Genomic DNA, 72,089 nt, shown 5'->3' on the forward strand with positions numbered 1-72,089 from the left:
AACCTCAAAACCCAGCCTTTTCTGTGGCACTTTGTCAAATGGTGTCAGAACAAGCCCCATTCATAAAACTGGAAAATAACTGATAGATACTTCAGCCATTGCTCTTTGCCATCATGACAATATTTTTGACATTCAAAAACAATTAAACATAGTTTGAAACTATTCAAAGGTAAGGGAAAAATTATTTAGACAACTCATAAATCTACAATAATACATGGTTTGGTCCTTTGAAACTATCAAAGTAAATGTGAAAACTGTCCATGTGCCAAGTGCAAACTAGCAGATTGTTTAACCAGATTCCCTCAGCATGTTGCTGATTAGCTACAAGTTCAGGCTCTATTCGAGAACTCTTCAGAACGCTACCTCAGTCAGCTGACCACAGTTCCCTCTTCAAGTCAAAGAAAAGTCTCCAGAAAGTCTGGGTCAATGTGGAAAATAAATTCAGGATCATGGTTCTGCTGTCCAAAGTGAATGGCTCATTTTGAGTTTTGTTTCTCTGAGACACAGGGCTCTTTCTATAATGTGGTGATTTTGGCAGCAAAGAATAATGTAAGAAGTGATGGCCCAACACTTTCTTTTACAATGTATTTAATAAAATTAAAACAACTTTTTCAGAGAAATAACTATTATCTGAATCTTAATTGCCTCCCACAGATCACTAGAAGTAATGAAGAAACTGAGTTTATTTCTCACTTAAAATATGAACAATTAAAAATAATATTCTTTACAATGTAGTACCACCATGAGCTACTTTTCAACTTTAAACCAACCACTATTTACTTATTGAAATATAGAGCACAATAGGCCCTTCTGGCCATTTGAGCTGCACTGCCCAACAACCCCAAATGTACAATGAGCAATTAACCTACTGACCCTAGGTCTTTGGACTGTGGGAGGAAACTGGAGCACCGAAGGAAACCCACAAGGTCACGGGAAGAACATACAAATTCCTTACAGTGGCAGGAATTGGAACCGAGTTGCTGGTACTGTAAAGCAGTGAGCTAAGCATTATGGTACCACGCCACCCATTTCTAATCTACCTGCTCAAATGCATATTAATATTTTTGACACAAAATACATTAGGGCACCTAGGCAATCATCTTTCCCATTACCACCAAGATTACAAGTCCATTTGTGGGACTTCACTCTGGCAAACTACCAGCTACCCTTGATTACAAGCATTGATATATGGAAACAATGTGTTTGTTTATTAAACACACATTAAGTATATGGATGTGAAAGCATCTATAGAAATATCTCTTCTTTCTTATCTGGGTTGTTTATAGTGTTTGAATGCATAAACAAATGTAACTTCTAGTCTGCAGTTTTTTTTAAATTCAGTGTAAGGAACTGGCAAAATCTGGTTTATGCCTTGTGTTCATAAAGCTACATTGCTAATTTGGCAATAAATCACATGGTGCAGGGGAGGAGGCTAACAGGGTAGCATGGTTAATATGGGGTTCAGTTCCTGTAAGGAGTTTGTATGTTCTCTCTGTAACCGTGCGCGTTTCCTCTCACATTCCAAAGACGTGCAGTTAGGGTTAGGAGTTGTGGGCACGCTATGTGTTGACATAAAAGGGCACACGACTAATTTACAAATTAACATGGAGAATCACAATTAACCACTGATGGGCAATTTCAATATCTTCCTTCTGAAATTGCTGCTAGTAATTTGCACACCAGAAGCACCCTATAACAACTTGATAATGACCTAGTGGATCTAATTCTCCTCAGGATCACTCCCCTGCTGTCCTTTGGGATCCTTTATGCATGGGAGAGGGACAGGGAGATTTGGGGTTTCTACATTTTTTTCTGTCATTCTTTAGGGTTTTTCCTGTTTCGAGGATGTCTGCAGAGAGTAAGAATTTCAGGTTGTATATTATATACATTCTCTGATAGTAAATGTAACCATTGAACCAGTGACACACAGAACCTCAGTTTAATACATCACCTTTGAAAAAATATGTCACCTCCCTCAGTACAGCACAGCCCAGACTTTTAGGTCAAAGTTTCTGGAGAACAGATTAAATCTATACCTCTGACTTATCCCTTTACGGCAGCAACCACCAAGTCCTTTATGGTAATTAGTTAACCAATTTTGGTAATTTAGCACTTAAGATTTCAAAATTTTGCCCCCATTTTCTTGAAATATAAAGGGTTGAAAAATAACATATTAAGAGTTATGGTGTAGAATAGAAATGAGGGTCTCAGTGGCACAGCTGTTAGTGCGACACTATTACAGGGCAGGTTGTCAGAGTTCAATTCTGACACCACCCGTCAGGAGCCTGTACCTCCTCCCCATGGAATCTGCAGATTTCTCCTGGTGCTCCAGCTTGCTCCCACAATCCAAAGACGTACCTGTTAGGTTAATTGGTCATTGTAAATTGTCCTGTGATTAAGATAGGGTCGAATCAGGAGTGTTGCTGGGCAGTGTGGTGCAAAGGGCTGGAAGAGTCTGTTCAGTGCTGTGTCACTAAATAAATAACTCATCCATGCCAATTGTGATGCCTAGCAACACTAATCAGATTTGCCTGTATTAGGCCCATATCCTTTTACTCTTTTCTGACCCACGTATCTGCCCAAATGCCCTGGAAACTTTGTATGGGGGAAAACCTCTATAGATATTAAGGCTTTCATATACTCAGGACTAAATTCCTTTGCTGTAAACAATTTTGGCCAAAATAGTAATAGCACGATTTATCATAAAAAGTGTGTGCTTCATTTGTTGAAAACTACAACTTTGCAAGAAAACAAAGCCCGGAAGAAAATTGAATTTAGAAATTTAATTTCCATTTATTACTCCAGCTTTTTACAGCTTTATAATTCAACGCTTATAAAAAAAAACAAAACCCTTTGAGTCAAAAGATGACAAATTCAAAATAGTCATTACAGATTTGTTAAGCTCCCACAAAAGAACAGCATCTAAACAAGTTTTTACTTTCAGAACAACCTTAACAGTAGAAGACACGAACAGCTTGGATGAAACCAACCTGTTACACAAAGCAAAGTACAATCCAAAGCTACTGTCAGCCAGGAAACTTGAATCCTTCAGATCCTGGCAGTACCATCCTCTTCCTATTAACAATTTTTCATTTTTAAAAAGAGACTTCCAGTGTTCTAGATACAGCACATTTTCACGTGAAGCTCTTTGTGAAGAATATTGTGGACAATCAAACAGCTCAAGTAAAACTCAAACTCTGCAAAAACTACACAACAGATCGTATTAGTGGATTAAACACAAAGGACTTGTACACTTACATAAACGATGTGACAAAATACCATTACATAATGATAGCCATGACAAAAACTGCAAAATAATTTTAAAAATGTAACCTTTTCAGAGCTCAGCTGCAAAAACATAAATTTAGTCAATTCAGTATAAATCTAGCTGAATTACCCTAAATTCACTGAATTTATTCTATTTAAAAAGTGACTTTATCAAATCAAATGCACATAATGGACTTATTAGTCTTAAGCAGACCACTTAGAAAGGAGTTAGAAGATCTTGAGCCACAAACTTCCCTAAGTCTCTGCTCCCAAGTCTATGTTCTGTTGGCAGAAACCATGATTTGTTGTTAATGGTGGAAATAAAACACTACGCTTCAAAAAGCTGTGCCAGATGCTAAAGAATAAATCTCACGTAAGTGCAGCAAATTGCAGCTCTTAGATTAAAACGAGCAACAAATTGAGACGAAAGACTTTCCAAATTATATTACGCTTAAAGAAAGATACAGCTGTGAAAAATCAGAGCTGAAGAATTTTGTTCTGTGATAAAACACAAAATCATTATGACTGACCTTTATGAAATATTATTCTAGTATTGGTAAGAGGCAGTGTCAGTGTTCATGAATGGTATGGCGGACGCCTTAATGCACTGAAGTCATTATGGCAGCCAATTTTAAAATGTACAAAGCCCTTGTGCCTAATCCATTCAGTCTCCTTAAGTTAGTTTACTTCAGTACTCTTTCATGATGGCGGTGAAGCTTGAGCTTTTCTCATTGACCGCAGAGCTTTCTCTCGTAGATGCTTTTCTAAATCATCTAGGTTTTCTTCCTCACTTTCTGATTCCTGTAAAAATCAATTAATGATTTCATCATGAGGAATTACTTTACAATGTTACTTTTGACAGAGAAAATATATTCAGCTTCCAGGCTCAAAGGTTTAACTTAAATAGAACGAGATTTTATAATAACAGGTACAGATGAAGTTATTTCAAATAACAATATTTAGATACAGTTATACATCAAGGAAATAAGATTTTAGCCTACTGAGTTTATACTGCCCTTAAGCATCCATCTATAGCACTCCTACACTGATTCCATTTTATTCTTCCCACTCTTCCATTTACTCCTCCCATATTCTACCATCTATAGTAGAGACCAATTAATGTATCAATCCACATGTCATTGCGATGTGAAAGAAAATAGGGGCACCCGGGGGAAATCCTGTGCAGTCACAGTTAAGAATATGCAAATACCACCCAAAAGTATGGAGGACAGGACAGAAATTGAGACAGTGTCACTCCAGAGATATATCTATAAATATACTTCCCAAATGAGTTCTAATGAGCTGAGCTGAAATACGCCTTTTGATTTTGTGTTTTAGTCCGTGTTTTCATGGTTTTTTTTGTTGCCGTTTGTGCAATTTTTTGCATGGGAGAGGGTGGGAAGGGCTTTAACGTTTTCGTTTGAACGGGTTGGTTCAAGGGTTCTTGTTTCGTGACTGTGAAGACGAATCTCAGTTGTACGCTGCATACACACTTTGATAATAAATGTACTTTAAACTTTTGAATCATTCACACCCAACAAAATTAATCACTCACTTCTAGCCAACTTTACAAAGTTCCCCTTGCTCCTCTTATTTGCAATTCGAGTATTGGAATTTCACAAACATTAATCAGTCGTTACTATTAAATTTAATCCACATTAAAGGCATCAATCAATGCTCTTCAAGCCACTGGTTACCAAAGAACAGCAACCAGACAAGCAATAAAGTTAAAAATGTGTACAAATCAATAAGGGTATCCATTGCTGGTGTACAATTATGAAGTCTATCGCAATTACGGGCAGAGAAATTAGAGTACTGTATTTTCATCAATGATTTTAACCTTTAGATGATTCAATGATTCAAGCACACCTTTGTGGGTTCTGAAGCTTCTGGTTGAGGTGATTTTACTGGAGCTTCAACTGGTTCAACTTTTCCTTCTACAACTGTTGTTGCTGGTGCGACTGCAGCCTTTTCTTTCTTATGTTTCTTGTGTTTCTTGTGTTTTTTGTCCTTTTTGTGTTTCTTGTCCTTCTTCTTTTTCTTTTTCTTCCCTCCGGCTTCTTGGTCAGAAATCTTGAAGACAAAAGGCAGCATTATTTCAAGAAGCTAGGTGCAAAACCTCTGCACTTACATTATTTAAGTGGGCACCAATGGTTGAAAGATATAATTTAATATACCAATAACAAATAATGAAAACAAAGCTTCTGAACAGTACAAGTTAGTGTGTGTGTGTGTGTGTGTGTGTGTGTGTGTATATATATATATATTTTCTCTATTTAAAAGGTAAAGTTGAGGAGCTTGTTTCATTAATGAGAATCATTTTTTTCCATTTCTAGATCACTGTTTATAAAACCTTATGTTCCGCCTCTAGAGGCTCTGTTAAGGTTTGTATGGAATTCACTTTGTACACTCATTACTTCCTGTTCATAAGCTGTTCACCATCATTTCCTGCCCAGGTTAATTTGGATTTCAACTAGAAGCAAATGCGATAGAAAAACATCCACTCTTTATTTCCCCTTGAAACAACAATATCTTTTCATAAAGTTTTCTCATTAAAAACCCTGAAGAAAGCTTCTGCTTGGGTGATTTTGGTAAGTTGTTCAACTCCCTGCTTAGCTTTGTACACAATTCACTGCAAAAGCAGAATATTGAGATATATTATCACCTTGAGAGGAGATGGACTAATTGAAGCACTCTTTGGCTTTTTAACTGGAGGTGGTGGAAGAAGAGGCGTTGGTGATCTACTGGCAGATTGCGATCTGGAGACTGAAGCCATTGGCCGCTTCTTGGGAGCAGGCTCAGGGGATCGAGATATGGATCTGGATGATGTAGCCCTTCGCACAACTTGTAGATTTGGTGAGATCCTGAGAAATTCACAAAAATTATAGAATCTATTTAATTGTATCCACAACAACAATTATTCTGCTAATGAACGAGCTTGTGATTGAAACTCAAAAAATATTACAAAGCAACATTTGTAAAATGGCCTATTAGAATCAATAGCAAATAGGATATGAAATGAATTGCATCAATGTGCAGATGAAGTAACAACATATTATGAGAGAAAATAGTGAGGTTGCTACTAAAGTTGAAGAATACCAGCAACTAAAATACACACAACTAACTTTGCTTCAATTTATGTATGCGGAAGATACTACAAAGAAATTTTCTAATTGTAAGTAACTTAGTGAAAATGAAACTAGAAATAACACAAACTATCAAAGTGAGAATGTACACTCCCTTTAAAAATTTCATCAAAATTAGAAAGACAATAGATAAAATTCAAATACTTTCATAATGAAAACACTATTAATATTTAATACATAACATCCTTACTTTTTAGGTTTCTTCGGTTCTGGGGTGCGTGAAACTCGCCGGATAGGCCTATTACTGGGGGATGGGGACATATGACGTCGCTGTGGTGGTGGTGACATTGATACCCTTCGTGCTGGTGGAGGACTAATGGATCCACGCATTGGCCTAGGCCGTGGAGATGGTGAATGCCGTTTGTGTGGTGGTGAGCGAACATCTCTGTTGGACCTGCTTGGTGGGGATCCTCTCCTGCGCCGAGAAGAGGGAGAGGGAGAACTACGACGCTTTGGTGCTGGTGATGGAGACGCCCGTCTCCGAGGTGGTGGTGAAGGACTATACCTCCTCTGAATTGCAGGGGAATAGCGCCTTGGTGAGGCTGAACGTCTACGTGGTGGTGGTGATGGTGATCTAAAAGCAAATTGTAGATAAAAATCAAATTAGTAAGTGTTTGCAGCAGATACATTCATGTGGTTCTAATTATTCAACTTATTTTAACAGTCCATTCTGTTAAGTACAAACCTTTGATTCCATTAAGAGTGCATCAAAATAAGAATGCTTGGCCATAGAAATGAAAAAATAATTCAAGACATAACATGAATACTATGTTAAAGGTATACTGGAGTGAAATCTAAGCAGCTGAACTGTCAACAAGGATCTAGAGTTTAAATTGGAAAGATAACAGCTCTAATCGTTTATTAGACACTATGCATCAGAATACACAAAACAAAAAAGATTGAAACTTAGACTACATTAATCCTGTTGCAAAGAAAACACCAACCAAGATTCTTAGTGGAGAGCAATTAATGACTACATAACATGTGAAAAAGGAAGAAACACAGAAAAAGTAGATACACTGGGTGAAGGGGACTTGAAGGAGCAGAAAATGCTATTAGAACAAAAGTACCACTAAAACAAAGTACCTCAACAAAGATGTACTCAGAAATCAAAACAATATGTTAGTTCTCTAATGCACCGCAAACATTTTAAAAACATTATTAGGGTTCTGTACAAGTAAACCTAAAAGCTCCCCAGATCCCTATATCTTTTTCAGTGCTGTATAACAATGTATTTTTGTTGCTAGGCATTTTCCAAATTTCAAGAGACTGAATAAACTCAAAGTGGGATTATAAATTTCAGATAAGCTAATACTGCAAAATCTAGTTACAAATAACCCCAAACAGGAGGAACTCTACAGATGCTGGAAATTCAAGCAACACACATTAAAGTTGCTGGTGAACGCAGCAGGCCAGGCAGCATCTCTAGGAAGAGGTACAGTCAACGTTTCAGGCCGAGACCCTTCGTCACCAGCAACTTTGATGTGTGTTACAAATAACTCCATTTGTTTTGAAAGCAAAAGGAAACTTGAAAAGCAGGGTGGTAAACACAGGACTGAAACTGTTACATTTGAATGTACACAGTGTACAATACAAGGTAGATGAGTAGGCAGTGTAGCTAGAAATCAGCAGGTATGATGTTGTGGACAATAGTTGTGGCTGGAAGAAGATCGCAGCTGAGTCCTGAACATCAAGGATACACATCCTATGGAAAAGACAAGCAGCGAGCAGAGCAGGTGGCATGGCTCTGTTGGTTTAAAAAAAAGAAATCAGATCCTAAGCAAGAAGTGAATCCTTGCAGATGTTGAATCCTTCTGGGTAGAGTTTAGAAACTGAAAGAGTAAAAAGATCCCAATGGGGATTATATACAGGTCTCCAAAGAGTCCCCACGACCATAACCATCAGATGTAAGAGCAGAATTAAGCCACTTGGCTCATCGAGTCTGCTTTATTTATTTCCCCCTTCAACCCCATTTTTCTGCTTTGGGTATCTATCACCTTCTGCTCGGAATATAACTCAATGACTTGCTTCCACAGCTATCTCTGACAATGACTTTGACAAATTCACCACCCTCTGGCTAAAGAAATTCCCCTCTCGTCTCTGTTCCAAACAGACGCTCTATTCTGAGGCTGGCCCCTCTGGTCCTAGACTTTTCTTACTATTGGATTTGACCTCTGCAGGTCCACTGAATATGCCTTTCAATCCAGGACTTAGGTACAAACTACAACTGGGAAAAAAGGCAAGAAAGAAAGGCAATGTTACAGATCATGAAGGCATTAATGATCTTTCAAGCATGACTGGAGTCAGTAATGGATCCAGAGCACCATAAAATTGCAAATGTCACCCTACTTTTATTAGACAGGAGGGAGACAAAAGACAGGAAATTATAGGCCAGGCATTAGTGGTTGGTAAGATTTTAGACCCCATTTTTAAAAACGTTTTGGGGTACTTGGAAACGTACGCTAAAATAGGTCAAAGCCACATAGCTTCTTTAAGAGGAGATCTTGCCTGATAAATCTCTTGGAATTCTTTGAGGAAGTAACAGGCAGGATAACAAAGGAGAATCAGTGGATATTGTCTACTTGGATTTTCAGTTGGCCTTTGACAATATGGCATACATGAGATTGCTAAACAAGACAGGTATTACTGTACTGATACTAACTTGGATAGAAGATAGTATCTGACCGTCAAAAGGCAAAGATTAGGAATAATGGTGTATTGTGAGCAGTTTTTGGCCCCAAAACCAGGATTTGCTGGCATTGGAGTCCAGAGATTTAGGAGAATAATCCCAGGAATGGAAGGGTTAACATATGAGGAGGCGGATCTCATTGAAACCTACCAAATACTGTAAGGCCTGGCAAAGTGAATGTGAAGACGTTTCCAGTAGTGGGAGAGAATCTTGGATCAGAGGGCACAGCCTTCAAATAAAAGGACATTCCTTTAGAACAGATATGAGGAGGAATTTCTTTACCCGGGGGAGGGTGGGGGGGGGATCTGTGGAATTCACAACCACAGATGGCTGTGCAGGTCAAATTTTTGGGTATATTTAAAAGTGTGGATTGATTGATAGATTCTTGATTTGTATGTGTATTGAAGGTTACGGAGAGAAGGTAGGAGGATGCAATTGAGAGGGATAATAAATCAGCCATGATCGAATATTTGGAGCAGACTCAATGGGCTAAATGGCCCAAAATCTGCCCCTACGTCTTATGAACATGGTGCATTTGATTATTGACTTCTATTGCATTGCAAAATTGCCACGTAACTTAAATCAACGTTGCTCTGCACTGACAAATCACAAACTACAAGCCATATAATCCAATGGCAATGATTATAGCAAGTTTTGAGTGGACACAGTTTACAAAATGTTGAACTCAAGGCTCAACAAAAGTACAAGTTTGTTTTTTATTGGTACTTTGAAAAAATAAATTACAGTAGCTTAATTTCTACCATTAATTTAAAAAGCACTGCATGATCTGACAAGAAAGACCATTTCCTGCACTGTAAGAAATTTTATGGAAACATTGCAATGCTAAAACTCTCATGATTTAACTACATTTATGACTATTTCAGTCGTAGCATAAATTTTATAATGTTTTTCACGTCTGAATAAACTTAAATTTGATCTGTCAACAAAATTGCAAGATCCATGCAGAATTAACATCCATATATATGTAGGACTGTCAAAGAATAAAAACTACATGCATCATAACTAAAGTTTATTTGTTTTATCACCTCATCCACATGCCCCCCAGTTAATGCAACAGGACATTTACTAACCTGCGTCTTAGTGGAGATGGTGATCTACGCCTTCTAGGGGGAGTTGGAGTACGCCTGCGTCTTGGCGGTGGTGATGGGCTTCTCCTCCTCCTATATATCATACATCAGCATGTGAACACTCACAAAGGAAGCAGTGCAAACTAAAGTTATAGATCCCTCACCTGTCCCCATTAAAAACCCACATCAAAGCATAAAACTGTTCTAGCTAAAGCAAATGAACTAATTCCTTTAGAAATTATGGCAAGAATAACTTTTTGAAAATGATATCTGTTTCCTCTTATACAATAGCCACTAAATGATTTTCTGTATACTTCAATTATCAAATATAATCCAAGTTCCAGCACATTTTTTCAGGTATTTTGAAATAAGAGAATGAGCACTAAATTTAATGCTATTTGTTTTTAAATGCGTATAACAGAACACACAAAAAGATTTAGGTATGATTCAAATTTGGATGCAACAAAAGCCCTAATATGTACAAATTGTAACTAGAAATAGAAATTTTGGCATAGCATTTGGATAATTAATAACTATAATCAGGTTAAATTAAATTCTTGGTTGCCCATGTTCACAGAGATGCTACAATTAGCCTCAGTGTATTTAGGGAAGGAAGTTCTTAAGGATCATCTGTTTATCAATAACTTGTACAATCAGATTTAATGCCCATCAATTCAGGGGGCCAATTCTACTCAAGGAATTTTACACAAAAAATCCAAAGACTCCATGGATAGAAAAAATATAAAGAATTTTGCCTTTAAAAATGCATAAATTAGATGCAAATATTTTGGAAGGAAATTGTACAAAGATACAAGCATAAAATCTATTATTTAAAGAATATTCAAAAGTGCCCTGAAAATATCTCTAATGCAAATAAAAAAAAGTTTCATGTGCATTTCTTTAAAAGTTCAAGTTGAGTCTTTTGTATACTCAAAGTGTTACAGATCAGTTTTTAGTAATTATACAAAAATGTGATGAATTTTGTTTTAAACATTGTTTTAAAATAATGCAATTTTCTCAGCTGAGCAAAATCGATTGTCCTTAATATTTTTAGATCATGTTGAGACTCAGTAAAAGCCACAGAATACAGAATATCATTACTGACATGGTGTTATTTTACTCATTAATTATAATTCATGGGTTATGCATTGCTCACACCAAATAAAGCTGTCTGACACCACTATAAGATTCCAAATACAGTGAAAACCACTTGCTTTCTGTCAAATTTGTTGACTAAGCACCTTTTCATGCAAAAATAGAAAAAACTGAAATCATACCACTGGTCATGCCCACTTGTCCTGCTGAATGCTTCTACCATTTTCTGTTTAAGTTTTGGACTTCCAGCATGGTTTTTTTTGTTCACTAGGTTTCCTTCAGAATGTTTCCCATTGCGCCCTAAACTATTTCAATATGCCTGAATTGCACAGTAACGATCTATTTCACTAAATGAAATTATTCATATTCAAGAATGAAAAAATCTCACTGGTTACAGGCACACTATGTTCTCAGGATGAACTTCTCTACCTAATGAACAACTACATGCAGCAATATTATCACAACATTACTTCTTTTATAACTAGAGATCCTGGACAAGCAGAGTTGAAAACATTGTTCCTTCTGTTGGCGCTACAATCTTAAGAGGCCCTCCGTTGGTCAAGGTTGACCATAGATGCTGAGTTCCAGATATCTATGTGACATGGAAACCAGGGTAGGACAATATGGAGAACCTGCTGTTGCCCATGCAGCAGACTTCCTGTCTCCAAGCAGCTGCTGAATCCAAAGGAACAAGTGACCGAAACAGTTTAGCACTAGCGGCATCGTAGGAGTTGCCCGTCAGCATCAAACTCAACTAGGACTACCTTAGGGAGGCCAGCTCTGGATTTTTTCCTTGGGGGTTTACTCCTGAAGCCTTTCCCATGAGTAGGAAAAGCCGCAAGACAGTAGAGGTTTGAGATTTAATAGAGATGTCAAAATGGCTGGTGAGCTCCAACTGTCCAAAGTGACTGGTTTTAAGGCACCACCAATGCATTTTTGCCCCTCCTCCATCAGTAAACACAGTTCCATTAGGCTAAGCAGCTAAGCTACACATTAAGGCCAAGTGCTGGACTTGGTTGTTAGAGGCTATTTGAGATGCAGGCCATTGGAGTATTTTATAGGTAGTGGGAACATGTCCCCACCACCTCTCCCAGCTATGACAACCTTACCGAACCTACAATCTTAATTTCAAATAGATCACATCTAATTCTAACTACCCAAATTAACATTTTTACACCATGCTTGTAATACACTCTGGAGTTCCAATCCTGAGCAATAGCCTTTTGTACTAGACTTCTAACCCTAAATGCCAAACACAACAAAATTGGTACAAGTGGGTTCCACTGTATTTATCCATTCCCAAGTATTTGCAGAATTAATCAAAAACAAATTAATCAAAAATTTGAATTAGTACTTAAAATGTATGTTTAAAGATTCTATTTGCAAAATTTAATGAAAATCAATTTCAAGCATTGGTCCACAAAATTGACTGCTCTTCATATCCAGTTCAATTAGTTTAGTGCAAGAATTACTTTAGCATCTCTTACAAACTGGATTTAACACAATCTTCTCATTTAATCTCATATACAATGCAGACCTTTGACTAATTAGTAGTTGGGTTGGGGTTACTAATTAAAGGAACCTTAAGCAAACTAAAATTTTCAGTGATCAGACAGCAACTCATTTTCAAACCAACCTTCTCGCCACTGGGAAGTGCCACCTCTTTCCAAGCGGCATCCTGATAGCAAGAGAAAACAAAACCAAGCTGTGTTTTTCACAGATTAGCCTCTAATGGAAGCATCTTAAACCAATATTTTATACAGACAGTACCACTCTGGTAAATTGAGATTTTAATTTATAACTACAATGCAATTTTTACAATTATATCCCACACTTCCATCGTTTAGAATATAGACCTTGATGAGTAACCAGGAAGAGCAGCAGCATAATTTATTGCCCCCACAGCCCTGGCAGGGAACTGATCCAAATTTGGGAATTTCCAATCTAGCACTCATTTAAAACAGCATCACCAATTAGTAAAATAAAACTGCTGCACTCTTGGCTTTTGGCTTTAAACAACATCCGAGTACTAACTTAAATTTTTCTAATGAATTATCTAAAGGATACCAGTACTTGAAAAGAGGATCTTCCCATTCGCAATGACACATTTTTTCATTTTATATTTAAGTTTTGTGAAGGAACAAGTCAAATTTATAGAACTCATTTAATGCAACTCCTCTTGATACTTGAAGTTTTAAAACTATCAATGTACCAGAGGGAACAAGACCCACTTTCAAAATAATCTTGTCCACTTCTCCTGAAATGGCTGACTTCTATCATTTAAAATTTGGGAAATCCTCTCATAGGTTATAAAAAAAACACGGGGTTTGGGAGATACTGCTGTATAGCTTGGACAAGTTCCACCAGTGCATTTTGTGGATGATACACATTCCAATCATGACAGATTGCAGGTGAAGCATGGAAAGGGGGTGCAGAGAGAGTAGTTACTCTGGTGAATGTGGCACTGATAAAGCTACTTGCTTTGTTCTGGAAGATGCCATGGGTTGCCTTGAAAGAGACTGCTCTATCCTGGATGCAGAGCTTCTAACGGGATCTTACAGTTGAACTCTGCCAAGCAAATGGACGGCATTCCAACCTGCTTCTCACTTGTGCCTTATAGATGTGTTAGGACAGCACTTGCCACAGGTTACACAAACTCTTGTCTGTTCTAACAGTCAAGGTACTTATGTGGTTGGTCTAATCCAAAGCTTCTAATCAACGGTGACTGGCAGGTTGTCATGCACTCTCTTGTTAGAGATGGTCACTCTTGGGCAGAAATATGAAGTCCTGCTTGCTGCACTAAGGCAAGAATGTTTTTTTAAACATAAAGAGTTTCAAATAAAACTGAAGAGTGTGCAATCATCTTTTGACCCTACGCTGGAAGGAAGATCAGCCCTAAGCAACTTATGTAGCAATATCCTGGGACTAGGATCACCAACCTCCAAAAAACGTAAACCATATATTAATCAAGGCATGGTGGTGAGGCAGACACCTTAAAGAGAGAATAGATTTCAGGTCAGGATGGCGTCTTCTAAAATTTAATTTCACATTTTTTTCAGAATACTGAATCTAAAAGTTACATAATAAAAGCTCTACACAACAGGTATTTGCACATTACCTTGGTGAAAAGTCCTTGTGCCTCTTTCGCATTGCAGGGGAAGGAGACATACTCCGTGACAATGAGCGATGGCGTCTTCTTCGAACTTCCCCATTCTTTGCATTTGAACGTTTTGGGGCTTCATCTTCAGATGAGGAGGAAGATCCAGACTCTATGTAAGACAATATTAACCTAATTAAACCAATTAGCACAACAAAGATCAGATATTTAAACTCATCAAACAAAACCACTAATGCAAATGTAAAGTTAGTTGTTAACCATATTTTTAGAAAGTATCTTCCTCTGGAAAAACAACTGCCCACAGAATACACTGTATCTGTTTCACTTCCATAGCTCTTCAACACTTCAATTTCATTTCCTGCTACCTCCACTAAAAATAAGCATTAAGACACTAAGCAATGTCACTTTTAATGATATACACCTCATAGAAAACAGCCTTGATTTTCACTGATTAGCCTCAAATGTGAGTAATACCATTTTACAATATAAAGCATGGGTTTCAAAACCATTCACAGAAGCTTTTCTCTTGTCAGCTAGGCAAACACGTCAGAATTTGGTTGCTCATAAACAATACACGAGTTTGAAGAACAATATATACCTTTAGAGCTTGGGCTTTTCATTCCCCAGTTTCAGCCAATTAAAAAGGCAACAAAAGCCAAAGTGGAAATTTGCTTATTGATAACAGTCAGCAGTATAAAAGTGGTGATAAAGGGTTAACAGCGGAAATGCAGATCTATCAGAATGAATGAAACTATAGGTAATCAATGGAAGCTAGTAGAGCTCATTTTGAATAAATTGAGCAAACATTCTAAAGGATCTGCCTCCCACAATTCCAATCAAATGATTAAAAGGTATTAATAACATAGTAAACCTTCATTGATATCATAGTGAATCAATACACAAGTACACCCACTCTCACACTACTTAAATCTTCTAACATTTTATACTTGTAAGAGGGGTATCACATTGAATACTGAATGTAAAAATCTAACATATCCTACCAGAAGTGGTCTGCTGGTTCTGTTTGCGATACTGGCGCCGCTGCTGCACTGATTCCACTCCTGCAGCCTTGCCACCTTTATCATCTTCTGCAACAATACAAAAATTAATAATGGCTTTCAAAGTGCCAATCATTATTGCTCCCACCTATTACATACACTTTCAAGTTGACAGAACGGTTATTTTAGCCCCTGAGCCAGAAGGGTTCTCCTAATGCATTCCAGAACCAGAGAAAACAGATCTCACGCAGCTTTCAGAAAAAAAGAGCAGCTTTATTGATAACCTCTAAAAAAGAAAGCACATCTTTCTTACCTATCCAGTCTGATTTGAGTCCTACAGTCATGTGGTTGGCTTTAACTGCCTTCTCAAGTGGGCTATTAAACTAATCCTCCCCCCCTCACCCCCAACAGAAAGGAGCAAAACAATAAAAATGACCAGGAAAAAAAAACTGAAAACCTCATGAAGCGATATGTTTGGTTAAGCAGCATCAGTGTAGGCAAAAAGAGAGTCAACATCTCTGGTTAAGATGTTGACGTCAGGACTGAGAATGTAGAAGGAAGACAGCCGATATAAAGAGGTGCGAGGAAGGGCTGGTAGATGCTGTTGAGCGAGGTGAGGTGGGGCCTGGGAGCAGGGAGTAATGAGAGAGGTTGGTAGGTAGGTGAAAATATACATGGAAATAAAATTGGGCAGAATTGTTTCCACCTATCACCCACCAGCCTCTATCTCAATACCCCTACCTCAAATAGTTCCTCCTGTCCATCATCGCCTGCCTCCAACTGGTTGCAACTATCGTTTACTTGTCCCTGCCTCACCCACCATCACCCCCCCCACCCCGACCTCTTTAGACCATTGGAACTATTTGAGTTAGGGATATTGAGACTTATTATCAAGAAACTGTTAAGAGCTCTGTTCATTAAAAGGTGTGGTGTCAGTTACATAGCTGGGAAACATGCTGTTTGGCCCATGCCTGTCAGTGGGGATGCACTCATTATTAATCCCACCTTCCAACACACGGTCCATATCCTTCTACACAAGACAACATCCAAGCAGCGATGCTGAAGACCTGAGCACAAGAATTGCAGCACCTCAATCAAGCTGGTCCAGTACAGCTACAACACCCAATTGCCCAAGTTTGGTCTCTCAACAAAAAGGAGAAAGCCAGTCCTAATAATTATTGCCCCATCAGTATACCCTTAGTCAGCTGCAATTTGATGAAAGGTGATGGGAAGCAGCAATTACTCATCAAAAAAAGAGATCACCAGTGCTCAGTTTGGCTTCCACTCAAAGCACCCAGCTGCTTATCTAATAAACATGAACAAAAGAATTGTATTCCAGCTGTGAGGTGAGAATGCCTTCCCTGAATATCAATAAAACGAGGGTGCTATTACTGTTTGGGGACAGTTTGCTACTTTGTGTAGGGGAAAAGCCAGGAGGGAACTTAAAATATAGGGATGAGTATTAAATAATTGAGACTTATTGAAGAGAAATCAAGGCAAGAACAAGAACACAAAATAGAATGCAAGCTACCTGATCCACCTTGAATGCCCAGGAACAGAGTGAAAATGTAGTAATGACTTTTTTTTTGAAGATGCACTACAGCAATTGAATATTCTCCAACACCAAGTTGAAATTAGTATTAGAATTCTAATCACCAGAGGAAGTAACAAAGCTCAAAATTACATTCTAACTGGTTGCATTACTTTCTGGTTATGGAGGGGCCACTGTACAGGATCGGAAAAGGCTGTACAAAATTGTAAACTCAGCCAGCTCCATCATGGGCACTAACCTCCGCAACATCTGGGACACCTTCAAAAAGCCATGCCTCAAAAAGGCGGTATCCAACATTAAGGGCCCCCATCACCCAGGACATGCCCTCATCTCATTGCTACCATCAAGGAGGCAGTACAGGGGTTTGAAGACACATACTCAACATTTGTGAAACAGCCTTTCCCCCCTCCATAAATCAATCAGATTTCCAAATGGACAATGAACTCATGAACACTCCCTCAATTATTTCCCCCTCTCTTTGTCCACAACTTGTTTAATTTTATTTATTTATTTACTTATTCATTCATACATACACACACACACTTCACAGTGTGGGCACGTGGTCAAGTGGTTAAGGCACTGGATTGGCAACCAGAAGGACGTGAGTTCGAGCCCCAGCCGACGCAACGTGTTGTGTCCTTGAGCAAGGCACTTAACCACACATTGCTCTGCGACGACACTGGTGCCAAGCTGTATGGGTCCTAATGCCCTTCCCTTGGACAACATCGGTGTCCTGGAGAGGGGAGACTTGCAGCATGGGCAACTGCTGGTCTTCCATATAACCTTGTCCAGGTCTGCGCAATGGAGAGTGAAGACTTTCCAGGCGCAGATCAATGGTCTCGCAAGACTAACGGATGCCTTAACTAGACTTCACATTGAAATCAGTTGCTTTTATGCGTTGCAATGCATTGCTGCCGCGAAACAGCAATTTCACAATACATGCCAGTGACATTAAACCTGATTCTGGTATAATGTTCCTTGGCAGAAGGCAACAGATAACATTTTGGTTCTCAGCTTTCACATTTAAAGATTGTGGTATTTATGCAAGGTATCGCAAAACTAACCTGAATCTGAAGGCTCTGATCTTCTTGGTTTAGGAGGAGATACAGATTCATGCTTCACACTACCCTTCCGTTTTGGTGCTGTAAGAAAACAATTTAAAGAATATAATTAACAAGTATATTTGTTAGGTTAGGTTTCAGATTTTCGTTTTTACTTTTTTCTATAGTTTTACCTTTCTTTACATTTGTTTATGTTTACATAATCGCTTGTCTTTAAACTTTCAGTAACTTGAGGCACATTTGGCGCTGCTGTAGTTTTTGTCTGTAGAACTTTGCATAAGTTCCCCAACAATCCTTTATCTAAACCATTTAGACTGTGTTGCAGTACAAAGGGAGAGCACAAAGACAAGTTCCTTTGTTACTTTTTACTTGCTGTTACAAGCTTGACCTACATTATGATGAATATCTAATAAAATGGCTGTAGCAATAAGGTTTGTGGCTCATTCTTGATTCCTGAAGACATCACTTCCAGATCCATCACATTTAAGGAGCACTGATTAATCCACCTTTTTTCTCCTCCTATTCATTTAACCAGTGATATACAGCATTTGCTGGCCACCACAGAAATACAACAGATGCTTACAGTTCTCTGTTAAACTTTGCTAGGGGTTATTATGCAGAACCCTCATGGAACCATATCTAATTTTTTTTGCTATTAAAAGAACCAATAGTAGAAAATTTCACTATCATTATTCCTAGCTCTTAAGAATACTACCAGTGAAACTTTTCTGTGACAGTGCAAAATTAGCAACAGTGAACACATTAGCTATAAGAAATTATTTCGACCAATTGACAAGGTAGGATCAAGAGAACTAGCCTATTCAATCAGTTAAAGTAACCTTCCACAAAAATGAGCTCTTCACTGAAGGATAAGTACAGAAACATTCTAATCAACATTACCTGTATATTTACTTCAATGAAACTTACCTGGCCGAGCAGGAGAAACTGAAGTATAACCTTTCCTTGAACGATTCGCATGTGGAGAGGACAAACGTGTCCCTTTATGAGCTGGACTTGTCACAGTCACAGGTGATCTATGCCGTCTCCTGGGAGGAGTAGCAGGAGATGGGGAAGATCGTCGAGGTTTGCGGGGAGGACTGGGTGATATACGTTTTGTCTTCTTTGGAGGTGACCTTGATCTGGAAGAGGAAGAGGAACTACTGCCCGAGGAAGAAACTGAGGGAGATCGACGCCTATGGGAATCAAGTTGAAATACGCTGTAAAATTGTATTTTAAATGCCACTCTCTACCCACTCCATTACTGAAAAGCAGCAAGATATCAAGTTAACTCCCATAGCTGTTTAGAAATAAAATAGATGGACCAATGAAATCATGAAAAATTTACACAAAAACTCAATAAAATGGACAGTTATTAGCTAAAATATGAAGATTGAGATTATTTATAAGTGGCTTTCTTAATAACATGAACTTAAAAGCATTCCTTAAGGAAAAAAAATTACTGCCAAGATTTCCTTTTCTTTAGAAGTTCAAGGTCCTACAGAAATGTTTCTTTAAAAACACTGAACGAACTTCAAGCTTGAATGTATTTGTTCCAAACCTTTCCAAAACATTCAGATTTCTTAAGGATCATTTCTGTACAATTTTTGGCTGCAAACTTCAAAACCTCAGCTAATCACTGATATTTCTTCTGCAAAGCAACACTGCACCAATCCCATATTTCACATACATTGAATTGAAAGCTGAGTCAATTTTGATTTTGTTCAAACACTGGTCACTTGGAAATTAAGTACTTAAGTAGAAAAAAAAGTGTATGGCTACTTTAGCAGAAGTTAAAACTGGTTTGCAGAATGTTAACTCTAAAAAGCGTATTACACACTGAACAGCTTTTTTTTATGATGAAATAATTTGGTATTTTAGAATCAGGATAATGAAAACTAAGATGGATCTAGGAACTGTGAATGAGACAAAAGATAAAATATGCAAACTTATACATACCATTTATAGGCTATTTTTAAACTAAACTGGTGACTTTACAGGGAAGGGCCACAGAATATTTAATAAGTTTCTACCCAAGTTTTGGAACCGGGATTTTGTGATTCTGTACATGTACTGTACCTATATTCCGTGCTCTTAGATACATGGATTTGGTTTGGACTGATTTCCTTTCTGTCAGTTATTATAGATAAATCCTGTACAGATGTCTCCTGTTTTGTTATTGTGCATTTCAAAATGACAATTTTTTGCATTTTTGTCAACAGGACAGTACTTAAACGGAAAAGCTACAAATGCATTGCTCATCAAGATGTAATCTTCCCCCTCAGGTAGTCATAAAGATTTATTTTTAAAATTAAAATGTTTAGTTTCCCTGTTAATACAATTAATGCAATTTGTTTAATGAAATATTGATCTGATAAAGTAGCTAAAATAAACACAAGGAAAATCATATTACCTCTGAGTATTAAATCTATAACTTGACATCTTCCAAAAGCAAAAATCAAGATGCCAGAACTCTGTGCCAAGCAGCATCTGTAGGGGCAAAGAAATATTGCCTCCACAGATACCGTCTGACTTGTGGAATTCTTAGTAGCTTGTTTTTTTTGCTCTAGGTCAAAGCATCTAGTCTCCTTTATCTCAAACCATCTTCAATACATAGACTTGATAGGTAATCACACACCAAGAGCTATCTTCTCTAAACTAGGAATAATTATAGGGACAAAATCTTGCTGCTTGCTGGAGTTCTGTTCCAATTGAACTACTAGCATTCAGCCCTTTATACACCAGACTTCCATACAAACACAGATGAACATGCAAGAGTGAGACTTCCTAAGGAATAAATGAGCATTGTTTGGAATCGCCACTCAACTCCAAGCCAAGGTTAGACCTGGCATAGAATCTCAATAAGGCTGAACATTAGGAAATTATAGAGAAGGGTACATCCTTTTTAATTTGTTTAGATTTAGCTTATTACTTCCAAGTTTATATTTTAAATAATTTTTAGCCTTTTGATTATTTTAAAGTGTTTCTGAATGCCATATAATTAAAAACTTCTAATCCTTCACAGGTTTAATTGAAAGCTACGTTGAGCCCGAAGCACTACCTTTCAAACACAGTTAACAAGTCATTGCTACACATCTCAAGGGAGCAGAACACCAATGCCTTCTGCTCTTCCATCCAGCCGCAGAAGCAAATGTTTGGATTACTCGCAGTGGAGCCAGATCCTGTAGAGTGCAGTCCATTATTTATAATTTTTCAGAAAAACCAAAAGGTATACCTTCTAATAGGTGATCTACTCCTTCTGTGTCTGGGAGGTGGAGGTGGGGGCAACCGTCTTGGTGGACTCCTCCTTCGAGGCAGAGACCTGCGCCTTGGACTAGACCGCCTTCGAGGTGAATAGGACCTGAAATTGCAAAATCTTGAATAGCAACTGGAGAAGATGGAAAGCAGTTTTAAAGATTAATAATGTTGGATAAAATAAAATAATTCACCTTGACCGGGACCGAGGGCGCCTCCTTGGCCGTGAATGAGAACGTGAACGGGACCTAGACTTTGACTTTGACCGTGAACGTGAGCGATGGCGATTTTTTTCTTTTCTTTCCTTCTCTTTTTTAATAGGCTGTTCTAATAAAGTCTCTTTAACATCTGGTGTTGAGGGTTTGATTTCCTTCAGAATATCACTATAGATAAACAGAACATTACGTTAGATTTTTCTCTGAATTTAAGGATTGTAAATGATGACAGAATGTATAAACCAGAATGTGTCTCAATAATTTTCACTGCATTCAATAGGAAAAGCAGAGCAACCGAACAGCCACAATTTCATATAATGCAACATAATGATAACACATCCACTTGAAGCATCTACATCTTAAATCAAGACATTAGATACATGGGTTATGATGAAAGAAAAAAAATGGCTGGAGTCACTTAGCACTTTAGTGCGGGGGTGTTTATTAGATACATCAAAAATCAAACTTACAAAACTTAGTGAAAACAGTGAAAAAAAGCCTAAATTTACAAAATACTATCTATAAGTAAACATAATAATAGTCTGCACTTATTCTTATCCAGTGTGAACTCCTCACAGGCCCTATCTCTCTCCCTTATTGAGCTATTTTTTTAAAAACACTAGGACATACCATCTTTAATTACCAATAAAATTAATGCAAGACTACACATGAATTAGAACATGATGCGCCACAGAAGGTAATCACAATCATACTATATCCATACTGTGTTTTTTGCTTTTTTTTTGTCATTTGAGCGATTTTTTTTTTCTTGCACTTGGTGGGGGGGGGGGGGGGGTGATGCTTTTCCTTAAATGAGTTCCATGGTTTTCTTTGTTTCGTGACTGTCTGTGGGGAAGACAAATCTCGGGGTTGTATACTGCATATACACTTTGATAATAAATGTACCGAAATACAGAACTTCACAAATAGTATCTCTATTATTAGTTGACCCAGATGCAAACTGGCATGGGAACTAAGACATTAAATTTATGGCTGAGAGTTGAATGGGAGGTAGCAATTTAACGTACAGGGCACAGCACTACCAGACACTGCAATAGTGTTGAGATGTGCTCCATTAATCTTTGTGGGCATCAGTTGCTGATGAACCAAATACCCAGAACAGATAGGGTTTTAAGCTAATTCAAAGATTCAGAAAAGAATAAATTTCAAAATGAATGTCAACTCTGTAATATTGTGTGGGTTAAAGCAGCATGGATAAACTTCAGATTTAAACCTTTGTACAAGGTGACATGAACATTGCAAGTTAAACTGGAAGTATGTCATTTAAATGGGCAAATCATACCCAATGAAACAGATGAGGTAATAGCATGAGTTTTGACCTAAACAGAGAATTGACAACAGGGTGTCCATGGCTCAAATAAACTATGAGTAGTTATCAAGGAAGATTCATGGAGTTTACTTGGAAGTTCACCTGAAACTGAGCAAGGTGCCATGTGGCTAACTGATTAGAAAAGGTCAAGTTCACGGAAGTCAAAGGAAAATGGCAAGCTAGATTTTAAAAAAATGGCAAGCTAGATTTAAAAAAAATGGCTTCATGGCAAAAACCAATGATCAACATAACTTATAGTATCCAAAAGGCTGTTTGTAGTGATGTTCCATAAACTCAAGGCCTGGGACGTTTGCTTCACATCACATGCTGGATGATTTGATTTTAAGCTTGAATTTAATGGCTATTTCTGAAAACTGTACTCATACCATATCTCAGTGTAAACAAAGTATTGTATCACGTTCAATAAAATAAAGGAAGCCTTAAATAAAATGTAGTTAACCTTGTTGAAGTCGCTTCTGGTGCAGGAGATTCTTTTCTTTCTTTAAGTGAGAGATCTGGCTCAGGTGATAGCTGCTCTGGCTTCTTGACTGTAGTTACCGGCGAAGCACTTCTACTCCCACTTCTAGTCCTGCGACGAGGAGACCTAGAAGGCGAACGTTTTCTCTCCCTTCTTGCTGGTGATCGCCTCCTAGGAGATGGAGATCTTGACTTACGTCTGTAAGAGTTAACAGAAATTTGTAAGTATTTTATTCCATTCCGGTCACCTCATTATAGGAAGGATGTGGAAGCTTTAAAGAGGGTGCAGAGGAGATCTACCAGGATGCGAGATAATGCTTTGTAACAAAGGAGGATAGTAGATAATTTTATAGTAGTTGTTTAAGATTATGAAAGGCACAAGTAGTGGACAGTAGCGCTTCTCTCCTATGACTGTAAGCAATACCTGAGACCATCAGTATGAGTGGAGAAAAGATAGGAGAGGAGCCAGAAGTATTCTTCTATATATAGAATGGTAAGTGCCTAGGATGCATTTCCAGGATTGGTGGTAGAGGCTGATACAGTAGGGACATTGAAGGGATTCTCAGGTTGACACAAGCATAGGAAAATTGGAGCATTATGGGCTTTGTCAGAGGGAAAGGTTAAATTGATCGTGGTCAACACCACATCAGGTAGGTTAAAAGGCTTGCACTACTCGATGCTCTATGTTCTATAACTTTAAAGGCCAGCAATATTTACAAGGACAACTGTTAACATGCTTCTGATGATGAAAACTCAGTAACTGTTGTGCTTGCCCATTCTAAAATAAATATCAGAGAAAAATGTCACACTGAATAAAAGATGCTACACCACCTGAAAAACTAATGTATAAATGATTTTCAATTCACTAGTTAATGATTCTTTTAAGGCATCAGCAAGTCTGAACACTCACACTAAAACTGCTGGCAATAATTTAAGATCCCTTGAAAACAGAAAAGCAATATATACAGTTTTCATGAAGGAACTTCAGAGTCCAAGTACTATAATACTGAAGCAATTTGGCACTAACCCAAGGATTTCATAAATGAGCCTTTTAAAAAGTGCTGACTACATTTATCATGCTCAATATGGAAATACCATATAAATAAAGCCAGTTGCTGCAAACCCGTAGTTCTTATTTTTAAAAAAGCACGCTGCTCAACATAACAGGATACGTCAAAACTGAAACAGAATGACGACTGACTGTTCAGAATTTCAGGAAATACTGCAAACATCCAGCATATAGAGAAAAGACAAACAGAAGTCAGAGTTCAGTTCTGCCAAAGGGTCTCAGACATGAAACATTAACTCTGTTTCTCTTTCTACAGATGCTACCTGACCTGTAAAGTATTCTAAAATTTACTAGTTTTATATTTCAGATTTCTAGCCACCATACTCTTATTAAAATTTCTCTTAAGGTGATAACCCGGGTTTTGGCACAGTCAAAACTCAACAGCAGCACTCAAAGAGGAATTTTTAAAAGAACTAGGAGTGAAAAGGGAAATAAACACACCTAATTCTTATCTACTCACTTGCCTGCAGACTTGAGTCAGCCACAATCTCATCCTAATTTTATTTGAACAAATTTAAAAACATGTACACAGAAAAAAGTCATTTTCTGTATATTAGGATGCTTAGCTTTCTCAGTGCTTGTATCAGGTTATTGACTGCTGGGCACCGTGAGAATAAGAAATGCCTCAGTTAACATAGCTGAACCTTATGATTCAAAACAAATGTTTCTAAGCATTTAATTAAAGTAACTTAACTAATATAATTTCCTTTTAGTGAAGTGTTTTGAAATATTTATTAATGCATGTTGATGCTTTAAGAACGTTGTATGACATATTTAAATGTGTACAGGATGCAAATGAAAGGCAACCATCATGTGAATTCTGTGCCCTTATTCCATGCGGATAATGAGGACTTAGTGTGGATATATGGGTAAAGACAGAGAATGCCGTCCAAAAACATTAAAGCGCAAGACAGGAAGTTAAATCACAGGAGAGAATCATATTAGACAGAAGAAATACGAAGAGTTAAGTAAGAGATTTATCAAAAATTTTACATTTTTGAAAACATTAAGCTATTTCCCAAAATTGTTAAAATCGGCAAGACTTTTGCAATATTTTCAAATAAATTTGTATGTTTCTAGCAAGAGCCAGCAACATTTATTTACATCCTAAATTTGGAATTCCTTAATACACACTGTACAGTACATAAATTAAGCAATCTTCTTATATTTGGATACATAAACAATATCAGCTTTGGGAAGGTAAGAAGATAGGGAGAATACATTATCATAGTAAATGCAAATATTTAGCATGGTATAAACACTACAAAAACTGAAAGCAGCAGCTGACACTGTGCAAAGCTGCCTACGCATCACGTCTTTGGAAAACATGAACTTATCAAAAACTGTAAGCACTACACTAAAGCGTAAACAAATATGCACTGATTCTTAATAACCTCTTTGGACTTCTGGAGCGGTCCCTCTTTTCTCTGTTTTCTTTGTCTTCTTTATCCTTTTTATCCTTCTCTTCATCTTGCTTCTTCATGGTAGCCAACTTTTCCTGTTCAATCTGCAACAATTAATTTGTAGTTATAAAACAGCAACATTGTGTTTCCATAACAAATATTTCACAATGCAATTTCATCTATGGCCAAGAATTCCTAAAATTAAAGAGAGATACTTCTAACACTGTAAATGACTGAACATTCTGGATGAATCTTGCATCCAAGACTGCAATCTTGGATTGCATGAAAATATGACCCAAATTCTTCACACTTTTCTCCCCACCCCCACTATTCAAAATCGAAAGTGTCATGAGCAATCAAAGTCATAAAAATTAAAGTAACACAGAATGCTGCTGATATAGAAAATTAAAACCCAACCCAAATGTGTCTCACTTGCAACCATCATACACTGTTTGCTACCCAACCCATGTCTAGCTCAGGTTGGACACCAAACAACCTACAATTACTGGGTCCATAAGAATCCCAAGGATGTTGACTACTAGAATTATTGCACCAAGCTATAGTTCATTCCAACAAGTTTAGTCGATTATTGATTTATCAGCATGGATCAGCTTCACGGTTCAAAGTAAATTTATTATTAAGAGTACATGTTACCATATACAGTGGTGCTACAGTTTGCAAACCCTTTAAAATTTCCTGTTTCTCCATAAATATGACCCACAATGTAATCAGAGCTTCATGCAAGTTCTAAAACTAGATAAGGAGAACCCAATTAAATAAATAACATAAAACATTATACTTGTTCATTTATTTATTGAGAAAAATGACCCAATATTACATGCATTTGTTGGAAGAAGTAGGTGAACCAGGACGGCTTGTCATCATTAATGGAACTATGAATTCTGATTTGTACCAGCAAATTCTATCAGTTCATTTAAAGGGGAAATTAAAGCAGGTGTTTCAATCAATGAGCTGACAATTAGGTGACAGTGCAGGAGGCTCTGCCTTATTTAAATAACAGCAACCTGGACCTTCACTATCAAAGTCTGATCTTCACCACAGAGATTTTTGGAAATGTGCCATGCCTTGATCAAAGGAGATTTCTGAGAACCTCAGAAAACAAGTTGTTGATGCTAACCAGGCTGGAAAAGGATACTAAACCATTTCTAAAGAGTTTGGGCTCCACCAATCTAGTCAGGCAGATGGCATACAAATGGAGGAAATTCAACACAGTTGTTACTCACCCCAAGAGTAGTCGACAAACAAAAATCACTCCAAGAGCAAGGTGCGAAATATTCCAGGTGGTCACAAAGAACCCCAGGGTAACATCTAAGGAGCTACAGGCCTCTCTTGCATTGGCCAATGTAGGCGTTCACGGGTTTACCATCAGACAAACACTGAACAACAATGGTGTGCTTGGCAGGATTGCAAGGAGAAAGCCACAACTCTCCAAAAAGAACATTTAAAGTTTGCTAAAGACCTAGTGGATAAGCCAGAAGGATAATGGAAGAAAGTTCTGTGGATAAATGAGTCCAACATAGAAATTTTTGGTTTAAGTGTGAAGCATTATGTTGGGCGAAAAGCAAACAGTGCATTTCAGCGCAAGAACCTCAACCCATCTGTGAAACATGGTGATGGCCCTGTCGTGGTTTGGGTTTGCTTTCCTGCCTCGGGATCAGACAGCTTGCCATCATTGATGGAATTATGAATTCTAAATTGTCCCAGCAAATTCTACAGGAAAGTGTCACAGGGCCGTGAACTGAAGCTCAAGAGGAAGTAGGTCATACAGCAAGACAATGACCCTAAACACACAGGTTAGTCTACCAAAGAATGGTTAAAGCAGAAGAAATTTCACGTTTTGGTATGGCCGAGTCAAAATCCTGACCTTAAATCCTATAGAAATGTTGCGGAAGGACCAAGCAGTTCACACCAAGTCCAAGACGACATGCAGGACTGATCAACAATTACCGGAAACATTTGGTTGAAGATACTGTTGTACAAGGGGGACACATCAGTTACTGAAAGCAAAGGTTCACATACTTTATCTAACAAATACATGCAATATTGGATCATTTTTCTCAAGAAATAAATGAAAAACTATAATGTTTTTGTGTTACTTATTTAATTGGGTTTCCTTTATCTAGTTTTAGGATGCGCATGAAGATCTGATTACATTTTAGGTCATACTTATGCAGAAATAGAGAAAATTCTAAAAGGGTCCCCAAACTTTCTAGCACCACTATACCACTTGAGATTCATTTTCTTGCAGGCATTTACAGGAAAATAAACAATAAGAATTTATGAATAAACTATACATAAACAAAGACTAACAAATAACAAATGAGCAAAACAAACCATGCAAATAAAAAAATACTCAGCACACGAGTTGCAGAGTCCTTAAATGTGAGTCTCTAAGTGAGTTTGACCAAAGGACCTGTTTCTGTGCTGTTTGACTGAACGCAAGCTCTGTATATGGATTTAATACATGAAGCTAAGCTTACACCAGCTACCTTTTCAACCTGGCACATCTCTAACTTTTGCAGTTGAAGTCTGCTGCCCAGGTGATAGGAGAAAGGACAGTTGCTGCTTCAGACTCCAGCAGTTTATAACAAGCATCCACAGCTACTCGTGTTTCCTGTCCTCCCACTTTAGTACCTAGAACAGTACCATACAGAAACTGGCCATTTGGCCCATAACATTGGGCCAAACCAGCTAAAAAGCAAATCAAAAACACCAAAACACAAACCCTTCTACCTACATAATGTCCATAGCCCTCCATCATTACATCCATGTGCCTATCCAAACATCTCCTGAATCTACCCCCTCTCATCTTCAATGCATGCCCTCTTGCTATTAGGCACTTAAGACAACTTAGGACCACTTCCCTATCCTGTTCTTTGTGTTCCCTCCTAGCCTAGCAACAGAGCTCAATGGCTTGTATACACACCACCAGACAATGGAACTCTAACCCACCACTAATATTCCACATTCAATAGGACGTGAAGATGATTTATCACCGGTGGGACAGAAGTGTCTGAGTGGGCAGGATTGATGTCCACCCCAAGCTAGGTCACGTTGTCTTACAGGTTCTTCAAATTTCAAAGTGATTGCTTATTCATTGCTCAGAGACCCTAGCAAGTCCAGCCCCACAATGCATGATTTATTCTGACAATCCTGTGTTAAGCCATCAATTTGATAATTCAGCCTACTTGAGATTCCAGTTAACGAACAGGATGGATGGAGCAAGTCAAGGACAAGTCAGTGCCATACCAAGTTGGGGAGTATAAAACTTTGATCCAGTGGGCAAAACTAGGGATCCGATGGCCAAGATGGTTCCATTTGGGTTTTGTTTTTTCAAAACCCATTTCTTTTAAAGGAACCAAGATTTTACAATTAGCTCATCATGTGCTGTGTTGTATGATGTAGTTAATTATGGTCTAAGACCTTGATTGTTCTTGGCAAATTTTTATACAGAAGTGGTTTGCTCTTCCATTCTTCTGGTCAGTGCCATTACAAGGCGGGTGACCCCAGCCATTATCAATACTCTTCCTGGCGTCAGTGTTTGCATAACCAGGACTTGTGATATGCATCAGCTGCTCATACCATCATCCATGACCTGATCACATGGCTTCACGTGACCCTGATCTGGGGGCTAAGCAGGTGCTACACCTTGCCCAAAGGTGACCTGCAGGCTAGCAAAGGGAAGCAGGGATTTATACCTCCTTTAGTAGAAACTTACCTCCACCCCACCACAAACAAGAGAAAATCTGCAGGTGCTGGAAATCTGAGCCACACACACACACACACAATACTTGAGGAACTCAGTAGGCCAGGCAGCATCTAGGAAAAAGAGTACAGTCAACATTTCAGATGGAAACCAGTCCTGCCAAAGGGTTTTGGCCTGAAACATCGACTGTACTCTTTTCCTAGATGCTGCCTAGACTGCTGAGTCCCTCGACCACGATTAGCAATTCTTTGAATAAATCTGCTTATCCCAATTCAACCTCAAGTCAAGGATTAGAAATGATCTTGAAAGCCAAAACAAGTTAGGTGGCCACACTCTAAAGTAGTAGATGTTTTCTCAAGGCAAAAAACTGATACACAAACATCAGTCAAGATACATCAAGAAACAAGAAATTGCAAACCACAGTTCATGCTGAACTATACCCAAATCAAGTACACAGAGCGCTATGGATAATCATGAAGACTACACAAAACTACTTTTGATCCACAATTTGTTCCTCTCCGCTCTTTGTGCACATTGGTAGCAACCTTTCCATTTCTTTAGCATGTGTCTGTTTTTTAACGAGGCCAAATTGCTAGCTCAACACTCAACCCAGCATGGATGGAAAGTATGCAAGGAGCTGGCCAGATTCGAACCCAGGATCATTTGCCTTGAAATCCAGTGCAGATACCACTTCACCACCAGCCGGGTATCCACAAATGCAAAGGACAATTCCTGTCACTAACACTCCACATAAATGATCTCACCCTCGAACATCAATTCTATTAAATTCACAGAAGTATACAAATACATTACCTGTCGCTGTTTGATTTCTTCTTTCTTTTGTTCCAGAAAAGCAGAAGGGATTCCTGCAATATTCTCTTGCGCACTCAACAGCAATGGCCACAACTCCCCCATGAACATTCTTGCATTCTTTCCATTCAAGAACCCGGTCAAGTTAATCTGCATCAGCTTTGCATCTGGGTTCTGCAACAGACACAAGATGAAGGCAGAGAGGTTATATGGAAAAATCCAAAAGCAATTCACCCTACTACTTTCCATCTACCTCAAAATTCTAAACACAAAATTGACAGAGGCAATACTTTAGATAATGGTAAATTACATTAATAGCTTTTCTATCTATGCTGTACATCATCAATGCGAATTCCCTGAACTATCAGCCTATATATAAATCGGCTGAATATCAGCTTCATCTTAAGATTTCAATAAGAACAATCCATTTTAATCCCATTTACGAGGCCAGTCTGCCTCTCACTATTTCTGACAATAGCCAATGGGCATTCTGGAGTTTTATGAATTGATACTGCACATAGGTTGCCAGAGCAACGAGGTCCAGTAAAAAAAACACACAAACGTGTCAGAACACCACAAAGTATGTACAGAGTCCTGAGGTCTTCAATTTCTTCTGGTCGACTCCTGAACCCAAAGTTCCAAGTCCCCTGTAGAGAAAGATGTTCCCTTGGGTTGCTTCCGACTCCCTACTGCAACTCAATCACCTTGAGTATAATGTTATATCATTTATCTAAATTGTAAGAGACGAACAAGCAATAATGAGTAAACAGCCACATAAAAGAAAAATGAACAGTTTATATTAAACTTTGGCTTAATCTGCTTAAATAAAACTTGCCTTTATGCTCCATGAAAGAGCTGTTCCTACCTCTCCAGATTTGAGTTTTATATTATATATTAACATGCAAACTCCTGAACTAGTTACAATGTGCTAATATAATGAACTACAGAAAATATACACACTAGCATTCCACTGAATGTAATCCAAAATCTTAGCTAGTGCAATCCTAAACCATTATCTAGTACATGGCTACTAATGGTACTCTACGTGCGATTCAAACTATGAATTTTAATCTACTCTAGATAGCATTGTTTAATTGACTGTGGTTTTTGCAATAAAGATATCTAAATCCACCTAACTACTTAGTAAATACTGGCTGCAAAGGAAGCCAGACCTGTAAATCTACCCCAGATTAAAGATTTTAGATATTTTATAGAAATATTCCAGCATTAGTCTTGTTCAAATCTAAACACTAGTAAACAGCATGCTGGTATATGGCATTCTTTAGAATGTTGTCAAAGAATATTTTAATATGATCCATGGTTATTTGAACCTTCCAGAAGTTTCGAAGGGCTAAAACAGAGTTGCAAGTAATATTAAACACGCGGCTATTATCAACGTTACAGACTAACACTAATCTCTAAACTATTTCTTATTTCCTTCCTTGCAAACTACTTTCAACCTACTGTAATTGTGCGTGGGTATGTGGGGATGAGAAAAGGGGGCAAGATGCAGGCAGAATGGTGTGGGCTACAAACTTTCCAGACACCATTGTTGCTACTCGTTGGTCACTTTTAAGATGTACACTTCAAGCGCAATGAAAAGGACAATTTTACTTTACTTTTCCCTCAAGATGAACATCTTCCTTTCACGTAACATTCTGGCTAGCAATATAGATGCTCTTTTGTTGTACATCAAATGGAAAAAAGCCTGAACAATTCTACTTGGACAAACTAGATCAGACACATTTAAATGTTGAGGATACATTGCAGTCACGTGAAAATAGAATCTCAGGGCTATACAAATTCCATATATAGCACTTGTAGTTAAACATCAAACATGGCTTTCCTTCTATATAATTTCTAAGCATTTTCCCCCAAAATGAAAGACAGTCTCATTATCCCTTGGTTGCAGTGGCGAGTTGAAGTTTTGAGTAGTTTCTTTTAATAAAACAATGAGCCCTTTTGGACATTGGTCATTAATAAGCCTAAAGCTTCACTATTAAGCCATATCCAATATTCAGATTACAAAAACAATTTTTATCTGTAATGGCACATTTTTCCTCATCTAATCTGGCTACTGTTTTGCTTTCCACTTGTTACTTCTGAGCAGTGTAAAGTTTTGTCCGAGTGCTCTTCATTGAATGGCATGAGGATTTTCGTCTGGTCACTTTACACAACTCACCTCCAAACACACACTGCATCATCAAGGGAGGAGGGTCAGAGCGACATTGGAATTCACTTTGCTGTGACCTAACAAGGTGATGGTGCTATACTTCAGACGGAATAACATCCATTTTGGTTCAGGCCTTTTAAATCATAAATCACACGATCATTAGAAAAATGCTGTCAAAGGCGCTTATTATACAATAAAACAAGTAAGAATACATACAAGATGGATTTTCTTTTTGTTACCTGAGGGCTAACTGATGGGTCATTCAATATCTTCAACTGTTTCACAAAAGTATATTAAGCACTCATAAGAGCAGACACTCAACTTTGTATATTCAAATTGATTCAGCATTGAAAACAAAATTCTTCAACATTCAATTTTTTACCTTGAATTCAGAGGAGGAAAAACTTAACAGTACCAACCTAAACTAGTTGAATATTGCTTCTAAAATCTGGAAATTACAGACCAGTTGACCTGACAATCAAATTCCATTTTAGAATCCAAACTGGTTTCCAAATAGAGGACAGTTGAATACTGAACATAAAAAAACTCAATGTACCCTTGTGAAAATAGCTAAAAGTGCTGAATGGCCCACAAAGAATCCTGCCACATTTATAGCTATCCTTGCAGCTTTTTTAAACCACGTTTTTTTTACTGTCAATATTAACTGTGCAGAAAATAAGCAGACCTGACAGTTTTACAAAATTTTGTTTCACCGTAAGTCCAGGTGAAAAACCACATCACAATAACTTTTTTAAATACTCTTTCATGTTTCCAATTATTACCTTCTCTTCAAGATGGTTGAAGATAAACTCAATGACAACATCATCTTCAAACCCAAGCATTTCGGTCACTCGCTGTGTAATCCATGGCTTGATAACCTCCAAGTTCACTTTATTCATATCCACCTGAAATCAGTTGTTTTTAAAAGATTAATAATACAACTCGACACCGAATGCCAGGAAGTAATTATAATGTTAATAGCCATAAAACAATTGATCAGATGCACAAAATGATACAAAGCCAAGTAGGGTTGTAATGACTTGCAAACCTAGCTTAACTTTGATATAACAAACAAGAGAAAATGTGCAGATGCTGAAAATCCAAGCAACACACAAAATGCTGGAGGAATTCAGCAGGTCAGGCAGCATCTATGGAGGATAAGAGTACAGTTGACGTCCGGCCCAAAATGTCAACTGTGCTCTGTTCCAGAGATGCTCCCTAGCCTGCTGAGTTCCTCCAGCACTTTGTGTGTTGCTTAAAAATGAGCATATGGAATTTGAGATGATGTACTTCTATAAACACAGAACTTGCTGGGAGATAGAAAACAGGACATGACCACCTTGACATTGGTAGTATGGTCTCTTACTTTCTTTTAAAACTTGGATAAATTGATCCCTCTCCCTTTTCCCAAGTCTAGTAATGTCAGAAAGTGGTACAGCAAACAGTCTCTCAAAGTTAAATGGTATAAGTAAATGGTTTTAACAGCTGAAGATTCAAAGATTAAACAAACAGGTAAAACTGTGGAAAATAAAACTCAAATCAAAAGTGCAAAGATATTCACTTCTCGAACATGGAAACAAGAGACCATCTGACCTCTCATACTCATTCTAGTGTCCAAAAAGCAATCATGATTGGTCTGTAATTAAACAGTCTCCTTTGCCACATATCCCTTGATATCCACAATTGAATTTGATAACTCGCTATGCTCTAAATCACATCTGCAAAACTGTTCCAAACTTCTCCCAACTTCTCCCACTCTTTCCTTCCCAAATACCTCCGTTGTTTCACACATTACAGGTTTTCACAATTTACCATAGATATTCTGTTTCATCCCACTGAAATCAAGAATAAAAACATCATATAGAGTTCACTGTTAGATGAGCATTCATGTGCCATTCCATTCTTAACTAGATAACTGGTCTATACTTGATAATTTTACTGGGATAATATGTTACACAGCAAACTATCTCGAACATACAAATTTGCTGCCATTATGTCATATTATCCTACTTATTCAACTCTTTTAGAGGTTAACCCCAATTCTATCAACTCCAACATTAAAGCCATTCAACTAGTATGCAAGTTGAATTTCTTTTTATATTTTCTGTCATTTTGTATATACTTCTGGGAGACCCAAGTGGAACACTAACATTAAATCTTTTTCTATCTCATATAAAAATTTATGGTCTTCATTACCTATCTTTGCTACAGTTATCACGTGTCATTTCAAACAAAAATGCAGCATCACATCCTGATAGATTTAAGTACTTAATTGGTTAAGTAGTTAATAGTAGGCTGAAAATTCTATCTAGCTTATCACCATCTCCATTATTAATGATTTATCATAGTGCACATTTAACATCCAATTATACATGAATTCAGACAGCCTCCATCTTAGGCAAATGATAAAATCATGACCATTAAAGAGCAGCATCACTGTTATTCTTTAGGCTATTCTTTCAGCACCTGTTTCATCAGTTCCATCACTGCCTCAAACATAGCTTCCCCCTTGCCTACGTCACCTTCAGACTTAACTCTCCAATACTGACTTGACCAGACTCCCACTCCACATGAACTTGAGCTCACTCAATCACTGTTGTCCGCGACACCTTATTTCAGTTGTTTAATTTACAAAGTCTTGCCCCTACTTTCTAATCTTTCTGTAGCTTTGCTAACTCAAAGTCTTTGGGTTCCCAGTACCGTTTCAACTCTGGTGCTTGGTGCATTCTTGATTTTAATCATCTCACCTCTTGAGGTCATCATCACATACATATCATCAAAACTTACCTTTATCCAGGTCTTGCCATCTGTTCAAATAATGTCACAAAGAGATACATTTTATGTGATGGTGATCTAGTGAAGTGCTTTGGAATGTTTTACCATTACCAGATTCTCCATTAAGGAAAACTGTTATTGAATAAGCTTGGAATACAATACCTTTTTCTCAAGACATTCTGCAAATTTCAACTGTTTTAGAAGTTTCTTCTGTTTATTGCTGAAACGGTTGTCTTGTTCTGCACTGGTTCCCTATAAAACAGAAAATACTCAGTAAAGGGCCTTGTAGATAATTTGTTTTAAAATTTGAATTATATCTCAATTCCTCTTTGTTATTTCACTAATTCCAGACTTGCCTAGAAATTCTAAGTTCAACCTCGGCGAAAATTCAAACCTTTGGAATGACAGAAGTCGCACAGAACCTTTTATATCACTTTCAGGATAGCTCAAACAGTGTTACAGCCAATTAAATATAAGTGTTGTCACAGCTATACAGCAATCACACTAAATAAGCATGCAAGAAACTACAAGCAGCATTTAGATAATGATCAAATAACTTTCATTAATAAATGTTAAATGAAAGAACTAGCCAAGATATAGGTGGTAACTTGTTTTTCAAACCAGCACCACAGGATCAGCAACATCCAGCTAAGAATGTACGTAAAACATTAATTTAATGTTTAATGGCAAAAGATAGTACCATCAGTAGTGCAACACTTCCCCAGTACTGCAACGAAGTGTTAGCAGGCATTTTTATGCACTTATCTTTAGACAGAGATTTAAATCAATAAATCCAACAATTCAACTTCTAATATGAGAAATGTAAATTCCTTTTTGGATAGGGAGCTCAACAGAACAGGTAAACAACAAAATCATTTGATGAAATTAATTAAAAACTTTGAATCCCAATTTATTGTAGTACTGTGCAAACGTCTTAGGCACCCTATTCATTTTGTTTTTTTTTTGTCTTCTCTATTAGTGTCAGTAGAAAAGAGCAAATTTTAGATTTCCAAACATTAATTTACCAAAAACATTAAGTGTTAGAGAAATTTGTATATTTCATTAAAGAGAGCAATATATTAAATAACAGACTGCTTTCAGAATTAAAAACTTTGTAGATTTATAGCCCAGTGCATGATTAAACAAAGATAACAAACAGGATGCTAATAATCAATGACATAATGAGTTGAATGAACTAAACAGATTAACTGAAACGCAAACAGGTGTAGGAGGAATTAAACTGGGTGAAGGACAACCAAACTAAAAGATGAGGATGCTGCAGATGTAACAAGTTTAACCTTCAAATCATCAATTCTTACACCATAGCAAGAATGAGCATAGCAACAAGACACAAGATGGTCATCCTGCATCAGCAAGGTCTCTCCCAAGCAGAAATTTCGCAGAAGACAGGAGTTTCAAGATGTGCTGTCCACTCTTCTAAAGAAGCAGAAAGAAAAGGGCAAGGTTGAGGACCAGAAACACAGTGGTCGACCACAGAAACTGAGTGCTGCAGATGAGACATACATCAAATTGATATCCCTTCTAAATCTGAAGTCCAGCACTGCTATCAGCTCTGAACACACAGAAATCACTGGAACCCTTTTCATGGAAGAGTTGCTGCTGAAAAGCCATTCCCACAAAGTGGAAGCAAAGTCAAGAGACATAAACACAAAAACTAGGATGCTGAACAATGGCAGCCAGTACCCTGCGCTGATGAGTCAAAATCTGAATCTGAACAGGAGACACTTTTGTCTGTAGAAGAGCTGGAGAATGCTACGTGGATGAGAGCCTGCAGCCGACAGTGAAGTACAGCAAAAGCTCTCTCCAGGTTTAAGGCTACATTTCTGCAAACACAGTTGGTGATCTGATCCAGAATTAATGGAATCCTCAATGCTAAGTACAAGCAGATTCTCATCCATCACGTAATACCATCAGGGAGGCATCTGATCAGTCCCAACTTAATTCTACAGCAGGACAATGACCCCAAACACATGGCCAAGGTCATAAAAAAACTATCGTCAGTGAAATGAACATAGAATTCTGCAACAGACAATATAGTCTCCACCGAACTCTGATCTCAACATCATCAAGGTTGTCTGGAATTACCTGGAGACAGACGCAAGCGAGAGAGTGGAACTGTGGGAAATTTTCCAAGATGCTTAAAACAACCCACACACTGACTTTCGTATAAAACTACATGACAGTGTACCTAAGAGATTTGATGCAGTTTGAAAGGCACAGGGTGGTCACACCAGATATTGATTTGATTTAGTTTACTACTCTTTATAGTAATTTTTTTGATATTTATAAACTTTTCATTATTCTTGAAAGCATCTTTGCTTTATAGAATTTTTTTTACATGTGCTTAAGACTTTTGCACAGTACTGTTATACCACTTACTTCACACAGTACATCTTATCCTTTCCATGATGTTCAAAAACTTGCCAATTGCTTACTTATAACCTATGGAAAGCGCCTCCATTCTCCTTTTTCATTCATAAAATCACATTGGTTAAGCAGATAATATTGGCCCAGACTTTCTCTCAAACCTCCAATTCTCTTAACATTATTTATTAGCGTTCAGTTGCAGTATGCGCAAGTTGTTCCATTCCCATGCCCTGTCCAAAATGTATATCCTACCTGCTACTGAATCATAAAATAACAAACAAGGTCACTAATTAAATAAATCATTGTGGCTGCCCAAATGTTATCTATTTTAAAACAGAAATATCTATTACACAAAAGGCAACTGCTAGTGAAATTTAGACATACTGTGACATTTTTAATTGAAGAGAAATCACCATCAGTCTGATCATTTCTGAAATTTACAATTAATGGCTGGAAATAAGTTATACACTAAATTCCAAAATATTGTTATAAATTCTTCCACCAGTGCCATGGAATAACTTTAACATGATTTATTTTCTCTAGAAATATTTTAACAACCTGAACCATCAGGTTAACAACCTAATAACAACCCTTTCTTGTACGTCAGTACAAAGTAATTTGAAAGTGTTTTAACAAAATGTTCATTTTTAATGTTTAAATGTGTAATGACATAACAACAGTAGAAAATCCAACTTTGAACACGGGCAAAGTATGTGTTATGGTGAACCTGCTCTAGGGACAAAACTCAGATTGAGAAGATGATACATTTCAGTTTAAAATTTATAAGTATGCAACACACACTTGTTAAAAGGCTGGAAGACTGTCAACCAGAGAGGTAAATAGATATTTTATGGAGTAAAAGATTCTGACAACATAACCATATATGTCCTCCTCTAACAAAATCAAATTCCATTCCTGCCGATGTTCCCATTAATGTCTCTATCTCAGGACTTGACATTTCTTACACTCAGCTGTCCAGATTCCTTCATTCCAATCTCCATAAACTTTTGGTCATCCTAAACTCATCTGCCCACACCTATAAACCTCCAAAATACAGCTGCAATAAAATGCTTGAGAACCCTTTGCAATTACTAAGTTTTCTGCATTAATTACTCATAAATATGTGGTCTGATCTTCATCTAAGTCACTATAATAGACAAATACAATCTGCCTAAACTAATAACCAACGAACAATTGTACTTTTCATGTCTTTATTGAACACGTTTAATCATTCACAGTCCAGGCTGGGAAAAGTATGTAAAACCTCCTTTAGCAGCAATAACCTCCACCAAATGTTTCCTGATTAGACTTGCACAACAGTGAGGAGGAATTTTAGACTTCTCCTCCATAAAAATTGTTGCAGTTATCAATATTTCTTGGACAGCTTGCATAAACAGCCCTCTTCAGATCATGCCACAGCATCTCGAATAGGTTAAGGTCTGGACTCTGACTTGATCATTCCAAAACACAAATCATCTTTTTAAACCATTCTGTTGATTTACTCTTCTGTTTCGGATCATTGTCTTGTTGCATCACCCAACTTCCATTAAGCTTTAGGTGATGGACCACTACTCTGTCATTCTCCTGTAAAATATCTTGATACAATATTGAATTCATTCTTCCCTCAATGATTACAAGCTGACCAGGCCCTGAGGCAGCAAAGCAGCCCCAAAATCAAATTCTACCACACTTCACAGTTGGGCGAGATTTTGGTGCTGGTGTGCAGTTCCCTTTTCCCTCAAAACACGGCAATGTGCATTTCTGCCAGAAAGTTCAATTTTTATCTCAACTCTCCATAAAACATTGTCCCAGAAGCGTTGACCATCCAGGTGGTCTTTTGTAAACTTGATACATGCAGCAATGTTTTTTTGGAGAGCAGTGGTTTCCTCCTTGGTGTCCTTCCATGAACACCATTCTTGTTCAGTGTTTTTCTTATAGTGGACACAGGAACAGAGACTTCAGTAAGTTCCACAGATTTCTGCAGGTCTTTTGCCGTTACCCTCAGGTTCCTTTTCACCTCCTTTAGCATTCATTGATTGGAACACTTGACTCCAAATAGCTTTCATAGAAAGCATTATGCCAAAGGCTCACATGCTTTTCTGAACCTAGACCGTGATTGCTTAAATGGTATATCCAGTACTGATGAGAAGTGCAATTGTTTTTGTGTTACTAGTTTCAGCAGATTGTGTTTGTCTATTGTTGCAACTTAGATGGAGATCAGACCACATTTTATGAGTAATTAATGCAGAAAACCAAGTAATTGCAAAGGGTTCACAAACCTACTCTTGCAGCTGTATGACCCTCTTCAGTTCAGGCCTCCCAATCATTCCCTATTTTAACTGCTCCAATAGGAGTTTGCTTTCAACTACCATAAATTTCTGGAATTCTAAATTTAAAACTTTTTCACCTCATTTTTCCTTTAAAACATTTGTTAAAACCTTCCTTTATGATCTTAAAAGTTAATTACTTGATTATTTGGTTTGGTATTATATGCTGTTTAATATTCCTCAGCTGAACACCTTGGTAAGTCCTGTTGAATTTAATTTCTCTATGAAGAAACAAACTTGCTGTTAAATCAAGTGAGAATAGCAAAACTAAATGCCAAATATTTAATTTAGAAAATAATAATTTCCTTTCAAATTCATTACAACCAATTGTGTAAGTGCAATAAGCCATAAAAACCTATGCAGGACAAGGAAATCCAGTGTTGTGCTGATGGAGTAGGAAGGATAGGCTGAGGCTAGAGTGCAACACAAACAAATGCTTCATTGTTCAGCTGAATATCCTTTGTGATTTTACCTAACTACAGACTATTCACAGTAGATCCTAAAAAAATCATATCACACCACCGTGGATGATTAAATTTACAACAACTGCAATTTATCTGCCACCGGTCATAGCAGTTGTATTCTTTTATATAATATTCATCCAATATATGTAGACTTAAAAGTGGAATAACATAATTACTGTCTGTCCTTCATTCCATGAACTGAAAAGCATTAAAATTGCCAAGCACAAAGAGTAACCTTAGGCAGTGATTACAAACATTAACAATATATCCAGCACTGTTAGCACCTATAACTTTGTTGTAACCAGCCATTCAACCTACCGCTAAGCGAATGTTGACCGAGTGGATTAGCTAAAGATCATCTTCATTCAGTGGGTAAAATGTTTGAGCAGTCACAATTTCAAATACATCTGCTCGTGCCATTGGTGTTAAATAAATTCCTATCATTAAGCAAGAAATAGCAAACTAGATCAGGAAATATCAATATTGCTGCTGATCCTGAGGACAGAAAGAGATCTTATATGTTAATGGCCTTTAGTATACGAAACTAGAGTACATACATCAAATGTTAAAGAAATTTGTAACCTTATTTACCATATTGTATCAATAGTCATGCACTGTCCCCTCATTATGAGCAATAATCATAAAGGAATTATTTACGTAAACTATCAGCACTTCCATCCCATATACTCTTCGAAGGTCAATGTGCACTTTAAATAGAAAATTTGTTTGCTGATAATATTATAGGCTAGGGCTCAAATATTGCAGTTTTTTGACAATGCACAGAATTCCAAGTAAGATAAAAAAAAACCCAGCCCCTTCAATCCCTCCCGCTCTGTCACATCTAAAACGGAACCCTGGAATATTGAGCTGCCAGTCCTGCAACCGAGTCTCACTAATAGCTACAATACCATAATTCCCTTTGTTGACTCATGCCCCGAGCTCATCTGCCTCTCCTACGAAACTTTTTGCATTGAAATATTGCCGCTCAAGATATTAGTCGTATCATGCTCAACCTTTTTACTCCTGACTTTGACTGAGGTCTTAACAACATCAACATGTCTCCACAACCTCTCCCTCCACTATCTGTTCTGGCACTCTGGTTCCCATCTCCCCGCAACACTACTTTAAACCCCCACCTGCCCCCGATAAATGGGAATTGGAAGAAAGGAAAACAAAGAAAAATAATTGTCCAGATTGTTAACTGCAGGTCTCCAGTGAAAGAAATACATCTTTAGGTAATGGGCATTGGTGAAAAAAAACTACTTGCTAATACTACTTTACTATTTAGAATAGGATCAAGTTCCTCCAGTCCATTCAATGAGATCACTACCGAAATTTATCTACAGATACATATCTTTATCCTATATAGAATGTTTTAATCAATAACCTATCAATTTACTTAAAAATACCCTAACACCAAGTTGTTCCAAATTTTGCATAAGGGACCTCCAAAATTCACTCTACCATGTTTATTCTTTACTCCATCCAAAAAATCACATCACATATCAGTCATAACTGACTGTTGATGAATACAAGCTCCCTGATCAGGTTTAATTCTAGTTGCCTATCTTAATTATACACTCTAGTAACTTTGTGACAGTAGGTGTTAAGCCAAACGGTGTATAATTGCATAGTTTATCCCTACCGCCTTTCTTAAGAAAATGAATAGCAGGCAATTTTAAATGGTTCCCAAATCTGAACGACTAGTTAAGGTATCTGCATTATGCATACCAAGTTCATGCTTCACTGTTTTCATGTTAGTTTCTTTAGAAATCTATTCTCTGGAAAAAATGCAATTACTGATGTAAATAAGTTTTCAGCATGCTAGTTATTTCAATATCAAGAGTTTATAAAGACCCTATAAGGATCCTTGCATTCACTTGTTGATGTAGCCAGTTTTTTTTTTGAGTAAATTTGGACTTATGAAACAACACACACCTATCGTCAATAACTTCAGGGTGGGATTCAGGCAAAGGACCTTGACAAGAATCAGCACAGTGCAACTCAGAACTACAGTGCTGCATGTCACTTTCAGTGCAATACAACACAATTATCCCTTGTCACATTTCTTAAAAAGTGGAACAGAAGGGACTATTTTCCAATTTTAAATGATTCTTAAATCAAGCAATGCCAAGAAGTGGCAAATGGAATATCGTGCACAGAAGTGTATGGTCATGCACTTAGGTGATTTGGAAGTGCAGGATTCCTTAAAGGTTAACTTGGTGGTAATGATGGCAAATGTAAAAGGCAATGTTAACAGTTATTTCAAGAGGACTCGATTATAAAACCAGGGATGTAATGCTGAGGCACTGGTCAGACTGGAGTATTGTGAGCAGTTTTGGACCACTTATCTAATAAGAAAGTATGTGACAGCATTGGAGAAGGTCCAGGTGAGGTTCCACAGAATGATCCTGGGACTGAGAGGGGTTACATATGAGGAGCATTTAATGGCTCTGGACCTGTATTCACTGCAGTTTAAAAGAATGGGCAGGGAGGGGGGAAGAGGCGATGATCTCATTGTAATTCAAGGCCTAGAGTGGATGTGGGAGGATGTTTCCTAAAGTGAGGGTGTCTTGGTTCAGAATAGAAAAATAGAAATGACAAGGAATTTCTTTAGCCAGAGGGCATTGAATTGCTATGGACAGCTGTGGAGGCCAAGTCATTGAGTATACTTAAAGCAGAGGCTGATAGTTTCTTGACTAGCTAGGGCATCAAACGTATGGGGAGAAGATAACTGGGTTAAGAGGGATAATAAATCAGTCACGATGGAATGGCAGAGCAGACTTGTTGGCAAATGGCTGAATTCTGCTCCAATATCTTAGAGAATTAAATCCAATTTACTGAATTTATAATACCTTGTTCTTTTATATTAAAAATAGCTGTTTTAAGTACAACTTATCAATCTCAAAAGAATTATAGAAGTATCACCTTCATAGATGAAAATGACATGGGAGACCACTATCTACTCTTCTTATCTAGTCATTCATTATCAATAACTGTCAATGCCTTATTTTCAAACACTCATTTTGTTACCTGTGAAGACAAAGTCCCATTCTTGGCCTTCAGCTTTTCCTCTAGTGTTGCAATTTCTTTTTGGAAGGGCAGATCGGCAATCCAAATCATTTATGCAATCACATAAATCCCAAACATCCAAAGTAATTCTCAGTGCTGCTTCCAGGTTAAATTCTCATGAAGACCATAACAGCACTGCCAAATTACAGCAGTTTCCAGCACTGAGGTATCATAGCACTACAGCCACTGCAGATTCACACAGGCTATTTCAACAAAGAGCAATTATATCAAGGGGGATAAGGTCCTTATATTTTTAATTAACTGAATTAATATAAATACATTAACTTATTGGCTGGTTTAAGCCATTTTTTAAACATTTTATGAGTGTAATTAATGTTTATAAATATTAGAGACTTTCAAAATTCTTTGCGAGTTCATAAACCATTGTAGCCACTCACCTGGCTTAACCAACTGTTGAAACACTTCGATACAATGATAAATAAATTTAATTTTCAGAATATATTTCATTAGTAGGGATGTACTGAGCATCAAGGGTTACACAACACTGTAAGCCAAATGCTTAGTCGAGTGTTGTACTGTTCTATTTTCTAATAATACTTTGACTTATACCTCACACTTCCACCATCTCTCGACTACTCAACATTGTAGGGGCCAGTGCTGAAAGGTGAAATAAATACGATGCTTTTCAATGTGCCGTAAACTAGAGATTCATTAACTATTTCCCCAATGCCACGTCAGTAACACAGCTAAAACACCAGAAAACAGACTGGGTATTCTGCAGCAAGTGGCTGATCAGCAATGATCACTCGTATATTCATCTTGGTAAATCAAATACATCAGCACTGTGTGTGACAAATAACCTTTGACTAGTATCCCATTCATAATCTAAGCATCAATATAACATTTATAAAATGCAATTCTATACTCATCTAAAGCACTTCCATGACCTCAACCATCAACACCAAGGTAACAAACTTATAGGAACACCATCACTTGCAGGTCATCCTAACTTGGAAATACACTGCTGTTTCTTCATCTGCTGGTCTAAATTCCGGAAACAGCCTCACCAACACCTTTGTGGGGGCACCTCCATCAAATATGTGGCTCACCATAATCTTCACAAAAGCAATTAGGATTGGGCAATACATGCTGACCTTACAAACAACCTGCAGATTGTGAAAAGTGAATTATCACAGTACCCAAAAATTCATTATTCAATTAAGTAATTGTTCCTGAGATCCATTTAACCCTTCATTCTCTAATCTTTTTTTTATCTCAGTCTTGAAAATAGCAATTCATTCACAAACTTTGAGCGCAAATTCCAAATTTCCACTCTCCTATGTGGAAGTATTTCATTTGGTCTCCACTGTCCAAGCAGAGGAAATGTTTATGAATTATATTAATTATTTTAAATAAACCAACAGCAAGTTGGGATGTCTAATCAAAAAAAAGCTTGCAGTTACTTCTGACCAGAGAAACAGTTGGAGCTACCATAACACAATTCCAGGGACCTACGTTTGATGATAGGTTCATTCCATAATTCCGTAAGTTTCCTCGCACATCCCAGTCATGCTTGTAGGTTAACTGCTTACTGTAAGTTTCCTTTTGGCATTGATTTAAGGCAAAAAAAAGTTGGTGGGATAGTGTGTGTAAGACTACTTTGTAGATACGTAGATAAATAGTGAAAGGCAGAATGGGACTGTATGCCTTCTGCCGGCCACCACAGATCTAATGTCCTCTTCCTGAGATGTAGCACTCAAGAAGTGCTGTAACTTCCTGTAAACATAATGATCATATAATACGCTGCAGTGATGTTGGTTGTTAGGTAAATAGTGACCCATGTACAACTCCTACTTTTGTCATATTGCTTATACTGCATCAGAGAGCAGAGAAAAACAGCCTTCAACAATGACTTGACACACAAGATGACCTAGAGCAAGCTTATGGAAATCGAAATAAAATGTTCCCAACTGAAATGTTTAAGACCTGCTATCATGGTGATCTAGAGTAATACAAATATTCTTCCAGTGACGCAGTTCTACAAGCCAAGTAGAATACTTCAGAATCATTTCCCAACATTCTGAACTGCAAGCAACTCCTTTAACATAAAGACTAACATTTTTAGTCCATTTGATTACATTCTATAACATTTCATTAGCTGCCAACATTCAACCTTTCACCTTTAGATTCAAAATTGTCAGCGTCTACCCAGCGGCTCTCCCATAATCCACGCTCTGAACTTCAGGCTCACCCAAATTTCGTTCCTTTACACACTTAGTGCCATCCACCTCTTCATGCGGTCTCTCCAAACTCACAAGGACTCTAAATTACTCACAATGCTATTTAAGATCTCCATAATATATATCCAAACTTGTCCAAAATTACAACCGGCTCCAAAATTAGGCTAGCCAAGCCTTTGGATCAACCTCCTTACAACTGTTTGATTTTGCTATTTACCCATGCCAGCTTTGGTCATCAACTTCTACACTATTTTAAAGTTAACCCACCAAAATGTACAAAATACTAATATTATTTTACTCAAGGGCATGTCTCACTACACCGTTGATTTCCAACATGGACTTTATTAGTAACAAAATGGAGTTTCAAGAAGGTAAACTTAGTCAACTCCATACGGGCACTAGCCTCTGTAATATCCAGGATATTTTCAAGCAGCATTGCCTCAAAAAGACTGCGTCCATCGTTAAGGGATAGACTGCAAAGACAGGATGTCAGGACCGGAGGCAAGGGTCAGGCTGATTCCGCTCGCTCTTCCGCAATGTTCACTCTTCTCTCCATGCCGCCAAGGATGTAAGACTGCTTCAGCTTCCTGCCTGTGAGCTTCACGGTGATTTGCCCCACTACATGATCAACTGAGATCCAGGCTATAGGCCTACTCAGGTTGCTCCAGGATTCAGGTCAATGGGCTCATTTTGGCTCAGAATGCTGCGGCTTGCTTTCATTGTTTGCATGATTTGTGTTTTTTCCCCCACTTCTCTGCAGCGTTAGTCTTTTTTTCCCAAATTGAGTCCTTTCTGGTTTCTTGCTTTGTGGCTGCCTGTAAGCAGACAAATCTCAAGGTTGTGTAATTTATACATTGATAATAAATGTACTTTGAATCCATCAGCCAGGACATGCTCTCTTCTCATTGCTACCATCAGGAAGGAGGTACGGAAGGGACACACACAATGATTCAGGCAACTTCTTCCCCTCTGCTATCTGATTTCTGAATGGACATAGAACCCGTGAACACCACCTCACTACTTTTTCTTAATTCCTATTTTTGCACCATTTATTTAACTATTTAAATACATAGAAACATAGAAAATAGGTGCAGGAGTAGGCCATTCGGCCCTTCGAGCCTGCACCGCCATTTATTATGATCATGGCTCATGATCCAACTCAGAACCCCGCCCCAGCCTTCCCTCCATACCCCCTGATCCCCGTAGCTACAAGGGCCATATCGAACTCCCTCTTAAATATAGCCAATGTACTGGCCTCAACTGCTTCCTGTGGCAGAAAATTCCACAGATTCACCACTCTCTGAGTGAAGAAGTTTTTCCTAATCTCGGTCCTAAAAGGCTTCCCCCTTATCCTCAAACTGTGACCCCTTGTTCTGGACTTCCCCAACATCGGGAACAATCTTCCTGCATCTAGCCTGTCCAATCCCTTTAGGATTTTATACGTTTCAATCAGATCCCCCCTCAATCTTCTAAATTCCAACGAGTACAAGCCCAGTTCATCCAGTCTTTCTTCATATGAAAGTCCTGCCATCCCAGGAATCAATCTGGTGAACCTTCTTTGTACTCCCTCTATGGCAAGGATGTCATTCCTCAGAATATATTTACTGTAATTCAGCTTTTTCTATTATGTATTACATTATACTGCGGCTGTCGCAAAGTTAACAAATTTCACAACATATGCCAGTGATATTAAACCTGACTCTGATCCTGATACAGTAATATTAATGAGTGGACATGAGAGGAAATTTAAATGTGTGTAATTCTGGGACTAAGCCAAAAATAGTAACACGTTCTGAAATAGTTTTTAAATGCTATTTAAAACTTTATGAAGTGTAATTCGTGAGTATTCATGAGTTTCCAATCTGAATTCAGAACAAAAAGCTAAGTCAATATAAAGCATAAAGCAAGGCTAAGAATGTTTTGCTTTGAATCATCTCGAATAATGAAATTTAGAATATTCCAGTATGTATTACAACGTTGTAACTCACTCCAAATTATCTGTATATTTTACATTAAAACAAAAATGTAAACTATTCAGAGGTTTTCCCAATCTGAAATGTATTATGAATAATACTTGAACAAAATATTGTATTTTAAGCTAAGTACAGTAGACGCAATTTTCGTGAGTTGTTGCTAAGTTGGCCTATTTTCCAGTCGTTTAACCGCACCAGCCTGTTTACAACTATGCTGTTAATGCACCAAGATAGGAATTGTTAAAATATTTCAGAAAACAGAATAGAAGTTTTCAAATGCGGAAAATGGATTTCCTGTAGTTGGAAACCACGCCGCTGAGACATTTGCTCAGCCAGTTGGCTGGTTCCTCTCGCCGCCTTGGCCGCCACCTCCTGCCGCACTGGAGCCAATTCCTCAGAAATGTAATGTGCACCGTATTTCCCTATACTTTACTTTCGACATGTACCACACGCCCAGATTCAAGATGCCAAAATATACTGCACGAAAATAAGGGCGCAATGTAGAGGGATTAAACAAAACCCAGATTTCCCAGCTCACACACGATCCTCCCGTCGCTGCCGCCCGCCTGTCCGCCGCCATTTGCCGTGCCACACGGTTACTAAGGCCCAATCCGCGTTAAAATAAACCCCCATCTCATGCGGTTAGCATTCCCGAGAAGACGCAAAGAGCTTCTAAAGCGTTTCAGCTCCTGCTGTAACAGACGGCCCGCAGACCGCTGTTCGATTCGGACACTTGGCTCGGCGAGTACTTTACTTACACGGAAAAACCCCGCATCCATCTTGTCCGTCTATAGAGGGGCTGCCGGAGCAGGCAGTCGCTCACTTCCGGTTTACCCGACGCGTCACAACGGTGTTTCCGATTTGCGGAAACTGCCGAAGCTCGCGTTTCCGCACGACGGAAGGAGCCGAAGCCTTGCGACTGTAGTAACCCGGCGACAGGCGTGTTACTACTCTGCACTTTGCAAGGGTGTAACTTCACACATTTTAATCTAGTATTGTATGATCCATTTTGCTTTCGAGAAACACTATTTGTTCGAGTATATAAGCTCATGTTATGAAAATTTTCTACTGCTTAGTAATACTTATATTTAACGCTTTTGGCCTTAATTTCTCTACTGATTTGGTTCTTCTGCTGTCTTGACCTGCTGAGTTGCCCCGTGATGCAAAAGATAACTTTTTTTTGAAAATGGCAAAGAACAGGATAACGAGTCAACTGGCAACTGGTAGATTTAAATTCAAGTTCCTTTGTCACGTCTCAAAACATACGGAGGAGATGCATCGTTTGTAGTAGTGTTTCTTTGAATGGGTTCCAAGGTGTTTCTGTGTTTCGTGGCTGGCTGTGGGGAAGAAGAATCTCAGGGTTGTGTACTGCATGCATACTTTGATAATAGAAGTTCTCTGATTCTTGAAAAACCAACATAATGTAACAATGTGCTGGGGGCAGCCCGCAAGTGTAGAAACACATTCCACCAACGTGCTACGCCCACCACGTTCGCAAAACAAAACAAGTAACACCAACAGCAAAACAAGCCCTGTTTTATACACACACACACACACACACACAATCCTCCAACCCCAGGACAGGCCTTCTCCGAGCTTCCAATGGTCTCACAGATGTTGGGCCTTTGACTTCCCCAGTGGTTCCCCAGACCCAGGTGTTCAGCCAACGGCTCACAACTTACGAACGACCTATCAGGCTTCAATCTTTGGTATCACTGATGGTAACGAAGGGGAACCCTGGATGAGGACCCCCAAAATGCAGACCTCGCACTCGAGTCTTGCCAATGACAGGGATCCAGAATGCTAGGCCTTACACACCAGTCCCGACAACTCGCGCGCCTGAAGAATCACTCGCCCTTGTGTTTTCAAGTGCAGAGCAGAGGCCTAGACTCCAGCCTGCCATCTACCAACCTCCACATTCTGTCCATGAACCCAAATCTGACCCATAGTTCCCAAAACCATCCCTAGCTTGGTTAAGTAACCAGTATGGGTAAGGTGAGTTTGGGGGTGGCATTCTATGCTGGATGATTCCACAAAAAAAGCAGTGAAATATTTTATCATCAGTGGTTGATCTTGCCTTGAATGAAATAGTTTGCAAACTTGTGGTTCTTGGCAAGATATGCTATAAGATGTCTTTGATCTACTTCCAAGCCATTAAGCTACTTCATTGTCAGTCAGATGACAGGGTGTGTTCACCCACCCTCGTATCTGACTGAAGACTAACGTTTAACAATTTTTTTTGATTGCACCTTTGCCACAGTACCTGCTTTAAGATAGCTCAATAGAAGGCTAGTTGTAGCAGGGAAATGGTTTACTGTTCTAGGTTTGTTTTAGTCTTTAGCAACCCTACAGCTGGTGATGAAATAGTTCTGGTTTGGAGATGGACATCTCAGGTGATCCATCCTGGGCCCGACACATTGATACAATCAGGACAAACTTCATGAGGAGTTTGACAAGATCTGGCACGTCACCAAAGACTCTAGCAAATTTCTACACTGATGAGTAAGCTGACTTGGAAAAAAGTACAGTCGACGTTTCGGGCCGAGACCCTTTGGCAGGGCTCGGTCTTGGCTCAAAACGTTGACTGTGCTCTTTTCCATTGATGCTGCCTGACCCGCTGAGTTCCTCCAGTATTTTGTGTGTGATCCCTGAGAAAGGGCTTCCCTTCCTCCACCGTCAATGCTGCCCTCGACTGCTTTTGTTCCACTTCACGTACGTGTGCTCTCACCCCATCTCCCCACCACCCTTCCAGGGACCGGGTTCCTCTTGTCCTCACCTACCACCCACCAGCCTCCACGTCCGGCACATAATTCTCCGGAACTTCTGTCATCTCCAACAGGATCCCACCACCAAGCACATTTTTCCCTCCCTCCCACTTTCCGCTTTCTGCAGGGATTGCTCCCTATGCTCCTTGTCCATTCGTCCCTCCCCACTGATCTCCCTCCCGGCACTTACCCTTGTAAACAGAACAAGTGCTGCACCTGCCCCTACACCTCCTCCCTGACGACCACTTCAGGACCTCAAACAGTCCTTCCAGGTGAGGCGACGCTTCACCTGTGAGTCTGTTGGGGGGTCATTTACTGTGTTCAGTGCTCCCAGTGTGGCCTCCGGTATATCAGTGAGACCCGACACAGACTAGGAGACAGTTTTTGCCAAGCGCCACCAGGAAAAGCAGGATCTCCCAGTGGCCACCCATTTTAATTCCATTTCCCATTCCCATTCTGATATGTCAATCCAAGGCCTTCTCTACTGTCATGATGAGGCCACACGGGTTGGAGAAACAACACCTTATATTCCGTCTGGGTAGCCCCCAACATGATGGCATGAACATCAATTTCTCAAACTTCCAGTAATGGCACACCCCCCCCCCACCCACTCCTTCACCATTCTCTCCCCTTATCTCCTTGCCTGCCCATCGCCTCCCTCTGGTGCTCCTCCCCCCTTTTCTTTTTTCCATGGCCTTCTGTCCTCTCCTATCAGATCCTCCCCTTTTTCAGCCCAGTATCTCTTTCACCAATCAACTTCCCAGCTATTTACTTCACTTATACCTCCCCCTCCCGGTTTCACCTATCACCTTGTGTTTCTCAAGTCAAGTCAAGCCACTTTTTATAGTCATTTTGACCATAACTGCTGGTACAGTACACAGTACAAACGAGACATTTTTCAGGACCATGGTTGAAGCACCTTCAATTGCTCCAAAAGACTGAGGTTTGGTAAAATACTGAAAGGCTTTTACTCGCTGTACAATACAACCTCCACAGTGAGTGTCTGCCCCTGGACTGAGGGGGAGGGGCAAGGCGAACACCTTTATACAGGACTCTGTGGGAGGAGCCGCAGGGGCAGTCAACAGAGGGGTGTGTCCAGACAGGTAACCGAGTTACGACATATATACATGGTTTACCACATTCACCCCTCCTTTTTTTAAAAAGAGTCCCGCGGGGTGAAGTGACTGACAATATTTACAATAAGTATATTTACAGGTTAAGTCTATCAGGCGGTCGAGTCCGTCGCTGTGACCTACGTAGCACCGGCGGTGATTGCACCGGCGATGGCGGTTGTGCTGGCTCCGGACTGACTTCAGATGCCAGCACGTTAGGCGTCGGTAATCCCTCGTGCGTGTGTGTCGCGCCCGGTATGGGAGTGTCTTGTGGTGTCTGTATAGGGTTTGGGGTGCACGGTGTCTCGTAGGTACATACATTGGTGGGTACAGGGTCAATAGTCACCACGGAGTGTTCAGGGTAGGGGCCTGGTGCTCCCGCGGAGCCAGGTCGCGGATGGAGACCGTGTCCTCCCGCCCATCAGGTAAAACCACGTAGGCATACTGGGGGTTCGCATGAAGTAAGTGAACCCTCTCGATCATCGGGGAGTATTTATTGCTCCTTGCATGTTTCCGGAGCAGCACTGGCCCCAGGGACGTCAGCCAAGATGGTAGGGTGGTTCCAGTGGTCGATTTTCTGGGAAAAGAAAAGAGCCGCTCATGAGGGGTGGCATTGGTGGCTGTGCATAACAGGGAACGGATGGAGTGGAGTGCCTCGGGAAGGACCTCCTGCCAGCGGGAGACCAGCAGTCCCTTTGACCTGAGGGCTAAGAGTGTGGCTTTCCACACTGTGCCATTCTCCTTCTCTACCTGTCCATTCCCTCGGGGATTATAGCTCGTGGTCCTACTGGTTGCAATTCCCCTAGCCAGTAGATATTGGCGCAGCTCGTCACTCATAAAGGAGGATCCTCTGTCACTGTGGATATAGCATGGATATCCGAACAGAGTGAAGAGCTTGCGCAGGGCTTTTATAACTGACGTGGTAGTGGTGTCGGGGCAGGGGATGGCGAAGGGGAACCGCGAGTACTCGTCAATTACGTTAAGAAAGTACACATTGCGGTCGGTGGAGGGAAGGGGGCCCTTAAAGTCAACACTCAGTGGCTCAAAGGGGCGGGTGGCCTTGATGAGTTGTGCCTTTTCGGGTCAGTAGTAGTGCGGTTTGCACTCTGCGCAGACTTGGCAGTCCCTGGTCATCATCCTGATCTCCTCAAGGAAGTAAGGCAGGTTCCGGGCTTTCACGAAGTGGAAAAGCTGGGTGACTCCCGGGTGGCAAAGGTCTACATGTAGGGCGTATAGCCGGTCGATCTGCGCGCTGGCGCATGTTCCCCGGGATAGGGCATCGGAGGGCTCGTTGAGCTTCCCAGGCCTGTACATGATGTCATAGTTGTAGGTGGAGAGTTCGATTCTCCACCTCAGAATTTTATCATTTTTGATTTTGCTCCGCTGCTGATTATTAAACATGAATGCGACTGAGTGCTGGTCAGTTAGCAGGGTGAACCTTTTGCCGGCAAGATAGTGCCTGCAGTGCCTTATAGCTTCCACTATGGCCTGGGCCTCTTTCTCTACCGCAGAGTGCCCAATTTCAGGGCCTTGAAAGGTACGGGAGAAGAACGCCACTGGTCTTCCTGCCTGGTTGAGGGTAGCAGCCAGCGCAAAGTCGGAGGCGTCACTCTCTACTTGGAAGTGAATGGCCTCATCCACCGCATGCATTGCTGCTTTGGCAATGTCCCCTTTTATGCGGTTGAAGGCCGCGTGGGCCTGGGCAGAGAGGGGGAATGTGGTGGACTTGACCAGGGGGCGGGCCTTGTCTGCATAGTTAGAGACCCATTGGGCGTAATATGAAAAGAAGCCCAGGCACCTTTTGAGGGCTTTGAGGGTGTTGGGAAGAGGGAGTTCCAACATACGGTCGGGGTCAGGGCCAATGACTCCATTCTCCACGACACACCCAAGGATAGCAAGTCGGGTGGTCCCAAATACACACTTGTCCTTGTTATAGGTGAGGTTGAAAGATTTGGCCGCTTGGAGAAATTTTTGGAGGTTGTTGTCGTGATCCTGCTGGTCATGACCACAGATGGTGATGTTATCCAGATATGGGAACGTGGCCTTCAGTTGGCACTGGTCCACCATCCAGTCCATTGCCTTCTGGAAGACAGATACACCATTCATGACACCAAAGGGGACGCGCAGGAATGGATAAAGCCTGCCGTCCGCCTCGAAGGCAGTGTAAGGGCGGTCCTCCCGGCGGATGGGGAGCTGATGGTAAGCGGATTTTAGGTCTATGGTCGAGTACACCTTGTACTGTGCTATCTGATTGACCATATCCGCGATGCGGGGTAGAGGGTACGCGTCGAGCTGTGTGAACCTATTGATGGTCTGGCTATAGTCCACGGCCATCCTATTCTTCTCCCTGTTCTGAACAACGACCACCTGCGCCCTCCAAGGACTTGTACTTGCCTCAATGACCCCCTCCCTGAGCAGCCACTGCACCTCCGACTTAATGAAAGCTCTGTCCCCCGCGCTGTACCTCCTGCTTTTAGTTGCCACAGGTTTACAGTCGGGGGTCAGGTTGGCGAACAGCGGTGGGGGAGGGATCCTGAGGGTGGAGAGGCCGCAAGTGGTGTCGGTAGTGTGGCAGTTGGCATGATGTTGGGTGGGATGCGCGGGTTGGTGTGTGGTCAGTAGCGGGGTACGTGACATATCTCTACAAAACAGGGGATTTAGGACAGTAATTGGTGGGAGGGGCCCATCATACTTCATTGTCACGCATTTCAGGTGGCTCCGGAAGTCCAACCCCAACAGCACAGGGGCACACAGTTGAGGCAAGACCAGTAACGTAAAGTCCCGATATTCTGTGTCCTGCACCACTAGTGTCGCTACACAACCCCCCCCGGATGTCTGTTGTATGCGACCTGGAGGCCATGGTGACCCTCTGACTTACCGGCCGTATCATGAGTCCACAATGCTGCACCGTGGCCGGGTGGATAAAACTCTCCGTGCTGCCCGTGTCAAACAGGCAGCTTGTCCTGTGCCCCTCCACCAGGATGTCCATCATTGACCTTGCGAGCTGGTGGGGAGCACTTTGGTCGAGGGTCACGGAAGCCAGGGTGGGGTCGCTGTCTTGGTCCGGCGTGGTGGGGTGCCCCGTGAGCACCCGTTGGTCGTAGGCGGTGGGAGGTGGTGCCAACCAAGATGGCCGCCTCCATGTCTCGCACGTGGTGGTGGCGTGCAGGGAAGATGGCGGCAGGCAAGATGGCGACCCCCACATCTCGCACGTGGTGGTAGTGTGCAGGGAAGATGGCGGCCCCCATGTCTCGCACGTGGTGACAGTGTGCAGGGAAGATGGCGACCCCCACGTCTTGCACGCGGCGCTGCTCGATCCCGCTCGCGGTTTTGACTTACAGACCTTGGCGAAGTGGCCCTTCTTTCCGCAGCTGGAGCAGGTAACTTGTCGGGCCGGGCAGCGTTTCCAGGGGTGCTTCTCCAGTCCGCAGAAGTAGCACTTCGCGGACTCACGACTGGCGGCAGCCGAGGTCGATTCGCCGGCAGGTTGCGGGGTCTGCGGCACCCACGAGGCCATCAGGGGATCGCGTGCCTGGAGAGCCTCGGAGTTATGCAGAGCGGCCTCCAACGTATCAGCCAGCTCCATCGCCGAATTTAGGGTAAAATCGGCTTTTTCCAGCAGCCGCTGGCGCATGTACACTGACCTGGTCCCCGTAACGAAGGCGTCTCTCACTAGGAGTTCTGCATGCTGCGCCGCCGTCAGCTCCTGGCAATTGCAGGCCCGCACGAGTGTCCGTAGGGCCCGGACAAACTCAGCACTCAATTCCCCGGACCGTTGTCGCCGTGTCGCTAAGCGATGCCGAGCATAGACGCTGTTTATCGGCCGCAGGTATTGTCTTTTGAGTGCGTTCATCGCGCCATCGTAGTTCTGCTGGTCTCTGATCAGCGAATAAACCCGTGGACTGACCCTGGAGAGTAGAACTATGCGCTTCGCTACGGGGTCGGTTGCGTTGATCTCCTCTAGATACGCTTCGAAGCAGGCCAGCCAGAGTTCGAAAGCGTTTCCAGCGTCAGGCATTTGCAGATCGAGGTCTAATTTTTCTGGTCTCAGGACCTGTTCCATGTTTTAAAATGTACAGCGAATAAAATTGAAGCACCTTCAATTACTCCAAAAGACTGAGGTTTGGTAAAATACTGAAAGGCTTTTATTTGCTGTACAATACAACCTCCACAGTGAGTGTCTGCCCCCGGACTGAGGGGGAGGGGCAAGACGAACACCTTTATACAGAATTCTGTGGGAGGAGCCACAGGGACAGTCAGCAGAGGGGTGTGTCCAGACAGGTAACCGAGTTACAACATATATACATGGTTTACCACAATGGTGCTACACAAAACAGTACAAAAACTACATTGAACTATGTAAAACAACACAAAAACTACACTAGACTACAGACCTACCCAGAACTGCATAAAGTATACAGAACAGTGCAGGCATTACAATAAGTAATAAAAAGGCAGTAGGCACAGCGGAGGCCAGTAGGTTGGTAGTCCGATAGCTTGGGTGAAAAACCGTTACATAAATAAACAGCTGAGTCCGGGATTCCGCCTGTTTCTGTACTCCCACCGAGTATTTCGTTGGAGTCGGATGTAGTCCAATTTGATGTCCATTGGAGAGCAGAATGGACAGAACAGCTGGCCGGCTAGGGCTTGCTCTTTTCCTGGCATGGACTCCTGCCCGCTTGCCTCGCTTCCGCTTCCTCGCACACCGCTTACGACGTGACCACCTCTGGCCATTGGCATCAGGCGACTCTGAGGACTGCAGACCTGATTCTCTCAGGAAGCCGAGGTGACACAATTTAACCAGCAGATCTTCATGAAGGTTTGTTCTTGGGCGATCTCTGTATTGTAGCACTATCTGGCGATGGTAGATAGTCACTCTGTTATCCATTGCCCTAAACCCTAATTGTGCCTTTAAATTAAAAAAACTAAATCAAAGTAGCCCCCAGATCCGAAAGGCCCTCCCCTCCCCCACCGTTTAAATCTACTTCTCAATTTTTTTTTCTCAGTCCTGCCAAAGGGTCTCAGCCCAAAATGTCAACTGTTCTTTTTTTTTTCCATAGATGCTGCCTGGCCTGCTGATCTCTTCCAGCATTTTGTGTGTGACCCCTGCGGTATGCCAAGGTTGATTGCCAGTGAGGTGAAGATATTAATTCGGATCCGCACAGATTGTGGTCACCTGGTTAGGAAGTCAAGGATCCAGATACAGAGGCCCAGGTTTTGGAGCTTTTCAATCAGAACCGTAGGAATGATTCTATTAAACACTGAGCTATAGTAAATCAACAGCATCCTGACACAGGTATTTGTATTGTCCAGGTCATCCAAGGATACATGAAGAGTCAGTAATATTGCATCTGCCATAGACCTATTGTGGCGATAGGCAAATTGCAGAGGGTCCAGGTCCTTGCTGAGACAGGAGTTAAATCTAGCCATAACAAACGTCTCAAAGCACCATAGATGTAAGTGCTACTGAATGATTGTTGTTAAGGCAGCTCACCTGTCTCTTCTTGGGCACTGGTAAGATTGCTGCCCTTTTGAGGCGGGTGGGAACTTCCGAGATGAGAGATTGAAAATGTCTTTGAACGCACCCACCAGCTGGTTGGCACAGATCTTCTGAGCCCTGCCAGGCACTCCATCAGGGCCTGTTGCCTTGCAAGGGTTCAACTTCTTGAAAGGCAGTCTGACTTTGGCCTCCAAGACAGAGATCACTAGGCCACTGGGTGCTGCAGGCGTCATTGTAGCTGTAGTTTTATTCTCCTTTTCGAAGTGTCCATAAAAGGCGTTGACCTCATCTGGGAGTGAAGCGTCACTGCCATTTGTGGCGTTAGGTTTCGCTTTGTAGGAAGTTATGGCCTGCAAACCTTGGCAAAGTTGACGTGCATCCCATTCTGCCTCCAACCTCGTTCAGAATCGTTCCTTTGCTCTTGAGATAGTCCTCTATAAGTTACACCTGGTTTTCTTGAATCGTCCTAGGTCTCCAGACTAGAATGCCACAAGCTGTTGGATGGTAAAAAGCCTTGCTAGAGTGGATGTGGAGAGAATTTTTCCTATGGCTGGGATGTCAAAGACCAGAGGACACAACTTCAGAATAGAGAGGCGTCCATTTAGGACGGCGATGAGAAAGAATTCCTTTAGCCAGCGAGTGGTGAATCTGTGGAATTTGTTGCCACAGGCAGCTGTGGAGGCCAAGTCTTTATGTATATTTAAGGCAGAGGTTGATAGATTGTTGATTGGTCAGAATGTGAAGGGATACGGGGTTGGTGGGGGGAGGCAGGAGATTGGGGCTGAGAGAAAAAAATGTATCAGCCATGATGAAATCATAGAGCAGACTTGATGGGCCAAATGGCCTAATTCTGCTGTGCATAAGTTCCTCGGCATAAACATCACCAAGGATCTCATGTGGTCTGTACATACCGGCTGTGTGGTGGAAAAGGCACAACAGCACCTCTTTCACCTCAGACAGTTGAAGAAGTTTGGTATGGGCCCTCAAGTCCTAAGAATATTCCGTAGGGGCACAATTGAGAGCATCCTGACTGGCTGGATCACTGCCTGGTACAGGAAATGTACTTCCCTCAATCGCAGGACTCTGCAGAGAGTGGTGCATCTGTAGATGTGAACTTCCCACTATTCAGGAAATTTATAAAGACAGGTGTGTAAAAAGGGTCCGAAGGAGCACTAGGGACTCAAGTCACCCCAACCACAAACTGTTCCAGATGCTACTATCCGGGAAACAGTAACACAGCAGAAAAGCCAGGACCAACAGGGCCCGGGACAGCTTCTTCCACCAGGCCATCAGACTGATTAACTCATGCTGACAGAACTGTATTTTTATGTTATACTGACCACCCTGTTGTATATACTATTTATTATAAATTACTATAAATTGCACCTTGTACATTTAGACAGAGATGTAACGTAAATATTTTTACTCATGTATATGAAGGATGTAAGTAATAAAGTCAATTCAATTCAATTATAGTCTTATGGTCTTATCTAACCCTCAGCAGACTACAAACTTGCTGGTTCTTCCAAAGGTTTTGATTTGGATATGCACAATATGTTTTCATAATGAAGTCAGTGACAGCTGTGGCGTACTCTTTCAGACTCGAAGACGGATTCCTGATTACAGTCCAGTCCACCGATTCAAAGCAGTCCTTAAGCACTCCAGCATCTCTTGGTCTTCACTACTGGTGCTGCAGTCTTCAGTCTCTGCCTACAATTAGTGGTAGAAGTACAGCCAGGTGATCAGAATTTCTAAAATGTGGGCATGGGATAGCACACAGTAAGCCCTCTGGATGGTAATGTAACAGTGGTCCAGTGTGCTGGTTCCTCTGGATTTGGTGGTGATAATTATTTAGAAACTTTTTCAAACTGGCTTGGGTATGGAAACACTAATGCCTTTGAATGGAAAACCCTAGAAGAGGTAGTGGAAACACGAGGAAATCTGCAGATGCTGGAATTTCAGGCAACACACATAAAAATTGCTGCTGAACGCAGCAGGCCAGGCAGCATCTGTAGGAAGAGGTACAGTCGACGTTTCGGATGCTGCCTGGCCTGCTGCATTCACCAGCAATTTTTATGTGTGTTGCAAGAGGTAGTGGATTTGCCCCAGTCCATCACAGGTAAAGCCCTCCAAACCATGGAGCAGATCTACATGAAACACCATCGTCAGAAAGCAGCATCCATCGTCAGAGGTCTCTATCACCCAGGTCATGCTCTCTTTTCAGGTAGAAGGTACAGGAGCTTCAGGACTCACACCACCAAGTTCAAGAACAGTTACTACCCTTCAACCATCAGGCTCCTGAAAAAAAGAGGATAACTTCACTCAGCTTCACTTGCCCCATCATTGAAATGTTCCCACAATCAAGGATCTCACTTTTAAGGACTCTCTATCTCATGCTCTCATTATTTATTCCTATTTATTTATATCTGCATTTGCACAGTTTGTTATTTTCTGCACTCTGGTTGATCTCTCATTGATCCTGTTATAGTTACTATTCTATAGATTTGCTGAATATGTCCACAAGAAAATGAATCTCAGCTGTATATGGCGACATATGTGTACTTTGATAATAAAATTTACTTTGAACTTTAAACTTTGAGCACTGATGCCTTCCAATCTCTTTCTGAAGTAAACTCCGCAACCCGGCCTTCACAACCTTCCTTTTCTGTAGCGTTCCACCACCATCAAAGGGATACAACTTTTTCCTCACATCGCTGATTTTATGTGAGAATTATCCTGTGATTCTTTTTGCCATTTCAATTGTGGCTATTTGTTGAATCCACTCTGCTTATCCAGTGGAATGCAAAGAACATAATGAGTGTGCTGAATGCGAGACTTGTAAGCTTTACTTATGCAAATTATGTGCCATTGTGTGGTACACACCACTGGGATATTGAAGACGTTTTAACCTGGAGGTAATTTACAGGAAGACCATTCAGCTGCACATTCCCACCCAAGAGACAGACCATCCTATTCCTTCATAATCACCAAGTTCAAATCCTGTAGCTCCTTCCCTTAGTACCACAGGAGCTCCATCCTCACAAGGACCACGGTAGGTTAAGATATGGCTCACCACCCTCTCAAGGACAACTAATGAACGAGAACATAACAGCAGCATCGCCAATGAAGGCCGCACCCCAAACGAGAATGTGAGAAGTATTTCCAGTAATAATGTGTGAACTCGTTTATCACTATGGTGTTTGCTTGCAAACTGGATGAACATACTTCTCTCTCTCTTTCCCTCGATGCTGTCAGAGGACGGTGCTGGAGTAAGTGACGCAGTTGTGGGTTGTGGACTCTTAATTCATGTTTATGATGTGCCCTAGTTGCTGGTCACTCCTCCTTGCTAGCTTGGGTGTTTTTGCTTGGGCAGCCTACAGAAAATGAACACGGAACTAAACTGAAACATACCTATCCTGCCGAAGGGTTTTGGCCCGAAACGTTGACTGTTTATTCATTTCCATAGATGCTGCCTGGCCTGCTGTGTTCCTCCAGCATTATGTGTGTGTTGCTCGGACTTCCAGCATCTACAGATTTAATCTTGTTTATGAAACATACCTTTTGATTTTGTGTCTATGTCCTGTGTTTTCGCTCTTTTTTTTGTTGTTGATTGCTCAGTTTGTTTCTTTTTGCACGTGGAGGGGGTTGATGCTTTTTTTTCTCTGAACAGGTTCCATAGTTCTTCTTTGTTTCGTAGCTGTTTGTGGGAAGATGAATCTCAGGGTTGTATACTGCACACATACTTTGATAATAAATGGACTTTGAATCCTTGAATCCTTTGAACCATTGTTTTTTGGAGTGTCTAAAACACACCATTGTTTGTGTTTTAGAATTTGGAATTTGAATATGGAAATATTGGTTTGATATTGGAAATATTTCCTTGATAATAACAGCTAAAAAAGACAAAAGAAACATCCATTTATATGATGACTTTTCAATGCTTCAGAACATTAAAATCTCAAATGTACTAGAACAATAAAATATATTTGAAGAGTTGTAAGGAACTATGCTGCCAATTTTCACAGAACTCCCATGAACCTCAATGTGTTAAAAGTCTGCTCACTGTTAGTTAATGTTCACTGAAACTTAAATGTTTAGCAGGACAACTTCTAAATGTTGCAGGGATGGAGTCACAGAAAAGTACAGCACAGAAACAGGCCCTTTAGCCCATCTAGTCCATGCTAAACCATTTAAGCTGTCAAGTCCCACTGACCTGCACCAGAACCATAGCCCTCCAAACCCCTCCCATCCATGTACCTATCGAAACTTCTCTTAAACATTGAAATCGAAACTGCTCGCACCACTTGCGCAGACAGGTTGTCCACACTTTCACCACCCTCAGAGTGAAGAAGCTTCCTCTCATATCCCCCTTAAACATTTCACCTTTCACCTTTAACCCATGACCCCTGGCTGTAGTCTCACTCAAACTCAGTGAAAAAAGCTTGCTTGTATTTACCATATCTATACCCTTCATATTTTTGTATACCTCTATCAAATCTCTCCTCAATCTTCTATGTTCTTGGAAATAAAGTTCTAATCTATTCAATCTTTCCTTATAGCACAGGTCCCCCAGTCCCAGCAATATGCTTGTAAGTATTCTCTGTACTCTTTCAACCTTATTTACTCCTTTCCTGACCAGAACTGCACACAGTGCTCCAAATTAGGCTTCACCAACATCTTGTACAACTTCAACTTAATAACCCAACTCCTGTTCTTAATATTTTGATATATGAAGGCCAAAAGCTTTCTCCATTGCCCTATATGTCTGTTTTACCATATTCAATGAATTATGGACCTGTGTTCCCAGATCCCTTTGTCCTACAGTACTCCTCAGTGCCCTACCATTCACTGTGTAAGACCTTCCATGGTTGGTCCTCCCAAAGTACAACTCCTCGCGCCATTAAATTCCATCAGACATTTTCAGCCCATTTTTCCATCTGGTCCAGATCCCCCTTCAAGCTATGCTAGTCTTCTTCACTGTCCACCTTACCCCTAATCTTGGTGTCATCTGCAAATTTTGTGACTCAATTTCGCAACTTTATCATCGCAACTTCACAACTTTATCATCCTGAACAACACACACAAAATGCCGGAGGAACTCAGTAGGCCAGACAGCATCTATGGAAAAAAGTAAACAGTCGACAATTCGGGCTGAGAACCTTCTTCAGGACTGGAGAAAGGTTTCAGCCTTGAACGTCGACTTGTCATGAACGCTGCCAAACCTGCTGAGTTCTTCCAGCATTTTTTGTGTGTTGCTTTGGATTTCCAGCATCTGCAGATTTTCTCATGTCTGTTATCACCCAGATCATTGATATAAATAACAAAAAACAATGGACCCAGCACCTATCCCTGCTGCACTCCAATAGGCAAATGCCTCCAGTCATAAGACAACTATATATTTCCATTCTCTGGTTTCTCCCACAACGCCAATGTCTAATCCAATTTACTACCTCATCTTGAATGCCAGGTAACTGAAACTTCTTAACCAACCTCCTATGCGGGACGTTGTCGAATGCCTTGCTGAAGTCCATGTAAAGAACATCCACTGTCTTGTCTTCACCAACTTTCCTGGTAGCTTCCTTGAAAAACTCTATAAAATTAGTTAGACATGACCTATCATACACAAAGCCATGCAGACTATCCCCAATGAGTCCCTGTCTATCCAAATACTCATATATCCAGTCTCTTCTATTCATCCCAAAGATCAGATGAAGCTTCCATTTCACATCTCAGTTGAAAGAATAAAAACACGGATGCTGCAGAATCAGGCTTGATACTTACACTTGGATCCCTAGAGTAGGATTTAAAACTAGATACTTTGACTCAAACAAGAGTTTTGCACTGAGCAATATCTAGAAGTCATGTTGACCAATGCGACAAGGACATCAGTTACACAAATAGCTAGTCATAACATAAAATCAATAAGAATTCCTAAAGCTATTAGCCTTGACAAAATAATCCAGGAAGTATCAACTAGTAGAAGATCACAAGGAGCTTCACAGGAGTAATATCAGGTACAGTTTGACATTGAACTATGGAACTACGTGCGTGGCCAGATCTGTTAAAAAGATAGGTTTTAAGATCCAGGTTATGAAGAAGATAAAGAGATAGTCATAGTCATACTTTATTGATCCCAGGGGGAAATTGGTTTTCATTACAGTTGCACCATAAATAATAAATAGTAATAGAACCATAAATAGTTAAATAGTAATATGTAAATTATGCCAGTAAGTTATGAAATAAGTCCAGGACCAGCCTATTGGCTCAGGGCGTCTGACCCTCCAAGGGAGGAATTGTAAAGTTTGATGGCCACAGGCAGGAATGACTTCCTATGATGCTCTGTGCTGCATCTCGGAGGAGTGAGTCTCTGGCTGACTGTACTCCTGTGCCCAACCAGTACATTATGTAGTGGATGGGAGACATTGTCCAAAATGGCATGCAACTTGGACAGCATCCTCTTTTCAGACACCAACGTCAGAGAGTCCAGTTCCATCCCCACAACATCACTGGCCTTACGAATGAGTTTGTTGATTCTGTTGGTGTCTGCTACCCTCAGCCTGCTGCCCCAGCACACAACAGCAAACATGATAGCACTGGCCACCACAGACTTGTAGAACATCCTCAGCATGGTCCAGCAGATGTTAAAGGACCTCAGTCTCCTCAGGAAATAAAGACGGCTCTGACCCTTCTTGTAGACAGCCTCAGTGTTCTTTGACCAGTCCAGTTTATTGTCAATTCGTATCCCCAGGTATTTGTAATCCTCCACCATGTCCACCCTGACCCCCTGGATGGAAACAGGAGTCACCGGTACCTTAGTTCTCCTCAGGTCTACCACCAGCTCCTTAGTCTTTTTCACATTAAGCTGCAGATAATTCTGCTCACACCATGTGACAAAGTTTCCTACCGTAGCCCTGCACTCAGCCTCATCTCCCTTGCTGATGCATCCAACTATGGCAGAGTCATCAGAAAACTTGCTCCACAGAGATGGAGAAGCAGGGGCAGAGAATTCCAGAGCTTAGGGCTGAGACGACACCAAAAGCCGAAGCAATATCAAAGCAAAACGTGGGAAGACCTGAAGAAGCAGAAATGTGGTTTTTGAGAAGAATGATGAAAATATCGTGGAAGGACAGAGGAACAAAGGAGGAAGTGTGGCGAAAAGCTGGAATAAGAAGAGAGCTGGTATCGTTAATCAGGAAAAGCCAGCTGGAATTTCTGGGACATGTACTGAGGAAAGTGAAGCTTGAACATCTTGCAGTGACAGGAAAAACTGGTGGAAGGAAAGGTCGTGGTCAACAGCGCATGGCATTCATGAGCTACATCAAGGGCTGGACAGTTAAAAGTTTTGAACAGCTTATTCAAACTTCTCAGATTAAAGACCATGATCACTCATGTCAGATGACACGGCACATAATGATGATGAGGGTGAGGGCTGAGGAAAGCACAGGTAACTCAATTAGATAATTCAAAGTTTGTGGTTTAACATCCTATTGGTTATAGGAGAAGAAATAGGTAGTTTTGAGTATGGGCTGATGGAACATGAATGGAAGGAACTGAAGTAAGATTCCAACAGTTTATTAAAACGAATACAATAAGGACCAATTTCAGTCAAGTGTCCAATCGACACTAATGATTGTCTGATTCAGTGCTGGGTCAGAATATTTCGTAAGCTCTCTAGCAGCTAACTAAAACAGCTTTTGACCACTTACAAATATTAATGAGGGACTTAACATGTGTTTAAGATCATATCTGGTCAATTATAGTCAGCAAGTCCCTTGACTGCTGATTCTGGAATTTCCATAGTAAATTTTGAATTAGACCACTAATAAAACACAGCCGTTGTGAAGCCAGAAAAGAAGGATTACAGTTATGTTTGGAATGAAGACTTAAATAGCAATGATCAATAAAAGCAAGAGTGAAAATTGTAATGAAATCCAGGCACAATTAAACCTTCAGTCAACAGATTCAGTTGTACAGAATTCCCACGTCAGTTGCATTTACCTTTACAGGAGCTGCATTGCAGGCTAGGTTAGTTACTCTAATGGACTGCAATGCAGCTTTCAGCTCAGAAGCACTAAGCTCCACATTCATTTTGCCAGGTGTACGTGTAGGTTTTCAATAGGGAAAGGAAAACATGTCGCAAATTGGTATTCAGAAAGCCTTCAAAATTGCATGAATATTTCATCCTGTGCAATCTAAAACAAAGGTGAATGCTTTAATAAAGTATCACAATATGACTCTATTAGAAATGCATTGAGGCATATAAAATTGATATGCAGTGCTAGCCTAACTAGAGATCACTTAAAGCAGTCTATCAGCTGTAGCCGCTGGTATACAGGGTCATAGAAAAGCACAGCACAGAAGCAGGCCCTTTCGCCCATCTAGACCATGCTAAAGCCATTTAAAACTGCCTACTCACATCTCTCTGCACCAGGATCATAGCCCTCCATATCCCCACTATCCATTACTGATATGAAAGGTTTTCCAGCAAGTCTTTATGCTCCCCTCTTACTTAGTTAGAGCGCCAGGTTAGGGAGTAGGCAGTTACTGCGTTCACAGTACAGCCCATAAGTAATGTCCATTATTATTTTAGAATAATTAATATAGTAATTCATTTGCAAAATGTCAGTAGCTTGATTACCAATATTTTCTTTTCACTGCTGTATTCATTTCATCTCCCAAATGGACACAAAACAATTTAGGAAAGCGTGAGACCAGAGAATGGAAATTATGGTATGTGTAATGTTGAGTGAATATGATCTCCATATTGAATGGAAAAAACCAACATATTTTGTTATTGTGGAGGATAAATTCTCAGATACAATTTTGTAGATTGGTATGTTGAAGAACCATCTAGTTATTTTAGAGCTGGTGCAATACACACAATATGCTGGAGGAGGTCAACAGGTCAGGCAGTATCTATGAATGGGAATAAATAGTTGATGTTTTGGGCCAAGACCAGTCTTCAGGGCTCATTTTAGATCTGGTGTTTCACCATGAGGCAGAGTTAATTCTTTTGGTCCTCACCTTTCATCCAGCACATGATCCTTTGTCATTTCCACCACCTCAATGAAATCTCATCACCTCTTCCCCTCCCCATGACTTTCTGATTTCCTCAGAGACCACTTTCTCCAAGAATTCCTGGTTCAGTCATTCCCTACCCACCCACTTCCCTTTGCATCCAAAGAAGGTGCACTACCCATCCCTACATCTCCTTCCTCAACATGGTCTAGGAACTAAAGCAGCCCTTGTGAGTGAGGCAAAGATTCACATACACATGCTCCAACTTCACCTGCTGCACCCAGTGCTTTTGATGTGACCTCCTCTACATCAACAAGGCCAAGTGTAGACTGGACAGCCGCTTTGCAGAACATCTGTTGTTAATCTGCAATGGCCCTCCTCTGTGCTCCAGATAGGATGACATCTCATTTCCACTACTGGGATGAAAATAGGCATCCGTTAGTCTCGTGAGTCCATGGACTTGCGCCTTGGAAGGTTTCCAGGGCGCAGGCCTGGGCAAGGTTGTATGGAAGACTGGCAGTTGCCCATGCTGCAAGTCTTCCCTCTCCACGCCACCGATGTTGTCCAAGGGAAGGGCACTAGGACCCATACAGCTTGGCACTGGTGTCGTCACAGAGCAATGTGTGGTTAAGTGCATTATTCAAGGACACAACACGCTGCTTCAGCTGAGGCTCGAACTAGCGACCTTCAGATCACTAGACCGACGCCTTAACCACTTGGCCACACGCCAACACTGGGATGAGGCTTGCTGGGATAAGGGTAACCACAAACTACAACAATAGTACCTCATATTCCACCTGGGTTGTCTCCAACCTAATTGTATGAATATTGAATTTTCCAGTTTTAGGTAACCCAAAATTGTGCTGCCCTCTCGCTCATCCTGAGCCACCCATCCTCACCACTTACTCACTAGCTTCTTACAAACTTCCTAGGTCTCCTATCTCCTCTCGCAGTAGGACTCATCTGTCTGTCATTCCTTATCTGGTTCCACTTCCTTATCAGATTCTAGAATCCTCATCCCTTCATTTTCTCTACTTAACACCTTCTCTCTCCACCCACCCCTGCCCCACACCAGTCTCTATCTGCCTCTTCTTCCCCTTCTCACTTGGCTTCCACCTAAAAACTGCCTCCTCCCTTTCCTCTCTTTGTACTGGCTATCTCTGCTCTACACCGTCAGTCTTGATGCAGTATCTTGTCCGGAAACAGAGACCATCCCTTAGTCTCCAGTAATAAGGGTAAACTCTCTTCCATACAAGTACTGGTTGAAACATTTTACACCCCAAACCAGACTCAAGGCCTCTCTGCCAATCTGTGCATAATTTTTTCTCTGCACCAGTAAGGGAAGGTGATGAAGAGGCTATGGGTCATTCACTTCCATCACTCATAACATGTGACACGGCTGCATCCATACCATATGGTGAGGTGTCACTGGCAAGGTTCACCGGACGATGTGGATCATAATGTGTGAGCACAGAGCCTGGTGTCACCATTTCCTTTGTCTTTCAGAAAGCCTCCTCCCACTGCTTTGCCCATTGCCATTTCTTCCTGATCTGGAGTAATGTGTTCAAGGGATGGAGCACATTGGCCAGGTTTGGCAGGAACCTGTTGTGGTAATTGACAAACCCTAAAAAGAACCGCAACTGTGACACACCCTTTGGTCTTGGGGCGTCCACCACAGCCTGAATTTTCTCAGCACACTTGTGTAATTCTTGTCTGTCAACGGTGCAACAATGTGTAAGTAATGCTTGGTTTAAAGAACTAACACTTGATGCATCATGCTCTGAGCCTGTAACCTTCTAATCTTTTTTTAACACAGTCATGAGATTTTGGAGAGGCTTCTTGTCATCTTTACTGGTTATGGCAGCCAGTTCTAACTAAACCAAATGCTGTTACTGACACAGATTTATTATTCTTGTATGACGCATCCTCAGCTCCAATAATGATTGGTCCAAAGTTGAGTATATATATTCGATCCTTTATTACCGATTAGCAAACATACAATCTTGAAGCGATGAAACTTAAGCGTACGCAAGTGTAAGCTAAGCGTAATTGAGCAGTCAACAAAAGATACAACATCTGTTTGTCCCCAGCCACAAACTGCCCAGAACAAAGCATGGATACATGACTTATTCCCTTTCCTTTTACTATGCTCTCACTCCTGTGACTAGTTACCATAATAAGTGCGCAATACAGAATACAATGCAGATAGAGAACACCAGTAACAATGTTGTCATCCACGTAACACTGAGCGCCTGGACAACCTTGCAACACCTGGTCCACAGCTTTCTGCCAGAATGCCAGTAGAGATGCTACTCCAAAGGTCAGCCTATTAAAGCGATAAAGCCCTTTATGAATGTTTAGGATGAGAAATACTTTGGACTCTTCTTCCATCTCCATTTGTTGGTAGGCCTCAGTTCACTTTGCTGATGTGTTTCTCTCCAGAATGGTTTGCAAAGATATTCTCTGCCTTCGGCAGACGGTATTGATCTACTTTCTGTACTGGGTTAATAGTGACCTTAAAACCTCCACAGATCCTGACAGACCCATCTTTCTTGGCTATGGGGGCCACTGGCATTGCCCATGGGCACCACTGAGCCTTGGAGAGAATTCCTTCAGCCTCCATGCAATTTAACTCACTGGTTACTCTATCACAGATGGTATAAAGAACCAAAACGTGGGTGTGGCATTTTCATTTAAAGCTATTTTACACTTGTTATGTTTGAGTTTTCCAAGCCCACCTTCGAACACTTGTGGCATCATCCAGTACCTTTCTTAATTCACTTTCAGTTGACTCTAATGCAGGGGATGTGGTATGCAATTGGTGGTTGGATCTCCAATCAGGTTGTAGTTGCCTCAGCCAATCACAGCTGCACAATGCGGGCACTTCTGTTTTTAACACATAAATACATGGTTTGTCTATTTCACTATTATGCGTGTTATTCCCATAAGAGCCATTGTTTCTCCAGTGTAGGTTCTTAGTTAGATATCTGCAGGCTTTAGTTCAGTATATTTGAAATGCTGTTCAAACTGATTTTGTGGAATGACTGAAACAGCTGAGCTAGTGTCCAATTCCATTTTAATTAATGTGCTGTTCACTTCTGGTGTAACCCATATTGCTCGTCTATGGTTAGTTTTCACATAGCAAATCTCAATGCTATCTAGTCCTGTGTCACTCTCATTATTACCAGATTTTTCTTCAACAGTATGGAGATAAAAGGTCTTTTTGAAACTGCAATCTGACTCTTTCTCTTTTTCCCTTCCCTATTTTTGTCTACCCTACATGCTCATAGTAGGTATGCGCCCTGCTTTATTGCACTTTCTGCAATTTCTGTCGTTAAACCTTCATTTGTCTGTTGTATGCAAGCCCCTGCCGCAAAGGTAACACAATTTTTTGGCGAGGAAGGCCTCAATCTAGATGCTGTAATTTTGTTCACGCTCACTTCCATTGCTGACTTTTCTTTTAAATGCAAGTTGTGCTTGGTTAGGAACCATTTTTGAATGCTTTCTTGTAAGATTACATAAACTAAACTATCAGTGCATCACTTAGTCTGTCACTGAACTGGCCGTATTTTGGACAATCTCTTCAATTCAGCCACGTAAGCTGAAATGGACTCAGCCTCCTTTTGGTTCTGCTTATGAAACCTAAAGTGTTCTGCAACGAACAGTGGTTTCAGTTCTAAATGTTCCTGCTTTTGGCTGCTCATTTTGACTCTGTTGGTTGGAGCAGTTAAACTTCTAAGCAAACTATACACTCTTTCATCAACTTTACTCAGCAACACTGGCACTCATTTTTCAGTGGCTATTTCACTTGCTTCAAAATATTGCTCAATTTGTTCAGTGTATAACACCCAGTTAGCTTTTGTGCAATTGAACATGTCTATCTTTCCAACATAGTAAACCATGTCTGCATTTTTAAAATGTATGATTATCGCCCTGCACTCATTGTTTATGAACCTGTGAATTTCATCCATTATCAGCCTTCCTTTTTAACTTAGCTGTCTTTCTCCCCCGTCGAAGAAAAAAATGTGCTGCACTTTTTCCAACTATTTTTCTTGAATTGACTTTATTTCTTACATCCTTCACATACATGAGGAGTAAAAGTCTTTACATTATGTCTCCGTCTAAATGTGCAATGTGCAACTAGTGTCCATTTTCAATCTGCAGAAGGGCGTTCCCACTAACAGCAGCGGCACAAATGCAGAGATGGGCTCCGCTTCTTGGAGGACATAATTACGAGATCGAATTCAAGAGGATAGCTAATAATTGAAACACTGATAGACTGTCCCATTTACCCTTGGTAAAGGGAATACCTGAAAAATTGATAAAAGAGTACACACCTCTTGACATAAGAACACGGAAATCTACAGCACATTACAGGCCCTTCAGCCCACAATGTTGTGCCGGCCATGTAACCTACTCTAGAAACTGCCTAGAATTTCCTTACAGCATAGCTCTCTATTTATCTAAGCTCCACGTACTTACCTAAAAGTCTCTTAAAAGACCCTATTGTATCCAAATCCTCTTTGACACTATTATATTCCACGTAATACAAATTGAAAAATTTCCTATTTTGGCTGAGGTGGTCCAAGGGGAAACCAGGAAAGAACAACCACTGTCCTCAGGTCTACATGGCAATGCAAAATCGCTGAAACATACAGCATAAATTCCAGTTCCCCCATCTTTACCAGCGCTGGGATGAATTTGCTCCTGTTGGAAGTTGCCTTACGTGGGAATTGAGTGTTATTGTACCATCCAAGCTGAGAGCTAAAGTGTGGGAGGAGCTACATGCCGGTCATCCGGGCATGGTCAACATGAAAGCGTTGGCTTGAAACTTTGTCTGGTGGCCTGGAATAAATCAGCAGATCCAGCAGGTTGCCACGCACTGTCTGGGATGCCAACATTTCCAGAAGAAAGATGTCCTGAGCTGTCCAGAACCACTTCCTGCAGTCCCAGAGTCATCTCCGACAACCACCACGGAGAAGGACACCCCGCCGCATCAGGACAGATGGTATCCCATAAGAGTAAGAAATCCTCCACGTCGATTTAATCTTTAGGGCCTGCATGGGAGGATGTTTGGGTATTTAATATTTCAGTATTATTTGAGAAATATTGTAAGTATGTTGTTTGATTAAGCGTTCTTTGGTGTTCGCATAATTTATTGTGTTATATGCAAAAGTATGAGATTGGCATATGTCATTTTGCCAGCACATCATATGTGCACGCCTCGCTTTAAGTAAAAACTAAAACGCACGTGAGTTATCCCGACTCAGTGTTTTTCGTTCAAATAGTTTTATGTTTGGGGGTTTCAAAATATAGCAATATCAATCACTTGCGGGCAGATAGGATTAAATTAATTTGGCATTGTGGTTGACCCTGTGCCACTATGTTCTATGAGCAAGTGTGTCCAAAGCACATATCTATTTATACCTGTGTTGATGTCAATACAGCAGAGAGCCTGATCTCTAGTGGTTTTGGACCCCCTTTCAACCTTTAATCCTGTCAATTAAGATGTAACTGATGGTTTCACAGATTAAGAGAAATAACTCCCAATTAAAGTTCAAAATACAAAACGAAGTCTGTCCTTTCCTATCAGATTCCCCTTTCTCCAGCCCTTTTTCTCTTTCACCGATCGACTACCCAGTTCTTTACTTCACCCACCCCCTCTCTCCTGGTCTCACCTATCACCTGCCACCTTGTACTTCTTCCCCACTACCCCCCACCCACTTTCTACCTCTAGCTTCTCCTCTTCATTTCCAGTCCTGAAGAAGGGGAGGGGGGGAACGTCAACTCAGACCATGAGAGGCCATGCGTCAGGCATTTTCATGCCCTACAAGGTGCAGATTGGAAGTCTGTGTAGGGCGCCACTCCTCGCACAGACACTAGAGCAATGTGTGGTTAAGTGCCTTGCTCAAGGACACAAACACGCTGCCACAGCTGAGGCTCAAACTAGCGACCTTCAGATCACTAGACGAACGCATTAACCACCTAGCCACGTGCCCAACACACGTGGCCTGAAGAAGGGCG

The 72,089-nt window shown here is 40.5% G+C and overlaps 1 protein-coding gene across 6 annotated transcripts; it reads right to left on the reverse strand.

Moving 5' to 3' along the window:
* Positions 1 to 2,768: 2,768 nt before the first annotated feature.
* Positions 2,769 to 48,521, reverse strand: srrm1 (serine/arginine repetitive matrix 1). Of its 6 annotated transcripts, none has more exons than XM_072247318.1 (18): positions 48,429 to 48,521; positions 35,408 to 35,497; positions 33,253 to 33,375; positions 30,301 to 30,471; positions 25,752 to 25,864; positions 23,272 to 23,487; positions 21,461 to 21,649; positions 21,247 to 21,372; positions 18,942 to 19,207; positions 18,018 to 18,095; positions 15,405 to 15,488; positions 14,404 to 14,554; positions 12,922 to 12,963; positions 10,194 to 10,283; positions 6,604 to 6,987; positions 5,933 to 6,131; positions 5,137 to 5,340; positions 2,769 to 4,068 (listed from the first exon to the last, which is right to left on the reverse strand). In XM_072247318.1, the coding sequence occupies exons 1-18, from the start codon at positions 48,447 to 48,449 to the stop codon at positions 3,967 to 3,969; spliced, it is 2,649 nt and encodes an 882-aa protein (XP_072103419.1). In that variant the 5' UTR covers positions 48,450 to 48,521; the 3' UTR covers positions 2,769 to 3,966. The 6 variants fall into 6 exon arrangements, with proteins under 6 accessions (XP_072103419.1, XP_072103418.1, XP_072103420.1 ...); XM_072247317.1 differs by having other exon boundaries at positions 15,405 to 15,491; XM_072247319.1 differs by lacking the exon at positions 12,922 to 12,963 and having other exon boundaries at positions 15,405 to 15,491.
* Between the last annotated feature and the right edge of the window lie 23,568 nt (positions 48,522 to 72,089).

The sequence above is a fragment of the Mobula birostris genome, chromosome 30, assembly GCF_030028105.1.
Source record: "Mobula birostris isolate sMobBir1 chromosome 30, sMobBir1.hap1, whole genome shotgun sequence".
Classification (NCBI taxonomy): Eukaryota; Metazoa; Chordata; class Chondrichthyes; order Myliobatiformes; family Myliobatidae; genus Mobula; species Mobula birostris.

Bases quoted from the DNA above. Each gene is read 5' to 3' on its own strand.
- srrm1 (XM_072247317.1), bottom strand. From the start codon at position 48,449: ATGGATGCGGGGTTTTTCCGT. The intron at 25,865-30,300 runs GTAATGTATTTG...TAATTGTTGCAG, and splicing joins AAGAAATCAAACAGCGACAG to ATTGAACAGGAAAAGTTGGC. The intron at 21,650-23,271 runs GTTAACTACATT...GTTTATCTATAG, and splicing joins CCAGAAGCGACTTCAACAAG to TGATATTCTGAAGGAAATCA.